The following is a 72,089-nucleotide window of genomic DNA, read 5'->3' as shown; positions in this document are numbered from 1 at the left end:
AGCGAGTGCTGTGTCCCAATGGGCATCTTTTTCAAGAAGATTTAATTCTTGGCAAGCTTCCCAATAGGTCGCACATACTACACCATTTACTGTTCTTAGTTCTTGGAAGGATTTCGGTCCATGTACGTTAACTAACAGTAATCGCAAGTAAAAACATTCTTGATTGTTTGGATGAACTGTATACAGATGGCCTAACGTGTCTATAAATTCGGATGTCGTTCAAGTGGTTTGCCCTGTTTAAGACGTTGAAACTTTTTCGCTGATGCATTCCATGTGTAGTATTTTGGCACTTCTGAGTAAAGTAGTGTTCTTGCAAACAAATCATCTGTGCACAGTGCGAACAACGCAGTTAACCTTGTTTGCGGTGGCGAAAATGCTCTTGCATATACATTTTCCGTTGTAAAATACACACACTGTCCATTTTCAAGATGCACTGCCAAATGAACAACTGTTGCATGTCGTTCATGAATTGAAAATGAGAAAATACACCAAACAGCTTCTTTGCTACTAATGTAGCGTCCCAATTGATATCATTCGATTTCATCGTTTGGTGCAAATGCATTTCCCACTCCAAAAACCGCCATATCGCTTCCTTTGTTGACATATTTGCAAATGTATTTGATCGATTTCACTGAATTGCAATACTCGACATTGATGTGTGCTTTGAACGTCTTTGAGAGTAATGGTGTATACGGCACAATCCAACGATTATCGACTTCAATGTCATTGTTGCGCACTTTTAGAGTGATGAATTTGCAACCATCTTCAGTTGATCATCAATTATATTGTGGATATCCATCATTTCCAGTGATAGTTTCGGTGTGTAAGTCTTTTGGATAGCGTTTTGTGCATTTTCCATCCTTTATGCACGGATAATTGATGTTGATCGCGTCACATGGACCATGAATCATGTTTTTGGTAAAAACTTCGAATAAGCCTGGATCAATGTCGACATCTGGTATTTCTGCTGAGATAACTTCATCAATTTTGTCTGGTGTAATTTTGTCGATCAACCAAATCAAAATGTGTACATGCGGTAATCCTCTTTTCTGCCATTCAATGGAATACATCCAACAGCGTGTCTCTCCAAAAACATGATGTTTGACAATGAAATCCATCATAGATTTCTAATTTTGTTTGAACACACGTGAGATGATGTCATGGCGATCTGAAGACGATTGTCCAGGCAACAGAAATTCTTTAATTTAATTTCATCCCACGTAGGATTGCACGTGAATGTTATGAAAAAATCTGGACGGCCGTATGCGCGAACATAAGCCATTGCATCTTGTGCGTATTCATGTAAGTGCTGTGGGCTTCCTGTGAATGTAGCCGGCAGTATGACCATTTTTCCCAGTTCATTGGGATTGGCATCAGTAGCAATTGCATTGCGTAAATGAATATATTCTTCTGAGCGCAGTTTGGTTTGATTTAATCGAATGAAGAGAAGTCGTTCGATCTCGATTTTTGCATACATACCGACAATGTATTGATGGAACAATTGCCGACATTTCAAAATGTGATTGTCTTGGTTCTCACAAATCATCAATCGATATGAATAGTAATTCATGGCACATACTTTGTTATTGTTCTCCTCATGTGTTTGTGGATTTCTCATTTTGATGCTGAAATGATATCCATCTTCTCCTTGCCAGAATAAATTTGGATATTGCAATGCATCATATGAGCGAACATTACCATCTCTGCTATGAAGAACTATATCACGGGAGTTAAATTCTTCACCAACTATGACGATTGCCACTTCATTAATTGTTGGTGCGTTGTATTGTCTTTCGTGTTGGGCGGCTGGTGTTTTGTCAGCTCTAATGACAACGTAATCATCAGCTGGCATTCGCTTGAGGGCCGTCCTGAACAGATGAACTAATTTGTTGTGTTGATCGAATACATTTTGGAATGCAGCAACAATTTCTCGATTATTATGGTATTGAATCGACAACGGTGATCAACTTGTTCATCAGTGGTTCCTATGAAATAAATTTGGAGACATTTGTGATCTGAATCCGGCAGTGGTAGAAGTGAATCAGCACGATGATAAATTTGCCCTTGGACTTTGAACGTTGGCATGTAATTGTCACGTATGATTTCTGTTGCATCGAACGATTTGGAAACATGAATTGTACTTGCGTATGTTTTCCAAGAAATGTTTCGACTGGCTTGTGTCACCTGATACCAATGTTGATAATGATTCGGGTGGTAAATGCAATTCTGTCAATTTCACTTTTCCACCTGTGCAGCACATTCCTGGAGTTTCATTCTTGAATTTCAATGCACGGCAAAATTTGCATAACTTGTCCATTTTTCCAATAATGACACTTCGATGAAGACTGTAATCATAATAAGCATCGTAATGGAATGCAGCAAGATTCAAATCAGCGTGCAGAGTCCTTTTGGATCGAACATTGCGTGCTGGATTGGTTCCCAGTCTTGCTCTCCATTGGTCAATTGTTTCATTCGAACGGGCTTGAGCAGTGCGTACTCGATCGGCTTCCAATCTTGATTCTCGTTGCTCTCCCGTTTCATTCGAGCGGGCTTGAGCAGTGCATAATCGATTGGTTTCCAATCTTGATTCTCGTTGCTCTCCTGTTTCATTCGAGCGGGCTTGAGCAGTGTGTAATCGATCGGTTTTCAATCTTGATTCTCGTTGCTCGTTCATTTGAGAAGAACGGGCTTGAGCAGTGCGTACTCTATCGGCTTCCAATCTTCATTCTCGTTGCTCATTCATTTGAGAAGAACGGGCTTGAGCAGTTTGTATTCGAACAGCTTCTAATCTTGCTTCCCGTTGCTCGTCTGTTTCTGAAGCTCGTAGTGCCTTTTTCTTTTGTGCTTCAGATGTAGATCGACCAATCGATTTCCGTTTGGGGGGCATAACTGTTGACGATGCTCGCAAATTCCCTGAAAATAAATAAATGGAAAAATTTAGTATTCAGTAGATTATGAGGGCCCTGGTGTGGTACTGAAAATTCTGGACTCGTGTAATAAACTTTGTCGTAGCATGACGATTTTTATATCAAAAGACCGAGAATGGCTAGTACACTATGTACAAGCATTTTCGCCATATTCCAGTAACGATTTCACCTCGAAATCGTCATTTTCGTACTGAACCCTTGGCTTCCATTTTGTGAACGGCAGCCATTTTGTGGATTGCCCTTACAGTAGGCCCTCACTGTGGCAGAACAAGTATTTAAGGACATAACCTTAGCATGGGTTTGTGCTGACTCCTGCATTACCTGGCGAAAGCTGACTCTCTTGCCCGAGGCTGACCTCGTTGAGCCAGTTCCTTGTTAGGCAGCTGGTCAGATAGAGATCAAAGAGCAGGACATTGCAATGTTTATTGTACACGCACACACCCCTTTATCTTGCTCCTATCTGTTTCTGTTCCTTCTTTATGGTCTATTTATGATGTGGGCTGCGGGCCTTTTCATTATGGGTCTTGTCGAGCTTGTCTAAAGAAGAATGTTTATTATGGGTTTGTTTGATGACTAATTTTGGGCTGGACAAACTGAAAAGTGGGTTTGTCATCATACAGTGCTTTGTGTGCACGTCCTGGGAGTGACCAACAATAATGTACTTCAAAGAGAAAATGTGTGCCTAGGGCATAATAAATGGTATAAAAGGTCTGTGCTGAGACCATTCAGCAGACTGCCTCATTCAATTGCTAAGGCAGTTGGGTGACGTAGCCTCACTTAATTGTATGTAATAAAGATGTCTTTTTCATATTTCAGCTTCTGTGCCAAGTTCTTTGTTATATTAGTAAGTATTCCCTGAGAGCGAAAATGTACCAAGTTCTTCACTGGGGGGCCGATATTTTAAAAAAAAGTATGCCAGAAACCTTCGCGGGAGTGTACTCAACAACTTCCCAAAGTTTCATTGCGATCGGATAAATGGTGTAGTAATGCATAAAGGACAAACAGACAGACAGACAGACAGACATTTGTTTTTATATATATAGATATTTGCATATGTGTTCTACGAGCACAAAGAGATATACATATATGCTATTTTGACCATCTACTGTTCCCTTACTACAAACCTGAATACAATTCATTCAGTTATGACGATTATGAACACTGGCTGGACTTATTTTATGTGATATATTCTATAAGTATTGATTAATTTTGGTATATTACTCTATCTCACAGATCTATTGAATATGACAGGAGGATTCAAGTTAATAATAAGGGTACTGTAACCTATTGAGAGAGATCGTAAAATATATTACAATAGCCAATAAAGTTCGAGAATTAAGATCTATATATAACGTCTTAAAATGCTGTCTCTATTTACTTATATTTTTATATATGCGAAATCCCTCCGTTTTTACATTCTACTGTTCGAAATTCCTTCTTTTTTTCCCATTTGAGATTTTACTCCGGGGAACTGCGTAGTATCACCATGACTACAAACACGTACTGGAGACGGTATGCGTGGTGCATCTATACGTCCTTACGCATGTGCAGTATGTTTGAAAGAAAGGCCATTCTACTTCCGGACATAAAATCTCGGCGTGGAGATCGACATACTCCTCCCATCTAGAGTCGGAGGAGGAAGTGAGCTGCCTATATGCAGGTGAGATAAGACACATGGATAGTCTCGTATTTAATCTTTAGCCAGTTCATAATATAATTTTTAGTTTGTGCACACGGTCTGATAAATTGATCGACTGGTAGTCTATGTGTATATTGTTAGAAGGCACGACCTCTGCCAGATGAATTTAGAGTTGCCCACATGGTGATTAGTCGGTGCCAAATACCCACAAACTTAAAAACGATTAACCCAAAGTGTTGAGTTAGTGTACACTGAAATGGGATATTGTTTTAGGATGAAGGAATAGATAAGCAGAGGGCTTGCTTTGTTTACTGTATTAGTCATCAACTACATATGTTTTATTTTATTTTCAAGATCTACACATGATACGACTCTGGATTGAGGTGAGTATGGGCCAAAAATCCATTCCGCTGGCGAAATTTGCGGATTTTCGGCAATTTCGTGATCCGCGAATCTTGCGAAATTGCCGCAAAATTTGCAAATTCGCTCGCTGGCGGATTTCTTTTTTTTTTTGATGGCCAGCTCACTCAAGGGACCAAAGTTACAGGCACACACTGTCACTAGAGGCAAATCTTCTGGCCCTTTACGCAGCTGCAGTGTAGGAAAAGCACTATACATTTACCCAACGAGGTAGCATTTACTGATTAGCCAGTAGAAAGTACTCCAGTTGAGTAGAGGTATTGCACAAAACGGTGGCATCTTCGTGGATAACTATGCAGGGCAGGATTCATTCTGGCACGAGGCTCCTGTCACAAAAATTAAACCTCAACAGGAAGCGCTTACAGATATAGCAGGTGTCTGAGTTGAAGCTCAAATTCAGTAACGTTTTAATCAGCCCAAAACATTAGTGAGCACGGTCGAGACTGGGCAATTGTCTTTTAACCCCATAGCTGCCGTCGAAAATTAGCTGTAATACTCGAGGGAGGTCTTTGAATCCATGAGTTTTGCGAGCGCAATCCCTGTGTAGTTCCTGTGACCAGGAGGATGCTTTCTCCTCACCTGCTGCCCTGCTCGCTCTCTGACCCTTTATACACAAGAAGCATGTTGACACGCATGGAAGCCCCGCCCATTTGGCCCCGCACCACACACTAGCGGTATCAAACGTCTTCCCGCCCTTTACCAACTATGATGGACAGCTCACTCAAGGGACCTCGGCGCCTTTTGGCGCGGTGGCAAAGTTACAGGCACACATGGTCATTGGAGACAAATCTTCTGGCCCTTTACTCAGCTGCAGTGTAGGAAAAGCACTTTACATTTACCCAACGAGGTAGCACTTACTGATTAGCCAGTAGAAAGTACTCCAGTTGAGTAGAGGTATTGCACAAAATGGTGGCATCTTCGTGGGTAACTATGCAGGGCAGGATTCATTCTGGCACGAGGCTCCTGTCACAAAAATTAAACCTCAACAGGAAGCACTTACAGATATAGCAGGTGCCCGAGTTGAAACTCAAATTCAGTAAAATTTTAATCAGCCCAGAACATTAGTGAGCACGGTCGAGGCTGGGCAAGTGTGCTTTAACCCCATATCTGCTGTTGAAAATTAGCTGTAATACTCGAGGGAGGTCTTTGAATCCATGAGTTTCTCGAGCACAATCCCGTGTAGTTCCTGTGACCAGGAGGCTGCTTTCTCCTCACCTGCTGCCATGCTCGCTCTCTGACCCTTCATACACAAGAGGCATGTTGACACGCATAGAAGCCCCGCCCGTTTGGCCCCGCACCACACACTAGCAGTATCAAACGTCTTCCCGCCCTTTCCCAACTATGATGGACAGCTCACTCAAGGGACCTCGGTGACTTTTGGCGCGGTGGCAAAGTTACAGGCACACATGGTCAGTGGAGACAAATCATCTGGCCCTTTACGCACCTGCAGGTAGGAAAAGCAGTATACATTTGCCCAACGAGGTAGCACTTACTGGATTAGCCAGTAGAAAGTACTCCCGTGCAAATCGGAAAAAAATCCGCGAATTCGCAGGAAAATCCATCAATTTGCAGATTTTTTTGCGATTTCGCGTGAATTCGCGGACCGCAGATCCGTAAAATTCGCCCATACTTAGATTTAGGTAGAGTCAATATACAAACTGGACCATTAGGTAAGAAAGTATACTTTTTTGGTGTGAAACACTATATATTGGTGGTGGTGGCCATATATATCACATTGATTGTATTTTTGTTTTATTTTAGGATTTCTGACCTTTCGAGCTGAAGTACGAATAAAACGTATGGTTGGGCGAGAATATTTTCCTAATATATTTTTGTTGATACACAACTAAGCAGAGTGACTGGAGATTTGGTCCTGACGAATGCCCCGAACATTGAATTGTCAACTAGGGCAGAGACATGTTGACCTACAGGGTAGATATCCATACACCTGTCTCACTTTGTCATTTTTATTCTCTCCAGTAGGAAGCAAATATTAAAGGTTGGTTATTTCTACTGAGGGAGTTTTAATCCCTGCATGATTTTTTCTTGTTTTTTGCACTCTCCCCCTCTCTGACACCTCTTGAGGTTATTACAATAACTTGCTTGTATTCATAACACTCCCACTCATACTCAGCTGGGAAGTTGTCGCCCACATTGCGGTCCCTTTGTGTTGGAGGAACCCTATTATGAAGCAATGCACCCTTGGGTGAGTGAGGGTTTAACGTCCATATAATGGCTATGCCCACCTACCTTCTTTTATTCTTTTCCACATATAGTTATGTTGCCCTACACATAGTGTGAGTTATACCATCATACACTCCCCACGCACAACCACCTTCATAGAATCCCATTCTGTGGCCATCACTTTTGCACTACCCAAGTTTTCTTCAAAATTATGTTTTAGTACCTCTGCTACCACATTGGCAAAGAACGGTTCTGACAATGCCTCAACTCTCCTCCTCCACAGCAGCACTCTGGGTGCCTCCCCGCCCACCTGAAACAAGACCAACAAGGGAGAATTATCAGATAATTAGTGTTCTAAATAAGAAACATCGACCACAGATGGGACCATGGCTCCAGACATCAAGAAGTTGTCCAAACGGCTATGGGTACTCATTGCAGGTACAAAGCATGAATAGATTTTGCCCTGAGTGTAACAAACCCTCCACACATCCTGTTGCCCAAGACCTCCCATGTCCTCCCTCAGAGTGCTCATCATTGTGGGTTTGATTTTAACATTCGGGGGAAATCAGTCTAAGTTGCCATTCAACATACAATTTATATCACCAGCCAGCAGTACTGGACCAAAATGCTCCGCAGCCGCACTCATTGGGAGTATAAACATTCACTAAATATATATCTTTAACGTCTAGCACACCTGCCACAATCATATATCTCCCTTCAGAATGCAGTTTCACTTCCTTAGCCACAAAGGAAATGTATGGCGCAACCCAAATCAGTTCCCCTTAGCATAGTTGGAGTAGGAATTTGCAAACATTTGGCCACTCCATCTCCATCTCAACTGTTTAATGCAAATCCCCCATACGTGTATGATTCCTGTAAAAACGCCACAGAAACTCCATATCGTCTCAGGTCGGTATACAGTCTGTGTCTTTTGATGGGCTGACCCAAGCCCCGAATGTTCCATATTAGGAACTTCCAGGCAATGGCCATCCCATCAATTGCAACTGTATGCTCATGTCCTACAGCGCACCATTCTCTTGCCCCCCCCCCTTACGCCCCATTCATGCATTGCACCATGTGTCCTGACCGTGTATTGTAGAGCAAATTCCATTCGATAATATACCCAACATCCCTCAAAAAGAATTTTCTTAGACCCCTCAGGCAGTGAGTCCAAACAACTCTTGCCAAAAGTCCAACTGAGCACCCACCACCTCATCCCCTCCTTTGAACCCAAAGCCTCAACCTCTCCAACTGCATCCAGCTGAGGGCCTAGCATTGCACCAGGGCAGCAAGGCCAAGGGCTCTCAAACCACAGCAACAGGACCTTGGCAAACCATGGTCCCCTTCTAGCTTATAATATAGAGACCACATGTGTAAGCAAAAAAAGCTGAAAAATCTTTGAACAGTAACCTTCACCCCTGCACACCACTTCCACAAAAGAAGCCCAAGAGGCAGTCCCCAGCCCAGCAAACAGGAGTACAATAAACAAAGCTGCAAAGAAAAATGTATGTTAAGGCATATGAAAATGCAAAACGCAGGGAACTGCAGAGCAATTACTCTCAATGTTCACGCTAACCCAGACCAGTACTGTCACTCAGATAGTGCAGGACCACCCACTGTGGGCCCTGAACGATTCACATGTGTCTGGCACACAATTAGAGTTCTCCAATGTTCCATCTGGGCAGACCAGAATCTTCCCAGTTTGTCATGCCCCGGTTAGGGCCACAGAATCAGCCAAATGCCTGTTTGATCGTGTCGACTGTTGGCTAGAACCATTATCACTGGTACTGTGGTTTTAGGGCGGCTTTCATTTCACTACACCCAATGTTTCAACCCAGTAATTTGCCTTCTCTTGTGTAACAAAGAAAAACACAATACCCTCATGTTATAGTCTCAGTTTTGCAAGAAACATGAGGCTGCAGTGGAGTTCATGCTCCCTCAGTCGTTTATTAGTAGGCATAAAGTTCCTTCGGAGCTCCTGCACCTTTCGGGTGTTGTCTGGGAAAATCATAATATTCCCACCTTCAGACAAGGGGGCCTCATGGACCCCGACATTTTGTAACACCGTGTCACAGTCTCTAAAGTGAAATAGCTGGGCAATGATGGCGTGAGGCAGGGCCCCGGTCCGAGGCACAGGCACCAAGGTACCATGCTCAACAGTGAAGATCTTAGAGAGTCTCCATGGTTTCGTGCTCCATTCCTCTAAGAGCAACTCTACAGACTGTGCCTCACCGCACTCAGGGAAGCCCACAAAGCAAAGATTTTTTCTTCTGGAGCGCCCCTCTGCATCCTCAATCCTGTCCTCCATGCATGCTGAGAGAGCATGGCCACACTCTTTTTTAAGACCCTCTACCTCTTGTTGGAGTTCTGAGACGTGCCCTTCAGACTCAGAGATCCTTCTCGAGACATTGCGAAAGTCTCCTCGGAGCTAGCCCACCTCCACAGCCACTCTGTCAATTTTCACAAGCATGGCCTCATGTGAACCCTTTATTTATGCTAGAAAGTCAGCAATAGTAGGGTCTCCTGGCTCCACAGAAGGTACCTTTTTGGCCAGCTCACATGCTGCACCCTCTGGTGGTATAGGGAGGGTATAATTATTAATTTGGTTGGCCTGTATGGTCTTGCTGGGCTTGTCTTTTGCCATACCGCTTCCTCAGTCATATCACATATGCTGTCTCTTGTCTCAACCAGTTGTTTTAAGTGGTAGCCATTCCTGATCTCAAAACACACAGATAGGCCACCAGGGCCCCCAGAGGGATGTATGACGTTACAACGCATACTTTTACCACGCCTACCATTACCACGCATTTTTTACAACGCAGGATCCATTACAACGCATACCATTACCACGCATGTATTTACAACGCAGGTACCTTTACAACGCATACAATTACAACGTAAGTATTGGTAAGTATATAATATTTTTTTATATTTAATTTAATTAAAATTAATATAATGTAATTTAATTTAATTTAATTAATTTAATTAATTTAATTTAATTAATTTAATTTACTGTAATTTAAATTTACTTATATTTTATTTTTACCCTGTACCCTTTTACCCAAAAACCCAAAACTGACCCTGAACCCAAAAAATACCCCTTTACCCAAAAACCCAAAACTGACCCTGAACCCTAAAAATACCCCTTTATTCAAAAACTCAAAACTGACCCTAAACCCTAAAAATACCCCTTTACCCAAAAACCCAAAACTGACCCTGAACCCTAAAAATACCCCTTTACCCAAAAACCCAAAACTGACCCTGAACCCTAAAAATACCCCTTTACCCAAAAACTGAAAACTGACCCTGAACCCTAAAAATACCCCTTTACCCAAAAACTGAAAACTGACCCTGAACCCTAAAAATACCCCTTTACCCAAAAACTGAAAACTGACCCTGAACCCTAAAAATACCCCTTTACCCAAAAACTGAAAACTGACCCTGAACCCTAAAAATACCCCTTTACCCTAAAACTCCAAACTGACCCTGAACCCTAAAAATACCCCTTTACCAAAAAACCCAAATAATATTTTTAATAAAATAATATACTTACCAATACTTACGTTGTAATGGTATGCGTTGTAAAAGTACCTGTGTTGTAAATACATGCGTGGTAATGGTATGCGTTGTAATGGATCCTGCGTTGTAAAAAATGCGTGGTAATGGTAGGTCGTGGTAAAAGTTGCGTTGTAAAGGTTGTATACCCCCCCAGAGGCCTAAAGCGCCACGGCCAACAATCTGGGCCCAGTAAATCAGATGGGGGGCCCGTATGGTCCTGTGCCCCAACAGGCAATCACCAGCCATCAGTGCGAATCAAAAAGCGGGGCATCAGTGTAAAAGCGGGGACCCCCACTGTCACTGATTAGAAAAGGCTAATTGCTCATCTCTGTCAGAATGTTAGCAATGCAGGCCAATGTCTTACAAAGGTGTGTGTCCTACCTGAGGCCCACACAAGGAAGAGGAGCCTCCAGACTCTGCCGCCCCCTGGACTGAGTAGCTTATGTCAAAAGTCAATAGGACAAGGCAGCAAATGTGGTATCCCCCCGGGGAGGGCACAAGCACCTGCAGCCACCAGTCTCAGTGCCTGATTCAAGCCGCATGAGACACCCTGAACAACCTGCCACTTGCCGTCACCATGCTGCTATAAACTTTGCAGTCATCCTCTGGTAGTGCACCTTGTGCAGGGAGATCCTGAGCCACCCCCACCAAACTCCAGCTGCAGGCAAAAGCTAGCAGGGACAATCCCACAGCGCTGCCACAACAAAGTGCCCAATGGAGCCACCAGCCCCCTGGGTGATCCTGGTTCACAAGCCTGTACTACAGCCCAGTGCATCCTCAGGACAGGCTAGTGGCACTAGTGGAAACAGCCTGTCCCCCCAGAGCTGCCCCAACATGCATTAGGTCCCTCTCTCCCATCTGGCCATAGGTACGCTGTCTGATCTTCAAGGGGAGAGGCCGCACACTTCCAATTTATGAATAACAACTCATTGGAAGGAGTTTGACAAATTACCAAACCATGCCGAGCTATACATATGCATTCCATCATGTGAACTGTTGATCGGTATGTCACTCATATTTCAGCTTTATAACTACCTTTGTAAGCTATGCACTCTGGACTCACACTCTTGTCAATGTATCTTTTGCACTTTAATTCCGAAAGCCCATTGAGTTTGAGAAACATTTTGGCATTTACTTCATTGGTGAAGAAACCCTTTGAAGCAAAGGTATGAAAGTCCTCTGAGGGAGGGAATGATCAGAAAATGCAGAATAAATTGATATGAACTTTAAAAACCAGTCAGCAGCATGGCTAGAGAAAAATAATTTATGAATAGATGTGTTATTTGTGACATTACTGGGATTACTCTTCTCTGCTTAGGAAAGCCTAAATATGGATATACAGTTCAAGATATACACAATGGTTTATATTTGATAAATCATAAAGCAACAATTTGCTGCATTTTTATAAGCAGAAGCATGAAGGTAATGCTATCAGAACCTCTTTTAGAGGGCCTCAGGGCACGCTGAGTCTACGGGCCTAACTGTGGGATTATGGTCTTTTACTACTGCTGTCTTGGGGCCTGACCTACTATGGGTGTACCCCTTTCAACACTTGTTTCTCTTTGGTAGTGAGGGTTGAGTCCAAAGCTCTTTGAGGGGAAGGTAGGTGTAAGACATATACAATAGGCTGATTTCCAGTCAAAATATAAAAAGCAGTATTCCAAGGTAAAAACACAAAGCATCGAAACAACACACTAAATAATCCCCACTGTCTCTTAAGGTTGGCATGCTAGAGCCATCCTGTGTGGAATCATAGTGGCCATCCCCTGGCACATGGGGGTCACCTATCTCAGGCTCAGCACACCCAAGGGCAATGGCCAACCGTTCTGCAAGGGCAGCTCACACTCTTGAAATGTCCCAACCAGAGCGAGCACTCATAGTTTGCTCACTGCGATCCACTCAAGTCAGGAGCTCTCCTCCTCAAAGGATCCGTTGGTCTTGTCAGTCAGGAGGAAGGCTTTGCTTCAGGATCAGGGCAAGTGAACTTAACTTGCTGGGATATGGCCCCTCACCCAGACAGGAGATTAGCAGACCTTGGTCATTAGTCATGGTTCAAGCAACTGGAAGTCTTGTGATCTTCTCTCCTGTAGAATAGTGCAGCAATCCAGACAATTATGGCATTTAGTGTATGGTCCTTTGATATTCCTGTTGTGAGTGTTGGCTTCTTCGAAATGCCCTCTACTTTGTCCTGTCCTTTGTTAAAGGGACCGTCTGCTACAACAGGAGTGGTTCTAGTTCAATTGCCCCACAACACAGGCCAAGGGAGCAACTGGGGATCACACTTGGCTGTCCACTTCCACTGAAATATGCCTCATAAAGATACAAAGCCTAATACATCCCAGCATGCACAAGCAAGTATTACATACTGCCTGGCACTATACACAATCACCATGTAGGTCAAGGGTGAATTAAGCACACAGCAGCTGAGTGAGCAAGTAAGCACTACTCCTGTGACAGAGGTAAAAAGGGCTGGTCACACTACTGATCACTACTAAACACAAAACGAGAATGTTGCCACCAGTGCGCTCATGTCACAATTCCTGGTAAAGGCAATAGTCACTTACCAAAAGAGGATAATGCTTAATGGGCCCCACTCAGTCTATCAAGGCTGCACAACCAAGGGGTATGTCCACATCATGGTGCACATGCATGATACAGATTTCCCCATGATCAAAAATCAATACCAGGGATACAGATATCAACACAGCTTGGGCAGTCAGGGAAGGGGGGATTTTCAGTCTCAACAAATGCCTTTCATTACTTGCAGAAACAGTGTCAAAAACATGTATCTGTTCAACAAAGTTTTCTTTGAAGGTACAAACAGTACAGGATTTCAAACTGAAATCTCAAGGGTCATTTGAGCTCATGACCATAGTGGATGTTTGTGTAAGCTAATACTTCCATGCTAACATTCAACAAGTTCAACAATAAGCAATGCCATAAGATTTCATGGTTGGAGAAGCAAAAGCCTAGATATTCTAGAATAAAATATCTTCATGTTAGAATAGGCCTGACGCTGATATCAATCAAAGTTGATTCTCTGCTATTACCCTAATGAGTTTATTTGAATTCATCGTAGTCAGAGACACAGAATCTAAAAAGGATAACAAGTCAGTGACTATTCAAAGGGCTATTTAGGTCACCTCAGTGGACAACAAAAATTACTTCCCTGAATCATTTATACAGCATTGTAGCTATTTTAGTACTTGCATTGGCAGTTTTTTTTGGTATAATAATGAATATGCACCAATCATTTTAAACTAACACTTATTTTCACATATAGAGCAACTATGTGTATTACAAATTGCTCTACTCAAATTGAGAAAAATAAAGCTATGATCCTGAGACATATTCTAGTCATTACAAAGACCACGGGCCCATCCAATAAAACCATTCAAGAGTATGAAAGTAGTACTCCTCTAGTACTCTTTCACATACTCTTACATGCCTTTGTGCATTATACCCAAATGTCCATCGATATATTAATATAAGTTCAAAAAAGGAATAAAGCTACATTTTTTCTACGTGTATCAATTTTCAATAAATCAATCGATTGGATTTATGTAGCGCAGCTAATCACTCAAGAGGGTATCCAAGCGTTTGAGGGTCATGATGATTCTGATGAGTCAGTCGATCAGCCAGGCAATTCAGTAGAGAATGGATGGAGATCCTTATCTGCACAGGGAGGTAGTTCCAGGTTTTTGTCGCGAGTTAGGAGAAGAAGAACTCTCAGCTGTTGCGTCAGTGGATGCGGTAGTTGTGGACCCATGAAAGGGAGGTGCAGCATAGTTGTCTGGTAGCGTCGTGAAAAATCAGGCAAAGGTTGATGTAGGCTGGTCCTTGGTTGTGCATGGCTTTGTAGTCATAGATCATTTGTTTCAATTGACATCTCTTCTGTATGGGGCGCCAGTGGAGATTTCCGATGTGGGGATGTTGTGGGTCCATCTGGGGAGGTCAAGGATGAATTTGGCAGTGGAGTTCTATGTGATCTGAAGACTCTGCAGAAGGTGTGTGGTGATCACAGTGTAGAGTGCGCTGCCGTAGTCTAATCAGCTGGTGATTAGGTCCTGATTGACCGTACGCCTAGTGCTCAGGTGGAGCTATTTGAAGACTTTACACAATATGGAAAATATGCGAAAGCAGGCAGAAGTGATTGCGTTGATCTGGATCCTCATGGTCAGTTTGCTGTCCAGGAGTCTGCTGAGATTTCTGGCGTGGTCGGACAGTTTGGGTGATGGTCCTAGTTTCGAGGGGCCATCAGGAGCCTTTCCAAGGGGTGGTGTTGTTGCTGAAGGTCAGCACTTTTATTTTGTCTGTGCTGAGCTTCAGGCAGTTGTCCTTCATCCAGTTGGCAATGCTCGTCATGCACCTGTGTAAGTTGGTTCTTGTGTTTGCTGGATCTTCTGAGGGTGAAAGGATGAGTTGGGTGCTGCCTATGTAGGAAATTATGTTTAGTCTGTGGGATTTGTGGGATTAATAGTATATTAATATCATCCAAATATACTCAATTTAGATGTTTTGGGGCTGATTAACAAAGGGATGTAAGCATACATAAAAGAGTACTATGGTAATCTTAATTTACATACTCCAAAATGCATTTGTGAATACATCTCAAGTTATAATTAGTTTGTAATTTGAGGTTAACTCAAGTAGGGCAGCTGCATTGATTCAGGTACTTTGATGGACGTTATCTTCCTACTTATTGTGTCCTGATAATACTCTTATATTGGACATGGCCAAAGCTGTAGGGCCTGCGTTAGATCTTGGCGGATTGGAGACTCCGTCACAAACATGATGGATATCCCGTGCACAGTAGTGTAAGTGCATTATATTCTATAGCCCTTGTAATATTGCGGATGGGATATTCGTCATGTTTGTGACAGAGTATCCCATCCAACAAGATATAAGTCAGGTCCTTAGTTTTTTAACAATGACATGTATGGTGAATATATTTTCATTTTTTGCTAGTTTGTCTGTTTTGGTCTTGTCTCTTTATTAAAAGTACCTTTGATTTACCTTTGGACTATTAAGAAAGAGAAGCTTATCAGAAATCCATTATGGATGATCTTCATGAGCTCAGTATTAAACCAACTTGTCAACCAGACAGCAGCATACTGCCAAAATGCTGCAGTTTGATTGTCTAGTCTGTTGATGTCTATCATGGAGATTCATAGATGGTGCCTGAAACAAGCCTCATAACAATATCAACCATCATACAGACTTGCATACGTTGGGAGGCCTGGGGTTAGAATTTTAATGTGGGTGCTCTGGACATTTCCATAGTTGCCAGGTACTGTGAGCACCTTTTTATTGTATTAATCATTTATAGAGTGCAACTATTACCCAAGAGGCACCTTGGCGCTAGTAACTTATCATATTAAACGAAAGTCTATAGATGGTTACATTGGGTCAACTTGCTACAGCTACAGTTCGTTGCATGTGAAAAGCCAGGTTTTTAAGTTTTTCCTGAAACGGAACAGATTGGCATCAGTTCCTAAAAAGAGCAGCAGAATGTTCCATAAATGAACTGCACTTACATGGAAGGTTCTGCTTCCAAATTGAGTCTTTTTCAAAGATGTTACAGACACCAGGTGGGCAATGGATGAACTCAGAGTTCGTGTCGGCCTATAGATTTCAACCTTTTTGTTGTAGAGACTTGGGTCCCTTCTTCTAAGCATTAATAAGAAATGTGGTCCAGGGAAAGTGAAACCACGACATCTGGTACCATCAAGTGGTAAGAGTTTTCAATTAAAAAAAATATGAATACATTCTGTTAAAGGAGTTCAAGTGAGGCCTGGGGCATAAAGCATCTTCCACACCACATGCCCCGTGTTATAATGACCCTACCCATATATCCAGACTCCGCCTTCCCTAACAGCTCTCAGTAAAATGCACAGAGTGCTAATAAACACTAGAGTATTCACCTAGCTCACATATTGTGCCTGTTATGGGAAACATGCTGTGAGTAATGGACATGTGCCATTGTTGGAAACAATAGGGTTACATCAGTACTCTATGCAATACAATATGATGTTTTCTCTTGTTTGATTGTTAAAATTGATGTGAATGATTGTCTACATGTTTAATGTTCTACTCCTGTAATGTGAAATGTTTGGATACAATACAAGAGGTGGTTTAGGATGAGGTTAGCTTACTGAGCCTCACACATATAACAATCAACTTTTAATAATGATGATTTCTTACAATAAACTGCAGATTTTGTGCCTATTTGAAAGGGTTGTTATTTTTGATATTGTAAATATGTTATCAATATATGTTCTGTTCATTTAGCATTATTCAGTTAAACAAGTTTTAAGTTTTGCACTTTTTATATGATTGATTACAACCAAGAATAAACTAAAAATATGGACAGAAAAAGTGGACTTAAAATGAATATATGTTAGCAAGCAAAAGTCAGATGAAAAAGACTGATGAAACAATTTGCATGTGAAGAATATGCAAAACCAAGACCATATGTTTCTGGGAGATGGTAAGAATAGAGAGTAAGAAGAATACTGACATACTTTTTCAATAAAAAAACAGAACTGAAAACGTAGATGTGCAGGTACAGACATAGATTATTTCGGCACAACACAGATTAGATTTATTATTCATAATATTTATAGTGGAGGTCTTTATACTGGATATGTTTGGTGAAAAGTGGTGAGATTTCAATGGTAATTACAAACACAACTTCACTGCCAGCGAGCCAATCAACCACCCTACAGTCCAGTAAGCAATCACCATACACTTGCCAAAACCCGATTCTCGGGGTATTCCTGTTAAAATAGGTATGAACCTTGGAAGTGATTGATTGCATTCTTCCTCAAACAACATAACATTATACAATAAAATGTCAAAATAACACAACATAACACAGCATTGTAAATGATCACAGTTCTTTAACCTTTCCCTTTTTACAAATACTCCCGGTGTGCTACATGTCTTGTGATAGGCTTTATAAGGTGTTAAGTGCATAGCAGGCAGACTGGCACCTCACACACTGATCAATGATTGTAAGCCATAGCTTGTAAATTGCCACAAATTACAACTATCACCAACTGTTAGATCTGGGGGTCTCTAGTTGGCAGAAGTAAGTACCAATGTCCAAATAGGGACCCTTGCTTCTAGTCAAGGTAAGGGGAATACACTCTTTAGATAACCTCTGCTCACCCCCTTGGTAGCTTGGCATGAGCAGACTGGCTTATCAAAGGCAATGTGCAAAGTATTTGTACCAACACGCACATTAACACAGTGAAAGCACCACAAATGGACTGCACAACAGTTTAGAAAAATAAAGAATCTTTATCTATACTACACAAGACCAAAACAACAGAAATCCAACATACACAGTTCAGGAATATGATTTAAATAGAGTTCTACGGTTTGCGTCAAATACTCCACAGTTGCGTCACGTTTAGCCCAAAGTACCTGTAGATGCGACAAAAGTTCCGAATGGAAGCTGCAGCGTTGAAAAACAAGCGATGCGTCACTCCTGAGACCCTGTGGAGGCAATGCAACAGCCCCGCTGGACGCAGCGGGCATGTTGCGACGAATCCGGTCTGCATGAGGAGGGGTGCGCAGGTTCGGTAGGAAGCGTCTCGCACAGGCTCAATGCGATGATCTTCGGGACGGCGACGATCTCAGGTGCGACGGCGATGCGCGGCGCAGCGTTGATCTTCTCTTCTCTCGGCCCCTCGATGCGATGGCTCTGCGAAGATGTTCGCCGCGACATAATGGGGTCCACAAGCAAGAGGTGCGATGATCTTACTCAGCAACGACAGGTGCTGCGATGATACTCGCAGCAACAGGAATTTTCCCGCACCGGGGCGATGTGCTCCGCAAGCGAACCATGCGTCAGTTCTTGCAGTGGCAACAGGCGCTGCGACGATCTTCGTGGCAGCGGGAATTTTCTCGAGCTATCAACGATGCGTTCCGCAAGCGAGCGATGAGTGAAAATTATAGATCGTCTTCTTTTCTTCTTGTACAGCTCCCCAAACAGCAGACACAACTTCCAGAGGCCCCACAATTGGATCAAGCACTCTAGGAAGGCCAGAACTCCTACAGCAGAGTTCAGGGGGAAGCTAGGGGTAAAGTCCTTTTGTTCCTGAGACTTCTTAACAGGAGGCCAGCCCTCCTCAGGCCCTTGGAGATCTCTTCAAGCAAGGGGACACAGCAACAGCAAAGTCCTTCTCCTCTCCTTAGCAGCAAAGCAACTGTAGGTCATCTCACAAACACAGCAGGACAATCCTTCCTCTTCAGTCTTCCAGCTTTCTCCTTGGCAGAGGTTCCTTCTTGATTCCAGGATGATCTAATTTTCTGTAGTCTGGGTAGCCCTTTTTATACCAGTATTTCCTTTGTTCTCTGGAGACAGAGGGGCCTTGGCTTAGTCAGAACCAGTTCTGGTCAGACCTGGGGCACTTTGTTTTCCTGCCTTCTTCTTTCCTTTCGGAGAGAGTGGCAGGGTCGTCAGCCGCCCAGCAGGAGGTGGAGCCAGCATTGTAGAAGGCAGGCACAGCCCTATTCAGGCCCAGGTGCAATCCCCTCCCACTACTCAAGATGCAGATGCAGCCTCCTGGGGGTTCCCCAGCCCCTGTCACTCACAAACCAGACAGGCAATTCACAAACAGGCCAAGGCACACAGAAAGGTCAGACAAGAGAACAGTCACTTTCTAAAAGTGCTGTTCTGAAACACAGGATTTAACAACTATCCTTCCTAAAAGATGGGTTATTAAATTCTGAGTTCAGGGATACCAGGCTTTTATTTTCCATCTTGCTCCTATGGGAAGATACGTAGGCAAACATTATACACAGCATTCCCCATTATAGCCTATGGGCAAGATAGCCTTAGAATAGTGAAAAACAAAAATGGCTGTAATTCACTACCAGAGCATGTCACCTACACTAGTTCTTGCTCTGCCTTTCACATATACTGCACCCTTCCCAGGGGGTACCTAGGGTCTACTATAGGGTGTCCAATGTGTACAGAAAGTGAAGGGTTAGGCCTGGCCAGTGTGGACACAGGTCAGGTCAGCATGGCAGTTAGCAACTGCACACAGGCACTGCGGTGGCAGGCCTGAGACACAATTTTAGAGCTACTTGTGTGGGTGGCACAACCAGTGCTGCAGGCCCACTAGTAGCATTTGAATCACTAGCCCTGGCACACTCAGTGCACTTTACTAGGGAACTACTGGTAAAACAAATTTGCCAATCATGGATAGCCAATCACAATAACAGTTTATACAGAGAGCATATGCACTTTAGCACTGATTAGCAGTGGTATGGTGCCCAGAGTCCTATTGCCAACAACCACAGGTCAAGAAAAATAAGGGAGGAGGAAGCAAAAAGTTTGGGGATACCCCGGAAAAAAGGGCCATTTCCAACACGAACTATCACTGTCATCAACTTGATAAAAGTATTAGTATACAATATGTATACAGCAATTTCACCAATTTGGAAAGAAAATGTACATAAGCGTGATGACAAGACATGGCAAAAAGTATGAATTCTATTCTACAGTAACATCTGTTTTAGATTTAAATTCCATTTTAAGTAATCGTTTTAAAAGTGACGCGTTACTGCTCATAGAGTAGGGATTTTTCAAGTTTTATAGGTTGACGCAGGCTAAGAGATGTTGGGCAGCATGGCTCTGGAGAGCGTTCACCCCATCCTTGAAGTCCTCATAGCAAGCTGTGGTGTGTTTTACTGCCACTTCAACACATAAAACAATCATGCAGGTGTACTAGAGGCCATTCTTTGAGTCCTATGGTCAAAAGTGCACACCAAGACTGCAAGATTATAGAGCAGGTCTTTTACATTCATACATGCAGAGAGAGCAGCCTTCCAGCTTCCTTAGTAATTCCCCCCAAAATTTCCAGTCCCCTATAACTGAGACCTTCACCTATCTATGAGGTGTATTGATATTGCGTGCGCTTGCACTACAAGTGTGTTTGTACTTCATGTGCACATATTGCTTATGTGTGAGGATGCATGTGGGAAGCAAAATAAGAGCATGCGACTTCATCCTACATTCACCGTGAGTTCCATTTTAATGGTATCTAATACCCCACCTCAACTTGAGTCTAGCGCCATAATATTTTGACTTTTGATCACTAGGGGAACACATACCCTAGGTATTACTTATCCAGCATCATGTCATGCAATCTCAACTAGGCCTAGGATAGATACCTAAAGCCCTTTTTATCACCTCTCTGACCAGAACAGTAATAGGTTCCACACTATGTTAAAACTTTGGAATGTTGGGAGCTCCATTGAAGACAATGGAGCAACAATGACCTATAGAATCTGGCATAGGCTCTCTGCCCTCAACATTATAATGTTCTAATATATAGCCTCTGCCTCTCTCATTCCCCTGCCTCTCCAAAATATGTGGTTTGGGGAGGGGAAAGTGAAAGGTAGACTCTGTAGCAGGGTACAGAGGAGCCTTCCCCTCCCTCAGCTCACAGTGTTACTGGAGCCTCGAAAGTCTGGAGGAAGGAGTGAATTCTACATGGCTCGTGGATCTCCCTGGCTCGGCTGATTAAAGAAAAGCAGTTTAGCCAAGCCAGGGAGAACCATATGCTGACTTCAGCCTCCTTTCACAGCTATTAGCTTGAATGTTCAACAGTAAATAGCTGTGGCTGTGCGTGTTGCTGTTTACTGTCGAACATTTACAGCAACAGCTGTGAAACAATAGTTTCAGAGCCTCAAAGGGGTGGTGTCAGCGTCTTGGACTCCACAATGCCTTTGTTTTCTTCATCAGTGTATTCTGCCCTCATCTGGTGGCATGTTCTATAGCTTTATTGCCACCGTAGTTGGCTATACGACCCATGAAAGGCCTAGTCACTTGTTAAAGGTCTTTAATGCTGGAGCAGGCTTTTACTGGATGCTATAGCTCACTATGTCTTCTTGAGAATTGTCTGGAGAGCTGACACTTATGGTAGATTCAGTCTATGTGTACATAGATGACAAACTACACTTACTCCGTAAACTTTGTAGGGCAATGTCAAAATTTGGTAGGCACAAGTTATTAGTGAGTGGTGACTGGAACACAACAATTAGCCCAGTCCTGGGCAGGTCGGGAATGCCAAACTCAAATCATACTGGAGACCGGGACTCTCCTCTAAATTACAAAAGGATTGCTCATTTAGGCACAATGGAGTGAGGGATTATAGATTTGCATCCATCCTGTGCTCATGGTGGTTCTATGTTACTACATCTCAAAGAGGAACACAGTTTACAACACATTTAAAGCAATAAATGCCAGTATAATGCATGTTTTAACTCTATATGGAAATGACCATTACCAATCATACCACCACAATGCATGTTTTCTATATGAATAAAATACCAAAATAGCGATTCTCCAAATTAAATGCCAAGAAAATATGAAGATCATTAAAGACAGTGAGGCTAACATTAGACATTATTCCTATTATGGCACTCCATACAGCACTTGAAAGACCTTTAACATCATAAACATTTCAGAACAGAACATCCATTACATATAATAAGTCCATGCACATAACAATCGGCCTCTTTTGAATGCTAAACGTGCTCCCTCCTTCATGGCTGAATGAAGATAAAGGATCGATGAACAAAGATAAAGAATCCACTGGGTGCACAAAACTTCAGAAGAACAAAGCCCTGTGTAGGAAGGGAACTACTGGTTATTATCTGAAAGGAAATGAAAACATCAATACACTGGCAAAAGCAACCTTGAAGAACAAGAAACAATGAGGTAACCATCAAACAAATGTTCATTTATATCCATAACTTTTTATTTTTATTTTTAACCAATATCCTAACAAAAGATAAGTCTCCACCTCTAGGATGGGATAATGTTAGCTTTTGTGTGTTTAATGAAATGCAGATTCTCTTGGAATTTAATTTGGATGATCGCTATTTCATTACAAGAGCTAAGGCTACTATTATGCATGTTGGTAGCCCAACAAAACCACATCAGACATGCGGCCTTCAAGATAATCTCCAATCTACAGCCTTTCCAGAAGGATTGAATAGCCATGGCCCCATCATAGAATGAGCCTGAATACTTCTGTAAATCAACGCCAACTAATCGCATAATACATTTCGGCCATCTTGCTATATTTGCACTGGTAACTGCTTTTAATGGTTTCACAAAGGAAATCAGGAGTTGATCAGTACCATCAGGACGAAACCCACTCATCCTGGATCCATATTCCTTTGTGCAGTTAACAACACACAATTTTCTCCAAGAATCAAACATCGGGTAAAATATGGGGTTAGACATTGTTTTCGTTCTCCTCATATTCTCAAAAGTTAATTTAAAGGCATCCTAAACTCTGTTACTTATCTGTTACTAATCTCCAAAGCAGTAACATCCATGACTTGATGACAGGAAATTAGGTACAGTGTGGAAGCCAGCTTCAAACAAAGATTTTTTTAGGTTCAAATATCAATTACCAGGTCAAGAGGGAACATACTTAGAACTAAATGAATATTCCATAGGGTCTCTTCGAGGTCTTAGATGTCTCCTCAATTTTATATTCTTAAGTACTCTACAGACCAATGCATTCTTTCCCAAGCTCCTCCCATTGACTAGATTGTGTCCTGCAGAAACTGCTGATGTGTAGCAGTTTAATGTTCTGTAGCTAAGCCCCCTATCAAACGGTTCCGCCAACAAATTCACCACCACAACTATAGGAGCCTCCATATGATCCAAATCCCTTTCCAGGCACCAACATCGCCACATTTCCCATATTCTGTTATACCTATAGGGTGCTCCTATATCCCAGGGCACCTCGGGGAGTTCCTCAGCTCTTCCCAAAAGGCCTAACATCTCTCTAGATCTGATATTTTCCAAGAAAGAAGGATTAAAGTCCCAGATAGAACCAGAGGATGCTCTTCTCTGTTTACATCCCTTAATAGACCCTCTACAGCAATAAGAAAAAAAGGGAATCCCACAAACTAGCTCCAAGGTAATTGGAAACCAAACCTGTGATACCCAAAAGCAATTTATCAGGACAGGAGAACATCTCTTTTGCCTCACATTCTGAAGAGCACTTCTAATCATCAAGAATGGTGGGAATGCATAAACATTGGTCCCCTTCCAAATCTGGAGGAAGGCGTTCGCCGCTAGAGTACCCAGGTCTGGCATCCAACTGTAATGCCTCTTCTGTTGGAATGTCCGTTTGCTCACAAAGAGATCTAAATATAGAGGCCCCCTTATCTTAGACAGTTTCCTGAAAGGGCCACGTTAAATTTTCTCATCCCTCTAAAGCGATTTATATATGCTACAGCATAAATATTGTCCATATTTAATAAAACTGATCTGCCTTGCAAACAATGTTTGAAACTCATAAGGGCATAGAGACCTGCAGTCAACTCCAAATAATTTATGATATGTGATTTCTCTGTGTGCAACTACAATAACCCATTGTGCAGTGCACCCAAGTGTGCACCCTCGCCTAGTAAACTTGCATCTGACTCCAGAATGAATTCTGGGGAGCATCCATAGATCGCCTTGCCATTCCAGGTGTCCAAACTCTCCACCCACCAGTTCAACTCCAGCTTGCTTTCCTGTTCTAGAGCTACCTTGTCTCCATACTATAAACCTGCCTGAAGGCCCTTCACTTGTATTCTCTGCAGTGCCCCGCAATGTAAGGAATCTGTAAAAATAGCTAAATGGATGAGGACAGATGGATGACCCAGGAGCCTTGAGAGTTCCCTCAGAGTTAAAGATTCTTGTTTTAGCACATATATTATCTCTTTTTGAATTTTATTGATCCTCTTTATGGGCAAAAATAAAAATATATTCACTATGTCTATTGTGAAGTCTAAGAACTCAAGAGACCTGGAGGGGGTAAGAATAGACTTCTTCCTGTTTACTTTGAAGCCTAAACTAAACAGACATACCCATTTCAAAGCCTTTCAATACCTGTGTCGGGCATTGGGACATTATCTGAATATCATTCAAGTAGACGCTCATACACATACCTCAGTCTCTGAAGTAGGACGCTACAGTTCTCCTCACCTTGGTAAAGCACCATGGGGTCGCTGAGAGATTAAAGGGGAGAACGTGGAATTGGTTAAGATGGCACTGCCAGATGAATTGAAGATAGTGCTGATACTCCCTGGCCATTGGAATGGTAAAGTAGACATCTTTCAGGTCCAACTTTACTAACCAGTCCTTCTCTAGTAGCATACTTCTTAAGAAATGGATTCCTTCCATCTTGAAATGTCTATTTATGAGGAACCTCCTTAGATCTTGTATGTTTATCCCAGGCCACCAACTCTTGTCTTTCTTTTTCACTAGGAAGAGTGTACTTACGAAAAACCTGTGGACTTAGGGAACGTCTATAAACGTGCCGTTTTGCAATATAATTTTTACCTCTTCTTCCACCACTCTCTGCTGATCTATGGTCAAAGCTAATCCTTTTGGGGAACATCTTTGAAGGGTTCCACCTTTTAATCTACCTTGAAATCCTGGAAGGTCTCTAACTCTGAAGGGTCCTGTGTTATAGCTTCTCAAAGTCTGAGGTGACCTCCCACTCTTCCTAGGAAAGAAGAAGGCAGTGAAATCCCTGAACTTGCCCTGGTAACTAGTTGAACATTGTCCACATGATCTGTTCCCCCTGCATGATCCAGACATCCTCTTCGGGGATAGAAGGCCATGGATCCTCCGGCTTGATATCCTCTGCCAAAGCCTCTTTGTCAGAAGTTTGCGAAGTGGGACCTCTGGCAGCCTCGCCCAACAGAAAGCTCCCTTCTGCCGCCCTGTCGAAAAACACCTGGGCTGAAAACATTGGGCATGTTAGATTGGGCTTTGTTGAGGGCAGTGAAGGTTGCTCTGTGCTTGCTCAGGGTCTTATTCATGTCCTCTCCAAAGATGAGGCATTTGGGATTCTCAGAAGGTTCTCCTTCAGCCAGATCTCCTACTTTTGAATTAAGTTTCATGAGAATTACTCCACACCTCTCAGCATTGAAGCCAGCATTGGCATTTCCAAGAAGGTCAAATGCCCTTAGGCTCCAAACTCTGAGGAGGTTTATGTCTAATGGGAGCTCATTAACATGTGCCTCCTCAGCCATATCAATGATCCTTGTTAGCGTAACAAAACGTCAAGGAGGCAGTGCTAACAAGCCTTATGGGATCTCTCAAGACCCTTCCTTGGGTCCCTCCCTGGCTCAACCCCTTGCATGCGTTGAATGGCCCCTGGCCGCCTGACGTCACAGTGGGCGTGTGCATAGGTGGGCCATCCGAACCCCACCCACTCAATATTATCCCAGCAGCGCAGCGGAATTTGCATCGCGGTCAAGGCGTTAAAGAGAAATGTAATAAGCTCCAGGTCTAGGTTAGGGGGTCAGGCCATGAACATTCGGCCTTCATAATATTATCTGCCTCTTTCTCAAGTGGGTTGCTAATCCACCATTTGATGAATTTGCCCATATGGTCCAGGGCCACCACTCAGCACTCCTGGGGTGTTTAATGTTGTGTGGGGAGAGTATTTCCTCCCCCTGTGGGTCTTTAACTACCCCCTTGGAGGTAGAAGGGATTTCATCCTCAGTAAAGAGGTTGCCCTCATCAAAGTCCCCTTGGGTACATATTCATCTAAGGAAACTTTTCTCTCTTGCTCATCCTCTCCCAACTTAATCACCTGAGTGCTGCTGTGGGCCCCTGATTCTGTTGTGCAACAGAGGACACATTTCATATTTGTGCCGCATAGGACACCCATCCCCTTTGAAGTGCTTAGACCTCCCATTCTTTTCAAAGTGCCTGGACCTCCTGCCTTTTTTTAGGTTTTTGGACCTCTCAGTTTTTTAGGGGGTATCTTATTGTGTTTTGATTTTCTCCTTTTTTACCACCTTTTCATATTTGGAGTCTTCCCCCGTGTTGGACCCAAAGTTTAACTTATTATCTGAACCTATAAATCTTACTTTGGCCATAACCAGATCAAGGGTCTCACGTATGCAGTGTGAGCATCTCTTGCTGTATCAGTGTTTTTATTAGTTCCTCAATAACCTTTGCCTGAGAAATCTCAGGGCTCTCTGTCTGCTAATCTGACATTGTTAGAATAATGAGAGGAAGTTCTTCCTAATAATGAGTACTTCCTCAATAATTAATAGTATCCTTATGTATACTACGGGAGAATCTTATTAGTATTTAGGACATTAAATAAGGGAGAGGCCTTTTATTTGTACATATATATATAGGCAGCTTTCATTTTAAGTTTGATGCTGAGAGATAATTCACTTCTCAAAATAATATGCCGAGGTGAAGAGCAGTAAAATCCGGCTATCGAACAGCTGATCATTGAGACACTGCAACTGTCAATTGTCACCGTAATGTTGTAGTGTCTCCTTGCAGCCGCTTTAATGTATTGGGATGCACTGAGCAAAGCCAAACAAAGATGGCTGCACGCTGTGTGCTAGGCTGTTGCCAGCACTTTCCTTCAATATAAACCTGATGCATCATTGCCTGAAATGCGTCAGGTGAATGCTGCCTACTATGGAGCCTACAGCTCCTAAGGAACACTCGACAACTCAGACCCCGATATGGGGCTGGGGTAGTGTTAGGTGCAACCCTGTGTTTGTTGTATGCACTGTGGACTTAACATTGAGGCATTCAAAGGCAGCCTCAGCAAACCGGGCTATGCGAGGGAAAAGAAAAATGGCGGCTCACTCGTTATTGGGTCGGAAGACGGCGCGCTTTGCCCACAAGGTACGGTGCAAACAGGCTAAGGGGGTGATTACCCTTAATTAGTAGACAAACATTAATCTACCACACCAATAATATTGGATAAATAGCATGGCACCACTAATTAACAACCCTAACTAGACAGCAAATCTAGGTCCCATAAATTGGAACTGCAACAGACGCATCAAAACATGGTAAAGAGATTACAAACATGAATTATAAGATAACAAGCAATATTCTACAAATGAAAAATGAAGGTACTTATCTCTGAGGAGCAGAAGAGGCAGCTTATTATGTGCATTGACTTATTATATGAAATGGATCTTCTGGTCTAGAATGTTTACTTTATGATGCTATAGGTCTTTCAAGTGCTGTGTGGAGTGGCATTAAAGGCATAGTGCATAATAGTAGCCTCTGGTCTTGTAATGAAATGCATTGTTCTTTACACTTAACTTCCCTATTGTACTAACATACTTTGTGGCAAATATACACTTAGACCTCTACAGTGATGTTTTAATAGTGAAACATTAAACCAACAATTTCATAATGGCTGTCCTATAAAATTAGCTACATTTCCTTAACACCACCTTGACATTTTTTTTACTAAAATGCTCCTTTCTCACCAAAATGAAAAACATTAAAAAAATTAATTCAACCATATATATTACAGCAATTATAGTAATACTTACAAATGTTACTTCAGAAGCAGCTCACTGGCAGCCTGGCATCACTTTGAAGGTGAAAAGCCACCAGACAGGACACAGAGTGACCCAGCTATGTGAGAACGCTGATGTACAAGGAAAAACACAACACGAGGTAAGATAAAATGCAATAAAACAGACATTTAATTTAAAAAGGATGTATTTATATTTTTTTAGGAAAATTCACTAATAATCCTGAAATAATCTACAGTTGATGAGATATCTGAGCAGAATGACATTTTAAGCAATCTAAATATCTTTCATACATTTCAAATCATATTTTCTCAATTAAATACATTTTTTGGTACAAAAAATTAATTTCCTAACAATTTGCACTGAACATTTAAATGAAGAAAACAAAGAGCTTCCTATTCTCACAGGAAGGAAGGACTATCATAGAAAATGTTCTACTTTTTAAAGGAAAATACATTTAAAGTAAGCAGAAAATATAAAGTAACTATGGAAAAAAAGTAAATTAAATACAGAAATGAAGTTAATTTTCCACAAGCAAATGGAAAAGCATGACAAAGCATCTTTCAGAAATTCTATAAAAGTGAATAGCATAATGGATAACAAGCACTACTTATGCTGCAGGAAACAAATTAGTTAACTAAGGACTCATTGGAGGTGCATAAAATAATTTAGTCCCTGGTTGTATTGTGTAGGTTGTGACCCTTGGTGACAGGATGCTAAAAGCTACCAAATATCACTAAGCTCCAGCTAAAGAAAGGAACACAATAGAAACCGTCAAAGAAAAAGCAAGCACTTCCAGTGATCCAGCTGGTGCTATATTTCAAGAGCAAAGAATTAACATTGCACACAATGTAGCTGTCCAAATGCTTTTGCTTGGATATGAATTTATCTTGAAAAATGAAAAGACAAGAAGCATTTAGCAAAACAGTAACAAGTTGGTTTAATTAAACGCAGCGGCTGGGAGAACATCGACAAAGTAGCGTCTGAAAACAGTCTCAATGTACAGACGGTTTGGACAGTTATATATAGAGTTTGTGAAGTACAATAAACTGATTTTACATTCTTAGAAAGCATAGGGTCCGGCCTAGTCATAAATTATAAGTACATCCATTTGCTAACAGGGACACAGGTGGCTCTCAACCTCAGGGAGAGGTAGTGAGGGCCAGTGTTTATGTGACCAGATGTCCGGAATGAGGAGCACGTGATCCCTACTTGTGGTGTGCGTGCTATGTCTTGATTGGCTGAGGGGTCCTAACTGCATGTAGCATCAAACTCTGTGGTATTTTGGAAATGTGAGCTTTAGGCCAAGCAAGTTTTATTGGGTCCAATAATGTTTGTGGTGTAGCTGCTGATCTGTGGGATCGATCAGGGTTTTCCCCGGTTGCACATTTGTCTTTCGGCTGAGTGTAACCCCACCTATGACCTATTAATCGGTAGGGCTGGGTTTGGGTTGCAGGGCCTGTCTTTCCATGTATCACTGACTCAGGGTTGATGAGGTCATCTTCTGTGAATTCGACAGCAATTATGTAATGTAACTTATAAAGCGCAGTCTCCTGCCCTGGGACACCTTGGCACTATCAGAAATCTGATTAGGCTGAGATAGGGATTTAGTAGGAGTAAGGCAAAAGCGCAGAGAAAAAAACGTCTACTCCTGAGTGAAAAGCCAGGTTTTAAAGGTTTTTCTAAAGGAGAGTAAGGAGGAAGCAGTTTTTAATGTTAATGGGAGATTGTACCAAAGTACGGCAGTGGCCCTAAAAAAACTCTTTCCACCCCAGGTGGCTTTTCCCTGAAAGGCCCGATCAGGGTGTCCTTGCTGGGACGTACTATTTTAGTTTCTTTTTTAAATGGTCTGGCCCAAGTCCATACAAAGATTTATAGGCCAAACAGAGAGCTTTGAAACTGCATCGTTGTTTGACTGGCTGCCAATGCAGTTTCCTAATTGCTCCTCTTGCTGACTCATACTTCAGGATTTTGCAAAGGGAGCGAGCTGCTGTATTTTGCAATACCTGAAGCCTCTTGACGAGTCCTAATGCAAGCGGAAGATACTTACTGTTGCAGTAATCAATCCTCGTAAGAATGTGTGCCATTGTTACCATTTTGAGCAGTTCCGGGTGCAACAATTTTTCTATTTTTTTATTAACTTTAGGGAACAAAAGGCCGCTGAGGTGATTTTATTTATTTGGTCCCTAAACCTTAGTTCCTTGTCTACCACAAATCCTAACTTTCTAACTTTGTTTGAAGGTTCAGGAAGAGAGTCCATCTGTTGGCCAACAATACCACAATTAGGGTATCATCGGCGAATGAGACCAGGGAGAAGCACACTTCTTGATGATGGCAGCAAGTGGAGTAACATAAAGATTGAATAGAGTTGGGCTCAGTGCTGAGCCTGGGGAACTCTACAGGGTAAGGAAAACGATTTGGAGTTAAACTATTCCAGCTTCACAATATTTTGTCTATTTGCCAGAAAAGATAGCAAGAGATCAAAGGCAGTACATTCTATCCCAAGCCTAAGCATACGGTCGGCCAAGATCTCAAGGCTGACCATATCAAAAGCTGCAGAAAGATCCAAAGGGATCAATGCAGCTGTCCCACTCTATCCAGTACTACTCACATTTCCTCTGTTGCTATCACCAGAGCCGATTCTGTACTGTGATGCTTTCTAAAACCGTGTTGCGTGTCATCAAGCCAGAAATGTTCCTCCAAGTTTTCCGAAAGTTGTTGGTTCATTTTATTTTCTACCAACTTGGCGGGGAAAGGAAGTCTGGATATTGGCCACGTTTTTTTGGTCTTGAGCATTCAAGTTGTCTTTTTTTAGTAGGGGGAGAATCGAGGCTTGTTTCCAGACAGAAGGTAGTATCCTTTTGCAAACATGTTCTCAAAAATTTACCCAAGATTTTGTGCTACTTGAGCAGGGGGACACAGTTCTTGTGGTGCGCCCGATTTGATGAGTCCGATAGACTTTATAAGTTGTTCTTCTGATGAAACCTTAAAACAGGAGAGACTGACTTTATCTGGCAGTCCAGTTGGAACAATTTCTTCCTGATAAGTACCTGCTCTATGTGTGGTGAATTTGTCAAAGTTATTTGCAACTTTCTCCTGAAAAAAACCTGCAAGAGTATCGCAAAGTTCTTGATTCGTTTCTGCATTATTCGAACTAGCTGGTGTTATTAGTTTTTTTATCACTCAGAAAAGAGTCTTATTAGCATCAGATGCAGCTTTTATGTGCCTGGAATAATATTGCATTTTTGCTTCAATTATATTTTTTTATGTGTGGCTTGTTTGGTTTTATATATGATTTTCTCATCCACATCATATTTTTCCCTCCATTTTTGTTCATGTCTCAGACAGTCCTACCTTGATTGTCTGAGTTTTTCGTTGTACCATGGTTGAGATATTTTCTTATAAGTAGTTTTTTGAATTTTTGGAACAAACGAATAGACTGCAGAGTTCAACCAAAATGAACATTCTCCATACTATGCTCCAGGTTTTCCCCATGATATGGGCTTGTTACTGTGTGTGAATAGAAATGGTGGTTAATGATATCATATTTACCCACATTCTCATTATTATACGCACAGTTGTCGTAGCATAAATCAACATTGCATTTACAAGCTTTTACATTGTTATGCATGCATAGTTCATGGCGTACATCAACAATGCATTTACTGGTATTGCTGCTGTTGGGCCTGCTCATTTCCTGGTGTACATTGACATAGCATTCACCGATATTAACAATGCTATTCATACAAAACCTAAAAAGAACCATAAACAGAAGAACACAACAAGTAAAGGACAACCCTACCCAGCTTTACACATTCACTTATTCACTAATCCCCGACTCTTTAAGGATAACGCATGCTAACAGACATTTTTTCAAAATGACAATAAGCACTGTGATAAAAAATTCCCAACTACTAATAATCTATCAACCTTAGAACAGACTCAAATTTGGATGAGGGATGGTATTTTGAAAGTTCGCCCATTTCCCTGATCCCAAGTTTACACTGTTCATGGCAAACCACTAGAAAATAACATGCCAATAATTTACTCTTTACTCACAGAAAATTAACTCATATCTAAGTATCAGGTGATATAAATAATTTTAATTGTGAGCTTCCAATGTTCAATAGTGGTGAAAGCATTACAAACTCCAAAGACTGCGGCTGAACCTTAGTTCAGCACCTCAATCCCTTTTCCATAAATATAAATGTCCTGTGCATAACACTTCTGAAGTCCGCCGCAGTTAGACTCCACTGGAAATCAGACAATAGATTTTAAAGGAGCGAAGGTGCTTTGTATGTAAACCCAGGACATTAACCCCTTCTCTGCGAATGACGGAACCACGTCGTCATGAGCCACGGGCGGCGTGTGCTCATGACGGCGTGGTTCCGTCATGCTGCGGTCGCTCTGCCCACGCGGCACTGACTGTGCCTGTGCCTATGCGGACGAATCAGTGAGTGGGCGGGCTCGTGATGGAACCACGCCGTCATGAGCACAGCTCGCCTGTGACTCATGACGGTGTGGTTCCGTCACAAGCATGGCGGCACAGAGCTCACCCCCCAGCGCCCCGGCGGAATTAGCGCCGCGGCCAAGTGGTTAATGCACAAATACCTTTCAAGAAAGACCAAACAGATGAGAGTCAAAAAAATGCTCACCAGTATTGATAGTTAACAGAGGTCCTGTCGAAACCAAATAGCGAATGTATAATAACCGAATCACAACTGGAAAGCCCCTCAGTCGAAATTCAATAGTGTAAGTGGCAGTTACAACAGTCTATAAATAAAAACACCAAGAGGTCACTTAATAAAGGACTATATATGAATGTGCAGCAAAAGACCTCCCAAACAAGAGTCAGATATTCTCACCTATGATGGCGGTATTTACAAGGTCATTCCGGTGTGTATTACAAAAATATTATTCAAAAGTAATCCTATCTGGGGGCCCTGTGGTCAAGGTTCCAGTAGATCGATTCCAGCCCAAATCTTCTAAAAAGTACAGTCGATCTATAGAGAAAACCCCAATCATCACTGTGGGGAGGGTTTGAAAAAGCCGGCGCACACTGTGACTGTAACAAACCTCGGGTTGAGTGTCATGGCCCGCAAACCCATATTGGCATCCTATTTGTAATGACCATTAGATTGCCTGAAGGCAGTGTTTGGAATATATGCGTGCTGTATATGGAGAATGGTAAAGTTCCCAGGGGTTTACATATCCTCATCTTTCCCACCTTCGAGGACCTTAGTGATGCTTTACTGAAAGAATGGGAAAGTAACTTGGAGGGAGCTTCACATACCATGATGAGAGTTTTGGCTACTGTCCATTTGTGATAATGAAGTATTTAACATGCCTACCTTATTAAAAGACTTTGACATCAGGCAGGATCTCGCCACTGACAGTGGGTTACATCCAAAATCGAAATTTGTGGGTGTGTATAATCCTAACATTGATATTTTCTATAGGAAAGTGTCTGAAGAATTGTATTCTCTGGAAATTCCTAACAAATTTGAACTTCAGACCGGCCAAAACCTATCCCATGCAGAGAGAGAGGCCTTACAATGCCTGAGTAATGATAATAACATATTGATACGTGAGGCTGATAAGGCCGGCAACGTAGTAGTTATGAATCGTTCTGACTATCTTAATAAAATTAACCGACAGCTTTGTGACAACACTTGCTATAAGGAGGTGATATCCAATCCAATTCCTGGACTGACAGCCATGATCAATGCCAGACAAAGTGAGTGGAGAGAGATAGAGACGTATGTTCAGGTACTTGAAGGTGGATTGTCCATCCCACCCGCGTATATACATTGTACCCAAAATACACAAAGGGACAGTTCCCCCCGGGAAGACCCATCATTTCGGGGGTGGCCTCACCCACAGAGAATCTCTATGAATTTGTCGATCTTAGATTACAAAAACACGTCCTTGATTTACCATCATACATAAGGGACAGTAAAGACATACTTGTGAAATTTAAAGACTTTCGGTGGTCGGAAGAACTGCTGTTCGTTACTTTCGATGTCGAGAGTCTTTATACATGCATTGACAAACAATATAGTACTATGGCAATGCACTCCTTCCTGGATAGGGATGGTGCAGAATGTTATGAATACAACAAAATGATTGCTGAGATGGTAGATATCATACTTCTGAACTATTTCTTTCTACACGACAACCACTCGTTATAACAGATCAAAGGGACTGCAATGGGTTCCAGGTTTGCTCCTTCTTACGCCTGCCTCTTTATGGGGTGGTACGAGAAGGAGCAGACCTGGGGCCGAAGTACCTCCCCCTGGACTGAATTCATTGTGTTCTTAGGGAGGTACATAGATGACATCATCAGCCTTTGGTCTGGCTCTGTTTGAACAGTTACAGCAATACTTTGTTTAGCTTAATGACAATACATTTAATGTGAAACTTACAATGTCTTTCAACAATGACAGTATAAATTTCTTTGATATTCGCTTCTATGTTGACCATGGGGTAATACAAAGCACATTGTATAGAAAGGAGACGACATGCAATGCCATACGGCATGCCTCCAGTGTCCACTCTAGTTCTGTTATTAAAGGTATTCCCTTCCGCGAGCTCACATGCATTAGGAGAAACTGCAGTGAAGAAGTGACTTTCCTATCCAATATTAGAGAGACAAGGAAGAGATTCCAAAAAAGAGGATACAGCAACAAGATTTTGGAGAGAGCAGAAACAGGGTACTCTCAACTGATAGGGAAATTACACTGCAGGATAAGGTAAAATCCCAGGGGATATCTAAGAACAGAGACAAAGCAAGATTCATCACACAGTATACCACGCAGAGTGATAAGATCTTTAAGGCCTTCCAAAAGAACTGCCATTTACTCACTGATATCCCAGGCTTGAAGGACCGTATTACTGTGTATCTGCTATTACATACAGGAGGGGGTACCCTTGAAGAAACAACTATGCCCAAATTATGTGACAACACCTCAAACAAGCAGGACTTGGTTGCCATGTAAACCCAAAGGTTTCTTCACCTGTGGGAATTGTAACATCTGTTCCATGGGGAAGAACAGAACTAAAAACTTCTCCTACAACAGCCCAAGAACATACTCCATTAAGCAGTTCATCAACTGTAACACCACCTATGTAGTGTATGTCCTGGGGTGTGAATGCGGAACAATATACTTTGGGAGCACCACACATTGTTTGAAAACCTGCATCCAGGAACACAGAAAAGCACTACTAAGCAGGGATACCAGATATCCTATAACAGAACACCACAGAAAGAAACACAATGGTGATTCCACATATTGGTTTCACTGCATTGACCATGTCCCAATGAGTAATAGAGTGGGCAACAGGGAACAACAACTCAGGCAAGTAGAATCCAAGTGGATTTGTCGATTATGGACAACCACACTTTCCCATAATACAGACAGAGAAATGCATTATTTTTTATAAAATCATTTGACCCCAGTACTCTGGAGTTGGAGTAGATCCAAAGGAAGTAGGAACGTACATATGCAATTCAATTGGATAAACCTGCTGATGTTCGTTCTACCATTCCCCCCTAGTTTTCAAATTTGCTGCAATTTTTATTATGGTGTTTATGGTCTGTCTTTTTTCATATACTTTTTTCATTTTTTTTCTTATTTTTCTTACTTTTCTCCATATTGTTTTTGGTTAGCTTGTATTTTCCACAATTAAAAGCGGGGACTTTGTATCCTGGCTCTTTAGGTTCTACTGTCCTGCAATCCAAATCCTGATAGAACTAGCCTACTTTCACGCCCTCCCAATATCTCTGTGACTCACTTAATTCCTTTTTATTAACAAGATTAAGACCATTAAGATGAGTATTCATTTCAGTCCTCTGCACAACACTATACGACCTAGTGACAAGAATACATGCACTCTTTTTCCTTTTCATGATATCAGTAAGGCGGGCATAATGGACCTACTGATAAAAGATAAATCAGGCTCCCCTAACAATATCTGTCTCCCGAATGTACTACAAACTGTGCTAACACTATTCCCTGACCCAGCCCTATCCCTTTTGAATCTGTCTCTTATTCAAGAAACAGTGCTCCCCAGACACTGCCACATTTCTCAAGTGACAAAAGATCTTTTCTGGCTTACAGTTGCCCAGAGATACGCATTCAAAATATGTTGCATGGTTTTCAAATCCCTTCATATAAAAAGTCCAGCTTTTATTAAATCGTGCATCCAAATATACACACCATTAGAAATCTTAGATTGACACATCCCCACTATCTAATGATACCTCAATTCAATAGGAAAAGTACAGGGGGAGCCAGATTTTCAGTTATGGCCCCTCCCAGTTGGAACTCCCTGCCCTTGGAACTAAGAACTACGCCCAACCATGGGAAATTCTGACAGACGTTGAAGACCTGGCTCTTCATGAAAGTCTATTAATTAGTATCCTGAGTCATGTTAGGATATTTACCTCAGTGCCAACAACCGTTTGGTGTAAGTGTGCTCTACAAGCTATAGTAACATAGCAACACTTTTTTTAGCTGAGGGGAGGGGGGAAAACTCCATCTAACCTCCATGCCAAATTAAATTAAAACCAACCCCAAAACCCAATCCTTAATTAAAATTAAAACTAATAATTAATCATGTTTTTCACCAAAAGGTGGGGGATCCCCAAATTCCCTTTCCTAATCACCTAATCAACAATGAAACCATGAATGATTCCTTTTTTAAGCCAACCTATCCCTATTTAAAGTTAACACCATGCATTGAAATATTATTCTTCAATGTAAATAATCCATTCTCAAAACACATCAAACTATTTTGTTAATATAAGAACTACATACTGAAACAAATTACAAACTATTTTAAAACAATACATATTAAGCCCATTCAACCCTAATTAACAAAATACATTATACATACGTGATAAATACACTTCAAACTATTTTTTAAGAAAATACATATTAGCAGCCAGGAGATTAGACGGGTAGACTGCTGGTGTTACAACTATGATATCATTAAGGAGTTTCACAATTGTTTCATGAACCTCTATAACTCAATGCATAAACCTACTGCTAGTCAAATAGGTGATTTCCTGACAGGCATTTTATAGCCCATGACTAGATGATGTGCATTCTGAGATACTTGGAAGTAATAGTAATTGTAATTTAAATTTGTAACGTGCATTATCACCCAGGGGTCTCTAAGCCCTGTCAGAGGGCGCACATGGACTAGATGGGGAGGGGGAAAGGGGGAGGCTGCTAGGTCGTACCCCATGCTTCCAAGAAGAGCACGGTTTTAAGCTTCTTCCTGAAGGGCAGGAGATTCACTTCCTTGCGTAGGCTCACTGGAAGGCTATTCCAGGCCAAGGGGATCGTGGTAGAGAACGCTTGCCCTTTCATAGAGGATAGTTTGAAACGGGGGCAGACCGGAGGGTAGTCTCTGCTGATCGAAGTGTTCTTCTGGGGACATAGGGGAAAATGTGGTCCTTGATGTAGCTTGGGGCTTGGCCATACAGGGTTTGGTCAGTAATGTGGAGACCCTTGAATTTAAGTAACATGTCTGAGGAGGAGATAGGGGACGCCAATGAAGACATAAACACTGAGAAGACCACAAGAGAGGATAACCTCTTGACAGAATATTATATGATCAATAAGACCAGTTTCTAGAGATACTATGCAAGGAAGTGTAGTATGCAGTGTATTTATGACCCAAACTCAATCAAGCATTATTAGCTGGACCCAAATCCTGGCAAGGACCCTCTTTGATGTTTTACCTACCAACCAATTTCATTATTAACCACTGATATGAAAATGCTGGTGATAGTCCTTACCAATGAACTTAGCCTGGAGATGTCTTCACTGCTTCATCCCACGCAGGTGGGCTTTGTACCCAGTCGGTCCTTGGGTTAACATTTGTAGATACTCTTGTAGCTACTTTGGCAGGTCAGGGATAATGCAGATGAGAAAGTATCCATCTTCATTGATGAAGAGAAGGCATTTAATCAGGTGGAAGGAGGCCACTTCTTCAGAACACTGAGGAGAGCTGAACTGAGTTCAAATTTTATAGATAGGTAGGCAGGCTTTGTGCATCCCCTGTGGCGCAAATCACCTGCAATGGCTTCATATCTGCCATAGTTCATATTCACTAATTTCCAGTCAGGGTTGTCTACTGTCCCTCCCTCTCTTGATACTGGTCTTTGTGCCCTTGGCTATCAAGATTTATCAATCTCTCACACTCACCTGTATTGCAACGCCAGCAGACACAAGGAAAATCCTCCTATCTGCATATAATATTCTATTCTATTGCAGTGTCTCAGAACTGTCATCTTCGATCCCCAACCCAATAGCTGCAATAGGGGACTTCTCTCAATTCTGTGTGCAATTCTTCACTTGTTCTAAGAGAGAAGCTTTTCCAATATTGAGATCCATGGCAAGCTCAGATCTGGGTACGCACCTTTTCTGTTGTGTGTTGCCCAACGTGAGAAACCTTGGTATTGTGATCAATTAACTTCTCAGGCACATGGGGTGACAATGTTCAATCACTTCTAATAAAAACATTGACAGATTTCCTGAAATGGTTGGACTGCCAACTGTCTCTGTGTAGAAGAGTCCAAGCAGGTAAAATGATGGTGGTGCCATGATTCAACTATGTTTTTGTGAAACACTCCCTGCCATTTCCGAATGCTACCTTGTCAAAACTGACACAGCTATTTGGAAATTCATTAGGGCCTCAATGATGCTGAGACTTTAACCCTCCAAGTTTCATATGCTCACGGAGTGCAGGGGACTTTGCCTTCCATACATGAGAGCATACTAGTTGGCACACCAATTGGTACATATCTCCTGTCTGAAACCCACTTGTGAAAATGAGCTGATGTGGGCTCAAATTTGGAGGAGACTCTTATCTGCTTAGATAGACCTAGGGATGGTGTATAACTAACCTTTTAAAACATCAGATGAACTTGAGCCCATCAAGCAAGTTCCATCCCAGGCATGGCACAAATCTCATAGACTTGTTAAAATTGACCATTACATCGTTATGGCAATAGAGACTGAAGATCAGTGGGAGGGAGCTTTCCGGGGAGACTTGGGAGGAGGGGGTATCTTCATACTGGAAGATCTATTGCTTGACAGTTAGTTGAAATCTTTGTGGTAGTCAGTGGAGAATGTAAGTTGCAGGTCTCTCAAGCGTGGAAATACAACCAAGATTAATTCCCCCTTCTTAGATCCAAAAGCAGCAGCTCTCAGAACTAAATGGCAGGAGAGACTAGTGCTATAATTCGGAGACAACAAATGGTCTGACATCCTAAAATTTCATGACAAGGGACTATGAGGCCCTGGTCCCCGCGAAGACTACATTCGGCTGCAAGGATCAGACAGATGCGATATATTACGTATTCTATTCATCTGCCCTAACATCATACACTACTAGTTACAGGTATAGGCATGCTTAAGATTTGTCTGTGGCTCGAGCTTCAGATTCATGGCCTTTTGCCATATTGAATGACTTGTCTGGAATCCCAGAAACAAAAACACATATGAGACACTGATTTGCATTGGCACTCTCAGTTGCAGAGTTGTGCATTTTAAGATTATGGAAATCCTTGTCAGTACCCACACACTTAAGCTGGTTCAGAGAAATAACGATCATGGCCAAATATGAAAGAATCAGATGTTCACTTGATGGCCAGACCATTGTCTTTAACTTGGATTGGGGTCACTTTGCAAATCCACGCAAGGACAAGGGACAAACACACATTCCCTACAAATTCAAGGAAACACCCTGCTTTAAAATACATGCTTCATTTCTAGAGGTTGCAGTATGGAATATTGTGTAGGGATTAACGGTCCACTGTAATATTGTCGCCAAAATGTCAAGGTACAAAATATTGAAAAGTAAGTGCATGTAGGGAAGCATAGATTTACTATTCATAACTCCACATCTACATACCTTAGAGATATATATTACATACCTGTGAAGACTATGGCAGGAAGAAGGAGTGCTGTGCCACTGAAGGACTGCCACTCTGCTGGACAGCTGCTTTGCTGGGCTCCTGCCTTGCTGTGCAGCCCTGCTGCTTGCTGTTCCCCTGCTGGGGTGAGAAGGACTGGACTCGCATCACTTGAACCCAGAGTGACTCCAAGGGCTGGCTGACTGGTCTCCTGATCTGAAGCCTCAGAGACCTAGAATACTTCCAACCACCTTGCTTCTGCATGTTGACTCTGCTTTCTGTGAGTCTGCCTGTCAAGTAGTGCCACCTCAGTCCTGGACCCTTGGAAGAGGGCCTAAGGTGTTTGCTACAGCAGAACCCATACAAAATCGGCACATCAGCCCTGTTGCATGGATTGAAACCAGTGTTTCACCTCTGTTGTGTGGATCAGCACCGACGCATCACTGCCATTGTGTGGACAAGAATCGCTGCATCGCATCTGCTGCGTGGATCAGACCTGATGCATCACCTTCAGAACCTCCACTACACAACTCTCTTCCTGCCTCAAGGCCTTCACATCCCTGTTGAGGGCTGCCTCTGCGATGATGACGAACCTCTGCTACGCAGCTCACCGGTCATCAAAGCTGACACATCACCACTGCTGCATCCATCAGGACCGGTGCATTGCCGCTGCTGCATCGATCGGCACAGTGCATCTCCTCAGCTGCATTCCCTATCTTCAATGTCAATGCAACCAGGATTAAGGTACTTTTGTTCAGCAGGACTCACTGGATCGCTGTATCTGCCCCGTGCTCTATCGCGGTCAGCATGAACATTTGTCTTTGTCCAGGTCCAGTATTACCAGATACCCTAAATAAGTGTGTATTGCTTCTAAGGCCTATTTTGCAGTTTAATCTCTAAGACACTGATACCTCAAGTTCTACTTGTTAGATTTTTGTCATTTTGTTGCTTTATTGGTTAAATTAAGCTCTATTTTTCTAACCTAGTGTGGAATCATTCTGTGTGCTGTTTTCTCTATTTTACAGTTTGAAGTGTTGCAGAAATACTTTATACATTGCCTGTAGGTTAAGCCTGACTGCTCTGTGACAAGCTACCAGAGGGCAGCCGCGGACGGTAGTGGGAATACCGGCCGGTAGTGGGAATACCGGCCGGGCGGTGACGTGGAGAGGGGCAGGGGGGGTGTGGTAATGTATGGATTACGGACTTTAAAAGGTAAGTAAACATAAAAATAAATAAAAACTAATTTCGTTGCACACACTGCATCCATGCGATGCAGTGTGTACAACGAAATTTGTTTTATTTATTTTTATGTTTACTTACCTTTTAAAGTCCGTAGTCCATACATTACTACCCCCCACCCTGACCCTCCCCCTCCCCACGTCACCGCCCGGCCTTTACTCCCACTACCGGCCGCGGCTGCCAGAGGGTGAGCACAGAATAATTTAGGTTTTGCCTGCTTCTTACCCTGACTAGGATTTTGGTTGTTCATTGACTAGGGCTCCTACCCTACTCAACCTACAACCCAATTTCTAACACAGTAATGTTGCTTGCCACTGTGCTTAGTGGACATATGTTCTTCACTGCTATATCTAAGAGTAGTCGGGATTGTCAACAGTCCTCCTGTGTCTGTATTATGTGCATTCAGAGTAAGGATTCAAAAACAAGCACTGGCTGAATGACTGCACTTCAACTGGGTGGACTTGATGGGGCTATTGTAAATGAATAAACACTATTAAATGATGTGGCAGTCTCTGGTATGCCATTACAGTTCAGCTTGCCATAATGGCGACCATCTTTCATTGGTATCAACTCAATCAAAATATTTGTGCAGTGGAAGAAGGACAAAAGGAACACGGCAGCCGCATTCCTACAGTTGGTATGCAGACATCTGTAGGTCATATGAAAAGGAGCATGTCATAAGAGTTGACGAGACTGGTATTTATTGAGGCTGATAAATAACTATTTTCAAAGGTTTTCCTCATTCAAATATGGAATAAAATATTTTTCGTTCTTTCTGCATCACTATCAATATCAAGATGGCATGGATTTTTCCCGGCATATTTTTACTTGTTACATTTCTACAGGTTTGACCTGCTAAAATGTGACTCCCGTGGTCGAATTTTATGGCAGCTGGTAACTACAGGCAGTGGTACATCGTGAAAAACGTATATTTGCGACCCCTCTGCAAATGTGTTAGCACAGAAAGCACACTAAACTGGGCCACTCCTAATAAGTGATTTTGAGTCGATAATTCCAGGTGGAACTGGTCATCAAATATATTTCCGGAAAGATATTTATAGGGAAGAAAAACATCTTTCAACTGTATGAGATGGAGAGGAGGGTACTGTGGGAAGAACCTTCAGTGGAATCCCTAAAGTGGTAATTGGTATCCTTAATGGACGTAGCGGAATTATTAGCAGTGAAAACTAACATTTTACTTGACAGAATAAGATATAAAAGCCTATTAAACACGGGGGAAAGTCTAAAAGGTGCTCTATTTTATAAGTATTTCATTCCAGTGTATTGAGGCCAAAATGGTGGTGTGAGTGCCTGGTTGATATTGGCTTAGCTGTCTCAAAATATTGCTTTGGCAAACACTTTGGCAAACAGAAGCTTTATATGACGTATTCTAAGATCAAAACTATCTCATTCATGCCTGCAGGAGGGCTTGGGTTCATCAACCAACATTTTCTGATACTTACATTTGCACTACCCCTCCACAATCCTTCATGGAAAAGTATGTCCGTTCTTCTTTCATCGTTAATGCAAATTTTCAAGTTCACAAAGGGAAAGTGACAATACATGGTGTGTTTGTCAGTTTACTGTGAAAATCTAGAGGTGTGCGCTGCTAAAGCAGTAATTAACACACGAAGGGGGTGTCAGTTGCACAATCTGAGTTATTCACAATTCAATCGTTCCGGTAATGAGGCAGGAACCGCTCTATTATTTCTCCCTTCTGAGATCATTATTGAAGCTATGTCTCATTCTGCAGGTCTCTGGAATCAGCCAAGCAGCTTTTCTTTCCTTCCCAAAATGCCTGCCATTTCCCTTTATTATGAAGTATGTGGAGGGTACTAATGCAATTTCTTGGGGAGTAGTATTGGCAATGTGGAATGTAATCAGCATTTTGCATTCTTTGGCAAGTAAAAGCAGTTATATTGCAGCACAGTTGACTGTGCTGTTCTGGGGATCCATATCCCCTGCTCAGAGCTCCATTGCTCTTGGGCTAGGTTTGCTCTCTACAAATACCTACACATAGATACACATGCCTCACCAAAGGCAAGGATCACACAAGGTTTTAAATAAAAAGTCAAAATAACATGAATAATGAACAATTGCATGAATGTATGTGTCTATAGCATGAAAGTGAGGACTCTGGGCCTCATTTAGAGTTTGGAGGAAGGGATACTCCACAACAATGAGATGGATATCCCATCCACTGTAATACATGTGCAATAGTCTATAATACACTTTTAATATGGCGGACAAGACATCCAATATGTTGTGACAGGATAAACTATCTACCAAACTCAAAAGGGACTATCAACTAAGATAAACTTGCAAGTGAGTAAATCTACACATGTAAGTTTACTCTTAAATTTTGTATTAAATGTACTATTTTTGGCTATTCACCATTTACAGTGGTAAATTTACTATGAATTGTAGACTTCCATGTCTCCTCCTCCTGAATACACTAATACACTTAGGTGTAGGTCTCCACCACCAGGCCAGAGATCTCACTGTGGTAAATTATAGTGAGGGATTTATAAAGTTTATTAAAAGGTTTTACAAAAATAAAATAAAACATTTTAATATTAAATATTATTGGTAATTAATTTTATATATTTTATTTTTAATGTAGGACAATATAAAAACGTGCATAGTATTCGTAACTTAATCTTAACAAAGATTTAATTAATTTGAATATACTAAATTAAAAATGTATTATTTGAAAGAAAAATTACAAAAAACTTCAAATAAAATAAAATAATAGTTTTTTAAATTTACTATCGATTAAAAATTAATAAAGTAACAGATTGAAAAAATTGCTTTTAATAAATACTAATGATACATCAATTTCCATTTTTAAAATGGTTAAGAAAATATTTAAACATTTTAAAAGAACTTTGTTATCAACATTTTCAACATTAAATACAATTTATATTTTTAAACAGTTTAAATGTCTTAGTTTTATTTTAACATTAGTTCCTATTTGGTTTTATTTTAAGTTCTTACTTCCATTCTTGTCTATGGGAGGGATTGCAGAACCAATAGTCGACCATGTCAGGTTCTAGAAACACCCCAGCTCTGAGTTGGAGTACATGTGCAACTGTTTTGTGTCCTTTGTGGCTGTAGGACTTATAGAAGGGTAATTTGTGAATAGGAATTGACTTATGTTTTTTGGGTGGGTGTCCCTTCCTAAGCACCTCCCTAAACCCCTTTTTACTCTACCCTTAACCCTTCCCCTTTCGTGGTAAGTACTGCTATTTTACAGTCTCTCCCCTCCGTCCCATCCTATATTGATTACTAAACGTATACTAGCCTGTGCAATTATCTCCACAGTCAGGGTGGAGGAAAAATATAGGTGAAGCAGAGGATGAGAATTGCATTTTGTAGTATTACTAAATGTACTACAACATTTAGTTTGTGAATAGGCGCTAAATATGGCATGAATAAATTACCCACTGAACATTGTGAGACAAGTTACTGAGGTTGCCTTAGTGGGTTAGAGGATTCGTTACTGTCATTTGACCGAAACGATTATCAGTAGGCCTGGGAGTATGTTTTACTGGACAGTATAATTCCACTCACCTCCGCTAATGATTCTAGGGAATCATATAAGAACAACCATCAGGAAGTGAGCAACCAAGCTCCTACAAACGGGAGCTAAACAGGAAGGTGGAGCCATGCGGGGAGAATGGCAGAGAAACAAATAGAAAGAGCTTGAAGGCTAATTCGTGTACGATGGGTCAGTCTGTGATTGGTTCATTTGTGCTTGTAAGTATACCTGGATTGAGACTGGATGCAGCCCGTGAGGTGAACCGTCACAGGTACTGTTCATAAAAGGTTGATTGGGTGAAAGACAACAGAATCAGAGAAAGAGAAAAAAGATGCCTGTATATGGCAGCTAAAATGTAAACTTCATCAGAGGGTGGTACAAGCAGCTAAATAATGGGTGATTTGTCACAAGAAATGAATGAATGAATGAATGAAATGTATCTTGTATAGCGCTAACTTAGCCCAATGGGCTTCAAGGCGCCTAAATCAAATATAGAAACAAGCCGGTTCAGACAGCAGTATCTCATTGGTACGCTCTGGTGAAAAACCAGGTTTTCAAGGATTTTTTAAACAAATCGATGGAGGGTAAGATTTTTATTTCCAACGCAAGAGAGTTCCAGAGCTGGGGAGCGACAACAGAAAAAGCTCTTGCTCCCCATCTAGTCAGTCTAGCACGAGGCACTACCAATTGATGTAACCCGGCTGATCGCAGGCATCTCGTGGGTACATAATGGGTAAGCAAGGTACCAAGTGCGTCTACAGGGCCAGCCGCAAGTGCTCTATATGTGAGACATAGGAGCTTAAAGGAAATTATAAACTGGACAGGAAGCCAGTGGAGATCTCTCCTAGCAGTAGTGGCAGATGATGCTATAGGAAGAGCCAAGACGAAGCTCTAAGATGGATATAAGAGAATAAATCTAAGAAATAAGAGGGATTTGGCTAAAAATGGCAAGAAAGCTAGCTACAGCAGAAATAGATACTCTTGTTATTGTATTTATATTTTCCCTGAACCATAGTGAGCATGCTTATTTAGATTTAAGAGAAAAAGCTATATTTTGTTTCAATCTGAGACACCACCTTGGGGCGAAGGCTAAATTACATTAAATTCAAAAGATATTCCAAGGAGTTCATGGGGAGAAACAGTGACGTATTTGCGAGATTTTAAGGTTGGACAGGAAAAGCCTACAGCAGGTTGAGGGAAAATATTTTTATTTCACAAGGTGTGTTTCTGATTAGAAACTATATCTCTAAAAAAAAAGTTTAAAAAATGATAAATAAACAGCTGGTTTAAAATATGTATTTGTGTTGAATCTCCATTATTTTAAACTTGTTTTATAGCAGTTTTTTGAAATGGTATACAACAATTAACTGCGCATAGATTGCAAAGCATTTGGACTAGTCGTTGACAGGAAAATGTCATATATAAAGACAATATTTTCATAAATGTCAACATCAATACAACAATACAGGCTCATACTGTAATGATATTTTTTGATAAATCTGATACATAAGACCAGCCGGCCAACCCAACAATTATGCTACCATAAGTGCGATTTCCGTCAGTGAGCTCAGGATGGGGTAGTAATAAGAGCGGAGTGGTTGCCAAATATTTGTGGGGCGGGAAGTGAGGGGCAGCTGGGACGCATACGCATCCCTAGTGGTGTCACAATATATTAAATTCCTCAGCCAAGACCTCACCAACGGCGATGTGGTTCCAACCCAGTCCCTGTCTCTTGGCTAGTAGTAATGCAATTGCGGTAAACCGCCTGATCCCAGGACTCAAAGGGAGTACAAACCCTAGTAATGCCAGTAGGGGGGTATGAGAAAGCTCAGTCTCGAGCAGCAGCTCCAAATTTGTGAATGCTGCCTCCCAGAATGCCAGAACAGAGGGGCAGTTCCATTCCAAGTGAATGAAATCAGCATGCTCCATTGCACACCTTTGACAGTTATCCGGGCTTGTGCAGTCCATTTTTGCAAGCATCACGGGAGTGACATAAATTCTTAGCACATACTTAAAATGTAAAAGTTTATATTTATTATTATTAGACACCAGATGTGTCTGCTCACAGCAATAGGCCCACATCTTGTCTATTATGGGCTGTGCTAGATATCGTTCCCAGGCTGGGCACGCCCCACCACCCATCATTGGTCGAGCTTGACGGTACAGTCTGGAAACTAGGGGGCAGATTTATGTTAACTGGCGCATCCCCAGGGATGCGCCAGTTAAGGTGCGCCACAGTGTGCCACAGCTCCGCCACCCATGGTGCGCCGCATTTACAATGCGGCGCACCATGGGGCAAAAACGGCACAGATGCGTGACGCATCTGTGCCGTTAAGGTGGCTCATTGCTGGAGTTGCGTCGCAAGCGCGACGCAGCTCCAGCAAGGCTCGGGGGTGCCCCATCTTAACAATGCTGAGTCAAGACCTACGCCTGCTTCAAGCAGGCGCAGGCTTTTGACGCAGCATTGGCCTGAAAGTGACTGAGTGAAATCTTATAGATTTCACTCAGCCACTTTTGCGAGGCGCACCTGCCCCGGAACGCCCACCCTGCGCCGGAACGCCCACAAGCGGCGCAGAGCTTTACAACGTGACGCATCTGCCTAGATGCGTCACGTTGTAAATCGTTCGTAGGGATGCGCCACGTTTACGCCGCCTTGCGTGACGCAACAGCGGCGTAAACGTGGCGCAAGGGCCTCATAAATCTGCCCCATGGAGTGTGCTGTCCAGTGTATTAATAATTGTAGTGAGCGGGAGGAACTCAGAGGGTTCTTCCATCTCAGGGCACAGTGCAGTAACTAGTGACATTCGCTTTCTGTGCACAAGAAAGCGGTCTAATGCAGTTATATCCCAGTCGCTTGTCAAGTCTGTCAAACTACCAAGTGTCCGTCTCTAAACATATCTCCCATGGTGTGTAGCTGACAATGGGTAAGTGCACGCTGCGTCTGGGTTTCGGGTGTAGGCGATATCCAGGGATTATTAAGAATCAGCAAATGCGGGGAATACAAATGGCCAGCCTTTAGTTACCTACGTAGGCACCGCCAAGCCCAATTTGGGGTTTGCAGTGTATGAATCTCAGCCGGCATTCTCCTAAGCCCAAGCGGAAGGATAGTAGAGAGGGGTTTGGGACGGGCCTGAGTGTATTCAGGTTTCAGGAATTGTAATTGCGCATCCGGATGGTACCAAAAATAGGCATAATGGGGCAGATTTATGAAGGCCTTGCGCCACGTTTACGCCGCTGTTGCGTCACGCAAGGCGGCGTAAACGTGGCGCATCCCTACGAACGATTTACAACGTGACGCATCTAGGCAGATGCGTCACGTTGTAAAGCCCTGCGCCGCATGTGGGCGTTCCGGCGCAGGGTGGGCGTTCCGGGGCAGGTGCGCCTCGCAAAAGTGGCTGAGTGAAATCTATAAGATTTCACTCAGTCACTTTCAGGCCAATGCTGCGTCAAAAGCCTGCGCCTGCTTGAAGCAGGCGTAGGTCTTGATGCAGCATTGGTCAGATAGGGCACCCCCGAGCCTTGCTGGAGCTCCGTCGCGCTTGCGACGCAACTCCAGCAATGCGCGGCCTTTACGGCACAGATGCGTCACGCATCTGTGCCGTTTTTGCCCCATGGTGCGCCGCATTGTAAATGTGGCGCACCATGGGTGGCGCACTGTGGCGCACATTAACTGGCGCATCCCTGGGGATGCGCCAGTTAACATAAATCTGCCACAATGTGCCTACGCCACCAAATAATACCAATAAAAGTCCGGTACTCCAAATCCTCCTCTTTCGAAGTCCTGAGTGAGCGTCTGCCAGCCCACCCACGCATGTCCCCCTGCCCAGATCAGCCGCGTCAGCATCCGCCAAAGGGTGCTGATAAAGGAGATTGTGAGTGGGATTGGGATGTTTAAAAACAAGTATAAAAACCTGGGCAAGGTCACCATCTTAATAATTGCAACACTAAACCGACAACGGGAGCGCTATCCAGCGGTCTATCTGTCCAAATAGTTCAGACAACAACCGTTCCACATATGCCTCCATAGGGCCTGTGTTGTTGGTATCAGCGATCTCAGCGGTCCGAAGATAATTGTGGCATGATCGCACCTCCCGCTGTCATTTTAAGAACCAATGCCAATAGCACTGGTGAGTGGTTCAACAGAGTGCATTGCAAATGATTCTCTTCCTGCATGTTAAGCAAAAGATCCGGAGTTACATACCATCAATCTATTTGGGACCAGGTGCCATGCATCACGGAGTGAAAGGAGTATCCCTTTGCATTCTGTATGGTCTAAGGGGCTTATTTACAAGCCCCTTGCGCCACTTTTGCGTCATTTTTAACATGGGAAAAGTGACGTACGGGTTGCGCAAGGGGCTTGTAAACATGCTCCTAAGGGGCAGATTTATGACGCCCTTGCGCCGCCGGTGCGTCACTTTATTTGACGCAACGGCGGCGCAAACAATGCGCCCTATTTACAACGTGACGCATCTAGGCAGATGCGTCACGTTGTAAAGCCCTGCGCCATCAGGAGGCGTTCCGGCGCAGGGTGGGCGTTCCGGGGCAGGTGCGCCTCGCAAAAGTGGCTGAGTGAAATCTATAAGATTTCACTCAGTCACTTTCAGGACAATGCTGCGTCAAAAGCCTGCGCCTGCTTGAAGCAGGCGTAGGTCTTGACGCAGCATTGTGGAGATGGGGCACCCCCGAGCCTTGCTGGAGCTGCGTCGCGCTTGCGACACAGCTCCAGCACTGCGCCACCTTTTCGGCACAGATGCGTCACGCATCTGTGCCGTTTTTGCCCCATGGTGCGCCGCATTGTAAATGCGGCGCACCATGGGTGGCGGAGCAGCGGCGCAGGATGACTGGCGCATCCCTGGGGATGCGCCAGTCATCATAAATCTGCCCCTAAGTGTTTAACCATGGCTGCCTGTGCATCCTCAATGTCGGAAATGCGCTTTTCAGCAATGTCTATGCAGGTTTTGTGCTGTTCCAGCCGCCAATGCATGGGGTCCAACCACGAATCCAGCTTGTCACAGCGTGCATCTATGGCCCCCCAGCAGAAATCCGTGTGCCACATCAGTAGCATATGTGGTGCCAATGTGCCCAGCATGTGAGGCGGGAGATATACGCGCAGTCACAGAACTCACCGCCACCTCCAGATTTGTGCCAGATTGCAAGCTGCACCCCATGACTTCATTGTTACAGGCCCCTAAGCTCCGGGCTCGTTTGTTTCCAGCGGCCACTCTCAGTGACCGCGGCCCCGCCCTCAGGCTCATCAGTGACCCCTGATGTTGCGGGCCTACGAGGGCTGCTTCAGGCTGCCGTCGCGATGCATCTATGCTGGGTATTCCGGACCACATCCGCCACCTCCGCAGCACTCCTCCGATGCCCGAGGGATTCAGGGCACTGCAGCCCTTCTCAGGGGTATGGATCGCCGCGCCGCCGCACTGGCGTGTCACAAGGCAGCTCATTCAGCATGGCTGCTCGGGTGCTCCACAATCAAGCCACCATCCTGATTGTGCTTGACCAGGCCATGCCCCATGTTTATTCTCCAATAATGTGGTGGCCTGGCTGTCAAGATTTTTTACTAAGATGGAGGCAGAAATAAGAGCATGGAGATTAATCATTTCATATTTAGAGTATGGTGCGACAATGATCAGATGGTTGGCTCAGTGAAGGTGATGCCTTCACCACCCCACTAGTTGTATCTAGAGTTAATAACTGCATTGGCTGACTTTTTTTCTGTGAAGGAGTACAACATCCGCTTAATGGCGGGAGCTGCCTTGCCATGGTCGAATAGAAGCCATATCAGTTTTCTATAGACATCCACCACACATTCACTACATGATGCAAGACATTTATGCATTATGCCTGTTTAGGACTTCCATAATTTAAATGGCCAAACTGAAAAGAAAAAAAACAGGGGAGAAGAGGGTGTCTCAGAAATGGCCCTATCAGGGTAGTCCTCTGGTTCCATTATCAGTGGCGGAACAACAACCCGATTATTTTCCGAAAGGTGTGAATGGAGGTGACTCTATCCTTGGAAATGCCACATTTGCCCTGCCTCTAAGGGTGATATTTATCGCAAACATTTACTGCAAAAAATGTCTCTATCTCAATATTTAAGTTAGCCTCTTGGGAAGGAAGAAGCTCTGTCAACAGTGCCTCCAAAGCGTAGAATTCCCTTCCTCTCTATCTAAAAGCCATCAACAATCTACTACTCTTTAAGAAACCTCTTAAACTTTTCTTTTTAAACATTAATTTGTTCATGGGCTAGAAAATATTAGGTTTCAGTGAAGCTAGCACCAAGACACTTTCGCGTATATGTGCGCTCAAGAAATTAATTTAACATAACATATTGTTTCATGCAACACAATGCAACAAGGGACTTTGTGCTACATTGTGAGAAAATGAGAGAGCAGAAACAGTCATATTTACAAAGGTATGCAGTGTTACTGCTCTCACCTTGCAGTGGTGCACTGTTTTCTGAATAGCACCAACGCAGGCGCATTTGCACAATTATAGCTAGTTGTAATTGGTCTCCTTATTCTACAAATTATTTGTACTGTTTTATTTGCCCTTTTTTCCTACACCTGGTTCAACCCAATTCCCTCTCTTCTCTCTGACCACTGGTTTATGACAATGTTCTGCTCTCAGTTGCTCTGGACAGTTAAGGGACTGTAGAACAACTGTTGTGGCAACTAAAGGCTGTCGAGTCTTGATAATAAAAGCGTTTGAATCTTCTGAAATTTTAGCTTTTTCATCTTCACATTTTTGGCAACGAGGAGGGTATATAAACTATGTGAAAAGACCTTTTTTTGCATGGTAACCCCATTTTAATAACTCTGTACACTGTGCTACTGTTGCCAAGTCCCAAGTGTATGTGCTCTGAACTCTAAAGCATTTAGTATATGGTGCAGTAAATGCACCCATGGTATGGAAGATTAAATGTCACCCGTGGACTGAAGCCACGGGCGTAGCTTCAGGGGATTGTTTGGGGTGTTATACCCCCCTAATAAATGTAGTTTCTAATAAATTGTTGGGTGCAGGTGTTTTCAGTTGGGAATGTGAGATGTCTGTTGGATTTCAACAGGAATCTTTACATACACAGGGGATAAAAACACGCACATTCTCTCCCTCTCTGTTTAAAAAGTCCTAAAAAAATGTTGGCTATTTTACTGAATATTGTGTTTCCTCTTTTAGTACTCTACCAATCCACATTCCTCACCCTTTCCACTGCCCCTAGGCTGACAATAAAAACATGGCTTCAGACTGACTTCTGCAACTTAAAACTTCACCCAAACCTGTCAAAATAATCCTTTTTGACAAGAAGGAACCCCATTTGTAAAATATTAAGTAATGTAAGCCTACATAGGGTTTCCCTGATGCTACAGTAGGCCTATTGGTATTAATCAGTCTACAGCTGGCCCTCCTGTGAATAGCTTTCCACTTGATGAGCTGTGCAAAGTGATCCTAGAGCAGAGACAATAGTTTGGACCTTAAGGCAGGAATACCTGGGTGTGAGTATGTGAGTCATCCCCTCATAGGAAAGGCAGTTAGGGAGAGTTCAGGGACATCATTAACTTGAAAAGGAGCAGGGTGATGCCTGCTTATTTATTCTACAAAAGTAGCACCTCACACTCAGCTCCTCAGAATACATCTGGACCTCGCTGACTGTCGCACATAGCACTTTGGATCTCTGAGGGAAACATAGCACTTTGGATCTCTGTGGGACCCTGCTGCTTGGCGCTCGTATTGGGACCGAGCTGTAGAACTACTGGGTCGACGCGGGATTACGGGACTGCGAGGACCAGCATCCTCAGTTTGCTCTCAGCTGGTGCCTCTTTCCCTAATCAGCCCGCCTGCCTGCAGTCCTTAAACGCCTCCCGGCCCCCGCGAGGCGGGGGCGCTCTCTGACTGTCGCACATAGCACTTTGGATCTCTTAGGGACACATAGCATCTTGGATCTCTGTGGGACCCTGCTGCTTGGCGCTCGTATTGGGACAGAGCTGTGGAACTACTGGGTCAACGTGGGATTACGGAACTGCAAGGACCAGCATCCTCAGTTTGCTCTCAGCTGGTGCCTCTTCCCGTAATCAGCCCGCCTGCCTGCAGTCCTTAAACGCCTCGCTTCCCCCGCTTCGCAGGGGCCGCTCGCTGACTGTCGCACATAGCACTTTGGATCTCTGAGGGACACATAGCACTTTGTATCTCTGTGGGACCCTGCTGCTTGGTGCTCGTATTAGGACAGAGCTGTGAAACTACTGGGTTGACGCGGGATTACGGGACTGCGAGGACCAGCATCCTCAGTTGGCTCTCAGCTGGTGCCTCTTCCTGTAATCAGCCCGCCTGCCTGCAGTCCTTAAACGCCTCGCGGCCCCTGCTTCACGGGCGCCGCTCGCTGACTGTCGCACATAGCACTTTGGATCTCTGAGGGACACATAGCACTTTGGATCTCTGTGGGACCCTGCTGCTTGGCGCTCGTATTGGGACAGAGCTGTGGAACTACTGGGTCGACGCGGGATTACGGGACTGTGAGGACCAGCATCCTCAGTTTGCTCTCAGCTGGTAATCAGCCCACCTGCCGCTCTATATAAACAAGCATCTCCCACGCAATGCGACACGCGCGCCGGGACGTGCCCGGGCGAAGCCCAGGCCAAGGGGGGGCCCGTTTAAGCCCGTTCAAGAACGAGCAAGACCGGACCGGGCCATCCCTCTTTACCCTGTCCTGGGGCACATGCTTGTATGCTGCTTATGTTAGCAATTTTTGCGTAGCATTTTTGTATTATATTATATTATGTCTACACATGAGAGCAGGAGTAAAGCTATCATGGGGGGGGTCCCTTTTAACAGGCACCTTAGATAATTTTATAACTAGAGCAAACTCAGTTATAGACCAAGGTATTACTCTTATGGAACGTAGGGTGTCCCAAGATTTAGCCATGGCTAAAAGATCATCTATGGGTCATTTTGCGTCCGCTCACACTCCAGAGCACACCGCAATAAATAATCTTATTGAAACACAAGCAGTTGTGCATAGCATGCCTAACTCAATGGAGCAGCTAAATACTCAGCCTCCAATTGATTTACATCCTACCTTGGCATTAGAGATTATCCCAATAATAACAATGGTCAGTTCTCCTGAAGAAATAAACACCAGGCAACTGAGGGAGAGACGGGAGGGCACCATACCAAAGAGGAAACAGGTTAACACTACCGTCATGGTGGCAGAAAACCGAAGGTAGCCAAAGCTAGGGGCATTAGCGATATATCTGACAAGCAAGGGGAAGATTATGAGCAAGTTACACAGATTAGGCAGGCCCCATCGCATTCGGACGTACAGCACGAAGCCTTAGTTCTTGGTGCTGTTGTAAATAATGTGGCTAGTAATGAGGGAGACGATAGCTCACTGTTGAAAACACTGGGGGCACTGTTTAAAACTCTTCTTACGCCTCTAGAAACTAGATTATCATGTATCGAAAAACAGCTCTCTGAGCTGGGATCGATCACGAGGGGTTTGTCAGTTACCACGAAAAAAAAGGTTGCCTATGCCACAGCCATTTACTGCACCTGATGGACAAGCAATTAATAAGTCCCCACTCCCTGCCCAGCAGTTGAATTTAAATTGCTCAAAGGCATCGCTGAGGAAATCGCCGATAAAACCATCTGGACCTAACCAGCCTTTTAGACATGAACCTATTCCATCTAATGCTCCCAGCACGGACCCTAGAGTGGGTCGGATAAGGGGGGCGTCTCAGGGGGACTTACCATTAATTTACCACCGGAAGTTAGTTTGTACTTAGTTGTACTGACAGGGGTCCCAGAGCTGGGTAAATCAACCGAGGAAACCTTTATGTCCTTAAAGAACAAAGTATCCCATTGGCTCAACACCAACTGACCCTTACCCCCACATATGACGAGTAAAATCTTAATGGTGCGTAGAATCACATGGGTGGGAAATAACACAAAAACAATTCCTGGTGACTGTGTGTTAGTCAATTTTGAGGACCCCCGTACGGTGGACTACATTTGCACATGGAGAACCCAAAACATAAGGCCAGCCATAGAAACCAGACCACTCTCATATTTTTACCCGTTGGAAGATCTATCCGACTGTGGAGGGAACTGGACTAAGGTTACGTACCACGCTCGGGGTGAGCTGGAATATGGGGGGGTCTGGACAAAGAAATAGCTGGAGAGAGGTACCCATTGCAAACAGGTTTAGCTGCCTAGAAATAGTGGGCTGACTACAGTCGACCAAAGAGAAAATAATTGGCACCTATGAGGGGCGATGCAATCAAAATCTCGTCAAAATTAATGATCTGAAAGTGAGAAGTGATACAGTGGGTAACTGTGGTGAAGGCAATTGCAGTACATGCACTTCAATAGACAATAGGGGGAGAAATTGATGCCAACACCATTGGATATATTGCAGGGACTGAGTGCACCCCGGCGGATATGTGCATCTGCTGCGGATCTAGAATATGTTTTACTAGACAAGCCAGGGGATTCAGAGGTGAGCCCTGCTATTAGACTATGTGAAAATAGTATAGTTGTCCCCAATATGGGAGACGCATTAAGGAAGACCGCAGTAATGGGTGAAAACATCACCCTATTATCTTGGAACAAAGCGGGCCTATCAACTAAACTCAAGGATCCAGCCTTCCTGCCATTTATAGAAAATTTTTCTACAATCTACTTACAGGAATGCAGGGAGCGGGATGAAATTCATATAAATGGCTTCCGTACTTACTTTTCACCCGCCAAGCAGTCAAAAAGGGGCAGAAATTCAGGAGGCCTATGTACTTTTATCTTTAATATCGTAAATGTTATAGTTAGGAAACATGACACGGGGACCGACTATTCTCAGTCCTTGTCACTTAGAACGGAAGGTAACCAACATGTTACCCTGATTAATTTTTATAATAATATCCAGAAGACTGAAACAAGTAAGGTAATCGATGAACTAATATATACCACACAAAATTCATCAGAAAATAGTCAGGTAGATAATTGTGTTGTATTGACTGGCGATTTAAATTGCCATTTATGTCCCTATAGCCATTTAGGCAACTGTGGGCTGGTTAACCTCAAGGGTGATCCTTGTACTCATTTTGAGCACTCCAGTATTGGGAACTCTATTAATAATTTTTTATTTCAGCTGGACGTGGGGTTCGCAAATGAGTTATGCAGCATACAGGCTGATTTCCAACCATCTTTTAATGGCAGGGGTTGTCGCTCAGTAATAGATTTTGTCTTGGTCTCTAACAGCTACTCTTGCAATGTCCTCAGTTTTAAAACAGAGGACATTGCAATAAGTGACCATTTTCCGACCAGCACTATCTTAAATTTTAGCTCAAATCATAGTCAGACTAATAATGTAGTCGATAATTTGTATCAGTATCAGATAGCCCTAACAAAAGTGAATGGTTAATCCATAAAATGGAACAGGGTTGAGCCTATAGCTTTATTGAAAGTTTAATAAAAAGTCAGTATAAAGATTTTATGATCTGCCTATCAGAAAATACTGACTCAGATTCAGTCATTGCAGCCTTTCGGAAGATTTCTGAGCAGATCTGTAAAACTTTAACCGGAACTTTACAGAAAGGTTTGAGAACCGAGGTGGAGAGCTGGTTCGACTCTGTATGTAGTAAAGCGCATTCGGTTCTAAAGGAAACGCTCAACAAAGAACCAAAAAATGTCCCTGATATAAGAAAGGCTAGAGCTAATCATTACTCCGTAATTAAAAATAGGAAAACGGAACTAAAGAAGGAGGTGTGGAGAGCGCTTCACCAAGCTTGCACTTTGAAGGACAATACCGCCTTTTGAAAGGCGGTGAACACCCCTTTCTTTGCAGACAGAAAAACAGATTCTATAGCGATTGCTATAGAGGAAGGCACATGGGTAACTTACTTCACCGACCTATATAAAAAAGATGAGCAAGTGAATTTAAGGGACCCTAATCCTTTTGGGACATTGGAGATTAACTCAGAGGGACGATTCCCATTAGATATTAATTTTTCGTTATCTGAAGTAGAACTAGCGAGCGTAGAAAGCCCTGCTGGCAAAGCCGCAGGGCCGGATGGGGTCCCGGTAGATGTTTATAAGTCCAATACTAAACTATGGGCACCCCTCCTGACTAACGTTCTCAACAGCTGTAACACAAAAGGATTCCCCCAGACCTGGCAAGAGGCTATTGTGGTGCCAATCTTTAAAAAGGGGGACAGAAATTATCCAAAATGCTGAAGGCCCATTTCTTTATTAGATTCCCATATGAAAGTGGCTGGCAGAATAATATTAAATAGATTAAAATCATGGGCAGAAGAAACAGGCGTTCTTTGTAAGTACCAGTATGGTTTTAAAGTAGGATTGGGCACCGTTGAACAAGGACTTAATCTGGCCATAATCATGGGTAAGCATGTGGTAGCAAAAAAGGTTAATTTATTCCTGACTTTTGTCGATCTGAGCTCGGCATTTGACTGCCTGAGCCATGAAATTCTGTGGGATATCCTGTTACAACTCGGTATCGATTACAAGATCCTGAATTTTATTAAAGAATTGTATTGGGGGCAGGGGCAAAAGTACGATTTGGGAATAAGGGTGAGTGTACATCAAATGTCCCCATTAAGAAAGGAGTCCTACAGGGTTGGATTCTTGCACCCTTTTTATTCATTATTTACATATATAGCGTGTCTGATCATCTAACGCTTGAAAATCTGGACTTCCCCCAAATTGGAGGAACACCAGCACCTATTTTATTATATGCGGACGACGCAGTAATCATGGCCAGGACTCAAATGGGTCTCCAGAGGGCATTAACCACCTTCTCGGATTATATGGGAGCCAGAGGCTTAAAGATTAACATCGGGAAAACTTTTACCATGTGCTGCTCACCTAAGTCAAATGTCCAATGTAACACCTTTTTAGAGAAGTCAAAGATAAACTTAACTAATACTTTTTCGTATTTAGGAATTACTTGTAACAAAAAGGGCATTTGGTCTTCAGCATCAAACACGAGAAAAATTAGCTTTTTCACGTGCAATCGGTGCTGTAAGACATTTTGCAAATAAAATAGGGTGCCGGCAGGTGCACATTCTGGTGGATATTTACAAAGCGAAATGTGTGTCCACAGCAATATACGGTGCTGGTGTATGGGGAACCGCAGACTGTCGCGAAATTCAATTATGTGAAAATGCTTTTCTGCGGTTTCTATTAGCAGTCCCTAAATCAACATTTACTTATGTATGTCACAAGGAGCTAGCCCTGGACTATGTTTCAGACCTAATCAAAGTAAGCCCTGTCTTGCTATGGCACAAGGTCTGGACTTCTGAAGCAACTGAGCTCAACAGGGGAATAATCCAGGATTGCCTCAAGCTTCAGGGGGCCCTTAAAATTGATTGGTTTTCTTATGTAAATGGTTTTTTAACAGAGATGGGTCACCCTGAATATTTTGATTCCCCTTTCTTACTAACCTCAATTGCGAGGAAAGAGCTGAAAGAAATGTGCCTTATGCTTTTAGAGAACAAACGTTGGCAGTTGGAGGGAAATAAGGTGTCTGTTCTACAGAATCAATTAATTTTACAGGGCCCTGGTATGCAGTACTATCTAACCCATATTCAGAGTAGTTATAGCCGGATGTTATTAACACGGTATAGTGCAGATAGCTTTTTTAGGCTGATTACGTTTCCAGATACAAATAACTGGTCAAAATCTTTGATCTTGTGTCCCTGTGACGATGTTTCCCAACAGTCTACGATACATTGTATCTTATTCTGTAAGTTTTAATCGCTTCTCAGGAGAAGATACTTGTTACCGTTACTGAAGAAATGGGGTCTGAGAAAGTGTAGACCTGCCCTTCTGAAACTCCAAATGTTACAAGATGAAATGTCAATGTTGCTAGTACCTATGTTTTTAAAAGGTGTTATTAGATGCAGATTAGCAATGCACTGAATTTTAAAGATATCTGCATTTCATATTGCACTGTACTAATGGATCGTAAATTTTCTTTTCCTTTTTTGTGTATTTTAATGTGCTTTTATGATTTTAAAATGAAATCGAATAAAGCTATCTTTGACTTTGACTACATCTGGACCTGTGGATAAAGAGAAGAGGCCAGGACTTGCTGCCTTTGGCTTGTGTGGAGACCTTAAGGGCTAGCCCTGCTCCCACTTGTTCCCAGGAGTGGGTCCTGTCCCTGCCCTCATTTGTGGCTACAGTGAAAGAAAAGCCACAAGATACCTTATTCCGAAGTGACCAGTTGACCATTAGCAAGTGGACCTGGATGTGACAGTGCTGGTGGCCTATGCTGGAGTGAGTTCACGACTCCAAGTGCTGTCAGACTTACCAACAATTTCAAATTCCAGGCTTGCAGAGAATCAAGACCAACTAAAAGAAGGTTTTAGCAGACACACTCAGCCAAGATATGTAGCTTCAGTATGACTTTCCCAGCTACAGCTTCCAGGCTTGTCCTGCTGGAGATTTTGTTTCATTCTCCGAAAAGAGGCCAAGGGCCTGATTAAGGATTTAGTGAATGGGTTACTCTGTAACAAATGTCATAGATACCCAGTCTGCCTAATTACAAGAATCAGATGATATAATGCACCTGTAATAAGGTGGATGTGCTATCCATCAAGTTTGTGATTGCTTAACCCATCTCCCAAACTCTAAATCAGCCATAAGTTCCAACATAGAAATCATGACTGAGGGAAGTAGACACAAGTAGAAGGTCGTCACAAAGACTTCACTGGGTGCAAAGTTTGAATTTTACCGCTTAGAGCATTTCATGCCTAAATCAATGGCTTTTACTTCACCTCTGCCAATTGGTGTCCAACTTCCACTGTATGCTGTTGGATACTGCCTTCATCCTTGACTCTCTGGAGAATTTTGACTGCCAAAATGTTGACCTAGTCATAAGGTAAAAACTTTGAGTGGGGGTACCCATTTGGTGCAGCCAACATTCGTTCCATTGTGGTATGCCTGAAATTGTACCTAAGTCAGTTCAACAATGAACTGCGATTTCAAATTGGCTCTTTGGGTTTTCTCTGTAATATTTACTCTAAAACTTTCAAAATCCACATCTACTCTTCCTTTGATTAGATTTTAATTAATTATTTATTTTGATTGTTTTATGTCATTTTCTTATCACATGTTTCTTTATTTTTAGAAACCAGTTGTGGGGTTTTATTAAGCAGGGTATTATCAGTTTAATTGTTTTGGTGCTGCTAAATACTTAACACATGTTTTAAGTTAATTCTTCCTGCTGTGTGGCATAGTTGCCAGGGGTTGGACCCAGGTTTATTTTATTAAATTTGGACCATTTTCTTACACAGCCAGTTCACTCCCAGCAAACTCAATTATATAGTGTCCCCTGGCAAGGGGAGGGGAAGGGGTGTCCTTCCTCTATGCAAAAGTCCTTCCCCCACATTTCCTTAATAATGGAGAGCCGTCAATTGTAGTGTAATGGTTAAGGTTTATAACTCACTCAGGAGCTTAAGGGTTTGAGACCTGTGGTCTTCATGGTCATGTATCTTCTTAAAGGGCTGCTACTTTCCAAAACATTCAAGATCAGTAAAAGGTTATTTCTTTGAAAACATACTCCAGGTAGAGTTTCCACTAGGGCACGGTGAAAGCAAATGACATCAGCGTAATATCCGTAATTTCTTGAATTTCATCTTATGCTTGTTACTTGTAATTCCTTCCCTTTGCACCATGTCATGTAAATACCCTGCTGCTCATGGCAAAATTATAGCATGTGAGAGTGGGAAAAAGTCGAACAATCAAAACACGAGCAACCGTTGTTTAAGGCAATAGTATTTTTCATGCTATTTTGTTTTTACCATGAAACGCTATCTACATCATAAATTGGCATGAGGACACACTTTGAAGTAAGAGATAGTGCTAAATGACAGATTTGTATTTCACTGGATTTGATGTCGTTTTCTGAGATTTTACACATTTACGCAATAGCAAATTCTGTGAACATCACATAAGCCTTGTTTTCACCCATTAGGTAGGCATCGTTGTCAACCTCGTGGTAATAAAATGCAGGTGAAGTAGATCATTTAATATGGTGATTTCATTAGGGTGAATGTAGAATTAAGATTTTGGAAAGTGATACTGACCAACTGTGGGTGATTTAATTTGACGGGTAAGTGTAAGATGGCACGTCATATCAAAGTCTCTACCCCAAGGGGGTAAATGAGTAGTATAGGTCACTTCAAATTAATAAAGTAAGATTATGAGAAAGTGTGCAATGTGCCACAAAATTAATAGTCAGTAGACATGGTAGCACACTGAGGAAGGTCTACACCCAGCCTAGGCCCCTAAATGATGGTGAAGGAGGCAGGATTACCAGAGTGTCCTCTTCCAGATTGATGGCTGCAGAGCTGAGGCAATGTGCGGCAGCCTCAGTAGTTGCAGAGAGACAGGAAGGATAAAGTGCCCTTCACATTGAAATTATCTGAGGTGAACACTGGATAAGCTATGGACCCAGGGTAAGGGGGCAAAAAGGCCAAATATGCAAGGCAGACTACGGGAAAGTCAAGGGGCTTCATAGTGAAGGAGTAGGTGGTTACCGATGCGCCATTAAGAAAGAAGTCAGTAGAGTGCAATGATGTTATTTGAGATGTTATCAGTGATGTCATAAATGATGTCACAGAACATGTCATGAGTGAGGTCATATATGAGGCCATAAGCAGTGCATGGCAGGGACACAAGGTATAGTGCTGCTAACTATAACTGGTGACTTTCGGTGTTTTTTTATCAAGATGGTAATGTTGTCATTAACAAATTCACCTAACTATAACGTTATGTATATATATATATATATATATATATATATATATATATATATATATATATATATATATATATATATATATATATATATATATATATATATATTACCTACTGGCGGTCGCCAGTAGGTAGTTATAGTTAGGATTGGCTACCATAGGAAATCCGCAACATTCTATTGGGAATAACTCTGGTGCCGCTTGAGGAATTTGCGTGTAATTTTCCCACATTTTGGCCAGCTCCGTTCCGCTCCTTCCCAGGAAGTTTCGGGGGGATTCGTGGAGTGGGGGCTGAGAAAAAAGGGGGGTCCCAAAACGTGTTTTCCCCATGTTAATTTCCATAGGACGGTCTGACGAGTCTACAGCTTGAACCGCTGAACTGAATTACGCCAAACTTGGCAAAATTGTAGGGACTGGTACGCAGATGTGCCTTTGCTATGTTTGCTGAAAATTGCTCCAGTGTTTTTTTTGAAAATTAACTTCAAAAACACATATATATCTATAAGCACTCTCCGAGCGCTCTCCGTACGTGTACCGGGGAGCGCACCCGGCGCGCTACGGGAGTGCGCGAGCGGCTAGCTGATTGGCTGTCAGGTGTCTGTCAACATTCTAAACAGTCCGGAGAGTCCGCCATCTTGTGTCTCGGTAGAATCGAGACACAAGAGGTGAAAAATAAAGGGGGAAATAATTAAAAGGGGGCAGGGTAGACATCCCCTGACCCCTTAGGTTTTCTGAGGGGGGCCTAGAAGGACCCTGAAGGGCAAAAAAACTTTTTTTTTAAATTTTCGCTGGGTAAGCGCTGGGTGCGCTCCCAGGTGCGCTCTCTGGTACGTGCACCCTGAGCGCACAATGGGGAAAAATAGAGTAAAAAAATAATGTAGAGTGTTTAGAGGTAAGTTAGCTCTGAAAAGAGCTGTTGTGTTAAGTGGGTGTTTTTTGTACCTACAAGAGGTACCAATGCAGAGTCTTATATTCAAGAGGGAAACTCTATTCCCCTCATCTGAAAAATGCACACCATCTCTCCTATAGATGTCTTGCATGTTGTAACGCAAGTTGTTGTGGTAAGTGGAACCCATACCATAGTCTCTGAGGTAAGCAGAAACAGATTTATCCACATGTTTCCTTGCTTTCTCAATCTGTGGACAAAATTGGTTGGACCAGTTCCATTTTTGCCTTTGGCATATATTAGAAAATACCAAGGCAGTTTTTGGAAAAAGTGACATCAATTGCCCAAAGATGTCCTTTAAAAGCATTTCCAGACCTACACCAGTCAAAGTGCCTAAGTCATTTCCACCACAGTGCACTATTAAAAGGTCAGGGTGTGGTAAATGCATAAAGGATTTTACCAATGGTATCAATTGGTGACTGCTCAATCCTCTCTGTCCAATCCATACAATGTCCACATTTGGTAAATCAAGATTGTAAATACCTCAGTTAGCTGCGTATTTTTGACTCCAGTGGACATAGCTATGACCCACAAACCAGACCTTTGTCATTGTGAAGGTAGATGTGCTTCAAGTCAGATGAGTTGTGGAAATGAAATGGCAGTTTGATTATGAAAAAAAGTGGTTGTGAATCACTGCAGTTGAATAACCATAAATGATTGGAGCTTTGTTAAAAATCTCCACTGAAAATTAGGGTGCATGCTTTTTTTTTGTAAGAAGTCATTTCAATGGTTGAGAAAAAGTCATTTAAAGAAACATTGCATTTCATTAGCTAGTAGATTGAGAGGTCAAACTGCCTTGAAGGATTGTTTTGCAACATAGTATGATGAACTTGTGAACTGTGTGCTGGTTTAAGAGGCAGTTACCATGGTTACAGGGTAAATGAGCACTGGTGGGATTGGTGAATGTTATGTGAGTTTCAAAGGCTTGAAATGTACAACCAATTAAAATGTGCAGTTTGGTTTTGAATTTGTGTGGGAACAATTTTGATTGGTTAGGTACAAGAATATGGGTCTGAAATAAGAAAGAATCTGTGCCATTATTGAAAGGCTCCAGTGAAGGTAGCATTATTCAGAGATTCTGCTTAAGAATATCTGTTGACTGTGACTGACACTGTTTTACATCTTCCAAAGCATTTTTAAAGGTGAGTAGTGATTGTTTTAAAAAAGATAGAGAGCTTAAAGATGTTCATAGTGAGTGTCTGTGTAAATTAAGGAATTTTATTTTTACCTTTTTCCATAATGTTAGCTGTGTGTTTAAAAGGTAGACTTCTTTATAAATTGTTTTTTTATGCTTGGATTTAATGCTGGTTTAGAAATTGTGTAATGGTTTCATTGGACTTGTAAATATGCTCCTTTTTTTGAAGCGCCTTGTGCAACCTTTAGCATGGGTGGAAGCAGTGAATGTATGGAGAGGGATAGGAATAGCAGATAGAAAACTATATGAAATGGTGTGGGAGATGCTTAAAGTATTTCAGTAATGGTATCAATTGAGATGGAATATAAGATAAAGAGGAGCATATTTACAAGACTTTTGTGCAATTTATAAAGAAATCCAGCTTATAAACACACAGCTATGTCAAAGATTGCGCACGCAACTTGTAATGCTGGTACAGAGATATGTTTAAAGGTTTCTTTTAATGGCAAATTTATAAATTAAAAAATTAAAAAAGATAAAAAATGCAATAGATCTCGCACTCGGTGTCACACATACTGTTGGCAGAGACAGACATGGTACATTATATCTAAAATCCTATGAATCCACCTAAGATCACACTGTAAGTGAAGCTTGATTCACCCATTGTAATCTTAGGCAGAGTCACGCATACTGTTGGCAAAGACACACATGGTACATTATATCTAACATTCTGATCATGTGCCTAAGATCACAATGTGACTGAAGCTTGATTCACCCATCACTGTGATCTTAGGGAGAGTCACACATACTGTCGGCAGGGACAGACATGGTACATTATATCTACAATCTTATTAATCTCCCTAAGATCACACTGTGAGTGCAGCTTGATACAATGAGCAACTCCAGTACTAACATTCAGAATTAATGGCAAATGTGTGACACATCTGAATGCCTTGTTGATGCAACTAAAGTAAACAAGCATTGAAAATGCAATAGATTTCGCCCTCGGTGTGATACATACTGTTGGCAGAGCCAGACATGCTACATTATATCTAATATTGCGCACACGGCTTGTAAATATGCCAATGAAACCATTACATTATCTCTGGACCAGCATTAATGTCAAAGATTGCGCATGCAGCTTGTAAATATGCCTGTCTTTTTTTGTATATTCTATCTCAATTTATGCCATTAAAAAAAACCTTTAAACATCTCTCACGCATTTCATATTCTTGTCTGGGTGCCAATTTTATTATTCTGCATGCATTTTCTGCTTGCACCCATGTGAAACATTGCATCAAGAAGGCATTCAGATGTGTCACACATATTTCTAAAATCCTATTAATCTGCCTAAGATCACACTGTGAGTGAAGCTTAATATAATGACCAACTAGAATGCTAACATTCAGAATTCATGGCAAATGTGTGACATATCTGAATGCCTTCTTGATGGAACCAAAGTAAACAAGCATTGAAAATGCAATAGATCTCGCCCTCGTTGTGATACATACTGTTGGCAGAGACAGACATGGTACATTATATCTAAAATCCTACTAATCTGCCTAAGATCACACTGTAAGTGAAGCTTGATTCACCCATCATTGTAATCTTAGTCAGAGTCACACATACTGTTGGCAGAGACACACATGGTACATTATATTTAAAATCCTATTAATGTGCCTAAGATCACACTGTGACTGAAGCTTGATATAATGAGCAACTCGAGTGCTAAAATTTAGATTTTATGGCAAATGTGTGACTCATCTGAATGCCTTCTTGATGGAGCCAAAGTAAACAAGCATTGAAAATGCAATAGGTTTGGTGTGATGTTAGGCACATGTCCACCATATTACATGTAGTCTACCATCTCTTTCTCTGCAAGCAGTATGTGCGTCTCTGCTGATATTGTTTCAAAGTATGTACAGGCCAAAAACAGACCACCTATATATAAACAAGACATAAAAATTAATTAGTTAATCGTTTTTGAAAGAAAAGAAAGCACATGTAATGTAAATGAGCCTTTTGTTGTATACTAGTGTTTATATTGTTTACTTATTGTAATTGATGTGTAATATGTTTGTAGTGGTCTATAATATGTTATTTTTTTCTTTACTACAGATTATAATCATCTATACAAACAAACTAAAAGATGCCTTCTAAATAAAGAAGAGAAAAAATTCATAAAAGAAAATTAAGGACTAAGGGAAAAGAAAATCAACAACCAACCAAAATAAAATCTTCAGAGAAAAAGAAAAATGCTCCTGGTAAGCAAACAAAAAATTTTCTCAGGAAGTTATTGAAATGGCAAGAATTTTTTTTTTTTTTTAAGAAAGAACAATGAAATACCTGTAATTTCGAAGAAAACAGGATGTTAGATCTGCACAAGGACATGACATTTTGCATACCAAACGAAGAAGCAAGCAGTTTTCTGAAATACGTAGACAAATGTTTTACAACAGAATAGTAACCAATTTATTAAAAAATGTAAAAAGGTATAAAAAAAGACTGCTTTTTACAAGAAAAAAAACATAGTTAAGATCGTGGATGAAGCATTTAAAGTGAAAAATAAATTGTTTTGTTTAGTAATGACTAGAATTCGTACACTTGATAAGATAATCAATGTGTTCAAATCAAAATGTAAGTGGAGGAGAGTAATTAATCAAACTAATTTCTGTGATGTTTTTTGTGGAGAATGGAAGCATAGTTCAATTTCTGAGCCATTTTTTAATGAAGAAAGTTACTTTCAAGATAATGATTTGGTGCATGCAGTTGACACCAGTGGTCGAGCATATGAGGTAAAGGACGGTTGTCCGGTTGAAAAAGAAGAGATTGTGCCTAGAAATACAGAAGAGGTGTTAGCTGATGAAGTTTTAGGGAGATGTCCTAAGGCTCCAGTATATACATGGAATTGTAGTAGTATTTGTAGTGTCCGACAGGAATCAATTGATTTGTTTAGCAATTTCTTACGGACATATACTAAATAAAGTGTGAAACAAAAAATGAAAATTTTACAAGAGTTAGATCCTTGTAGAGTGAGAGAAAAAACAGGCTTGCAAGGGCATTCACTGGCTTGTCTTTCAAGAAAAGTATGTCAGAGTGTTTTTCACCATTTTAGGATGTTAGCAGTGCATCATAATAAAGTAAGGAAATTAGTGAGAAGGTTGTACTATGCAAAAAGTCCAGCACTTAAACTAAAACAGTTAAACAGTGCTCTTTTGCATGGAACTGAATTAGATGTCAAAAACATTTGTGATGAAATTGAGTTTTGTTACTTTGGTGAAAAAGAGGTTAGTGCAGAAATTGATACAGTAATAGAAGGTAATATAGAAGAGAATGTAGAGATTTTAATTACAGAAAAATTTGAAAATGAAATTATAAAGTTTAAAGTGAATTCAAGTGAAAGGCCTAATTTTTCTTGTGTTTGTTGTCGACGGACTCATTATAAGAATCAGACTAGATTAGTTGATTTATATGTAAAAAGCGAAAAGATAAATAATAATGAGTGGAAGGATTTTGCAACTTATTTGTTGGTTGAAAATTGTTTTGATCTGGGCTCTGATCAACGTATTTGTACATTTTGCTATAGTACATTAAATGAAAACAGAATGCCTGCTAGAGCTGTTCATAATAATCTGGAGTTGGTAGACATTCCTTCTGAATTGATGGATTTAAATACCTGTGAGTCTATTCTGATTCAATGTGTGCATCCTTTTCAGGCTATTGTTCGCATGGAGCCTAAGACAGGGAAATTGCCTCCTTCAGATTTACATGGAAGTTTAAAGGGAAGAGTTGTTTATTTGCCTCTAGATTTTAAGAAAAATATTGATACAATTGGTGTCGAAAAAGTAGAAGAGGAACCTCTGGTTATTCTAGTAAATGGTGTTCCGACAAAAAGTAAGAAAATCTGGCAAGAATTAGTGGATGTTAGGAAAGTCAAGAAGGCAATGTTGTATTTGGTAAAAAATAATCAATATTATAGAAATGTGTATGTGGGAGATGAGGAAACAACTGTACAAGACAACACTGATGTCTCTGCTGGACAAATAGAAAAAGTTGATGTCTCTAGAAGTGAAGAAATTTACGAACATTATAGTGTTCATCCATTGCATTCCAAAGAAGTAATTGGGAATGCTATTGACTTGTTTCAGATGAAAAAAGCCGAACGAAGTCCCATTAGGGTAAGGGAAGAAAGTTTAGAAGCTTGTTGTTTTCCACAGTTATTTCCAACAGGTGAAGGTGGACGATATGACGACCGACCTGTTCAAATTCCTGCATCCGAATACTGGACTTCAAGATTATATGCAGAAGATCCAAGGTTTCGTCAATGCATTCCATATTTGTTCCATCTACTGTTTGAGAGTGACTTGTCTGGACTTTCCTATGCAGTAAACCATATACTGAAAAGTGGAGCACATCTACAAAATGTTTCGGCAAGGGATTTTATGGATAAAGTCAAACTGCAAGACAGTGTTTTGTAATCTCAGCTAATTGATCTCATGGCATGTCAGCATGTTATTAACGTGTATTGGTACTGTCGTCATGGGGAATTGAAATGTATGCTAAGAAACTTAGGAACTCCTAAATGGTTCCTCACTCTTAGCTGTGCTGAGTATGCTTGGGAAGACCTACTTGAATTTATACGAGAGGCAAATAAAAACATTCAAAATATTGAATACAAGACACCTGGAGAACTGTGCTCTTTGGATCCAGTTAATGTATGCAGGTATTTCAATCATAGGTTTGAAGCTATGATGTCTTTTATTACAAACAAAGAAATCTCTTTTGGAGAAAGGAGTATCAAGCAAGAGGTGCTCCTCATATACTTATGCTGCTATGGATTAAAGATGCACCTACATTTGGAACAGATTCAGATGAGAAAGTGGTGAGTTTCATTGAGCAGTATTCTACATGTGCTGTTCCGAAAAGTACAGAAGAAAACAATTTAAGACACCAAGTTTTACGCTTTCAAAGTCATCATTGTGGGAAATACTGAGGTCGAAAATACAAATCCGAGGACAAGTTCTACACGAAATGTCGTTTTGCATTTCCACGTCCAGTAACATTGAAAGGAAGAGTCAACAATTTTATGTCTTCTCTGCGACATACTGTGACAAGAAAATCACCCAAAAATACATACAACCTAAGAAGAAATGAGGAATCCAAATTCATAAATGACTACAACCCAGTCATTTTGTCCATGTGGAATGCTAACATAGATATTCAATATGTGGCTGACAACTCTATTGCTGTGGCTCGATATGTGACGTCTTACATCACAAAATCAGAAAAAACGGAACTGAAGGAAATGTGGGAGGAAATTTCACATGAAAAGAGTCTAAGCAAGAAATTATACAGTTACAGTCTGAAGATGTTGTCGCATCGAGAAATTGGAGCGTATGAATGTTCTGATCGGTTGTCATCAGCAAGTCTATATGCCAAATCTAGAACCATCATTTGGGTGAGTCTAGGTCTTGCTGCAACACGAAACCGAGTTTTGAAATCTGTACAAGAAATAGAGTATTTGGCGGAGAAAGAACCAGACAGTACAGATATTTTGAAGACCAACATGTTGGATACATACTATCCAAATAGAAGTACTCACCTTGAGAACGCTTGTCTCTATGAAGTTCTGCAAACCTACATTTTTAAAAAGAACGTCACAGAAGACATCAATAAAGGTGTATATGCCGTAATTGGATGTGAAGGCTGTCTAGTAAAACAAAGAAAAGGCCATTTGATTAATCATCGAAAATTGAGTTGTGATTCTCCAGACAAAAGGGAATTTTATTACTTAGCTCCTTTGCAACTCTTTAAACCTTGGCGTAGAGAAGAGGAACTACTTGGAGATTTTCTTACTTATGAAGATTCGTTCAATGCAACCAAGGATACTATAGAATGTCCTGTTTTTTCAAATTATCTGCAAATGTTGAACAAGGAAATACAGCAAGAAGCTATAATTGCAGCAGAGATTGCTAGAGACAGTTCTCAAGACAGTCAGAGTTCTGCTTCATTGAGTCAGGATCCACTAGGAGGACCAATTATACAAAATGAAGCTGCCACTGCCATGGGTGAAGTTGAAAGAGCCATGGAACAAGCTCAGGAGGATGGAGTTGACTTAGAAGATTTGGAAAAAGAACAAAAACGTTGAGCAGAGACAAATATATGACCAAGTCACACAACAAATTGAGCATGGTTTATCTCATGAGAAAAAAGAGTGCTCATGTACATCATTTGTACCTATCCGACTGTATGTGACTGGAGAAGCAGGAACTGGGAAAAGTTTCCTGATTAAAGCGATTGCAACATATTTGCAGAAAACAACGGAGTCATCACTCTCTTGTGTTGTTACTGCTCCAACTGGGTTGGCAGCACACAACATTAAAGGGATTACTTTACACCGCTTATTGATGCTGCCAGTGGAGCATGATAACAAATTACAATACCACAAGCTATCTGGAGAAGCTTGTTGTGAAGTTTCAAGAGTCCTAAAGAAAATGAAACTTCTTATCATTGATGAAGTAAGCATGGTATCAAATGTAATGCTTGCTTTTGTGCATTTAAGAATGCAAGAAACTCTTAAAACAGACTATGATGTGTTATTTGGAGGCAAACACATCATTGTTTTGGGAGATTTACTGCAACTAACTCCAGTGAAAGGACAGCCAGTGTTTAAAATGCTTACGCATGAAGATACCAGGAAGTGCTTAGGAAGCATTGGAAATGTTAACATATGGCTAAATTTCAAATATGCAGAACTACTTCAAAATATGCGACAGGCAAAGGATGAAGATTATAAAAATATTCTACAAGTTGTAAGAATTGGAAAACTAACTGAGCATGGCAAAGAAGCTTTACATGGACGATTAATTTCAAATTTGTTTCCAAAGGAAAATATTGTCCCAGAGAATATTTCTAAGAAAATTCCTGAAAACAAATCTGTCATATGCTTGATGCCAACTCTGCAAGAATGTTCAATCTTAAAACACCAAAATGTTAAAGTTGGAAAATCAAGAGATTGTGAAACTAGAAGCTATTGATAAAATAGAACATGAAAGAGCCACTATTATTTTGTCAGAAAAGTTGAAAACGAAATTGGATTCTTTAGAGAAGACAATATCTAAAACTGCTGGTATGGAAAAGACTCTGTATGCATCTTTAAATTGTCGTATACTTTTACGACATAATTTACATGTGGAAAGAGGTTTAGTAAATGGAGCCATGGGTCATTTTGTGGATTTTGTGAATTACCGAAATAGAGATGGAATTGAAATTATAAAAATTAAATTTGATGGAATTGAAGAAGTATAACAAATCAGTCGTTGTTCTGCTCGCTTTTTGCTAGTGAAAGATTTATATGTCCGCAGAAAACAGTTTCCTGTTTCTTTGGCATATGCAGTAACTATTCATAAATCTCAAGGTTTAAGTGTTGATAGTGCTTTGGTGAATATTGGAAATTCTGTGTTCAAGGAGGGCATGGCATATGTTGCTTTATCTTGAGTCAGAACTTTATCTGGATTGTACTTGATTGATTTTGATGAGACAAAGATTAATGCAGATCTAAATTGTGTAAAAGAATACAATAGGTTAAGAAGAGAGTATGCTCCAAATTCACCTCAATATCCTTTGTTTGAAAAGCGTGTGGTAGGCCAAAAAAGAAGAAATGAGAAAAATTGTAGTGAAGTTGTAGCAAAAAGAAAAAAAGTAGATGAAACAGTAATTGTAAGCAGAAAGGAAATGGATTCAGTTAAATATGTTGTTGGATTTCAGTTTGAAAATAGTTTTGGTGTCAACTGCTATGCTAATGTAGTGGTTAATGTTTTTTTTTCTCCAAACTGTAAAAGAACAGATTGCTGAAAATTGTGATCAAACACTTTGTTGTTTATTAAATTCTGTGTTACAGAAATGTAGCAGTGATAGAACAAAAATACAAAGTGTTTCTGAAATTCGAAAGGTTTTAGACATATGTTCTGGTCTAAATCAATTTTCACAAAATATTCAGCAAGATTGTCAGGAATTTCTAATGTATATGCTTGTTGTTTTGCAAGATGAAGGAGTAGATGTAGAAAATCCTTTTGGCCTTTCTTATTAATGGCAACATGACAGTGACAATTGCTCCTTTTCAAGTAGTACTACAGTAGACACTGAAAGATTTATATATTTGACTTTACCAGACTGCAAATCAGTGTCTTTTAATAATCTAGTTAGAGCAGCAAATCAAAACATGGTCTGTAGTCAATGTAAATCTGAAATGCTATCAACTTTATTTTTAATAAGATATGGACAATATGTTATTTTAATGTTCCAACGATGTAGACCTGATGGAACTAAATTGACAACATTAATTAAAAATGTTGTGGCTTCTCAATTATCAATTTCAGGAAGAACCTTTACAACTGCAGCAATTATTTACCATGATGGTCCTTCAACAACATCAGGACATTACACATTTT

This window comes from Lissotriton helveticus, chromosome 6 (assembly GCF_964261635.1).
Source record: "Lissotriton helveticus chromosome 6, aLisHel1.1, whole genome shotgun sequence".
Classification (NCBI taxonomy): Eukaryota; Metazoa; Chordata; class Amphibia; order Caudata; family Salamandridae; genus Lissotriton; species Lissotriton helveticus.
The sequence above is the reverse complement of the archived record's forward strand: the minus strand, read 5'-3'. Positions refer to the sequence as shown.